This window comes from Protopterus annectens, chromosome 2.part2 (assembly GCF_019279795.1).
Source record: "Protopterus annectens isolate FY-2018-M chromosome 2.part2, PAN1.0, whole genome shotgun sequence".
Classification (NCBI taxonomy): domain Eukaryota; kingdom Metazoa; phylum Chordata; order Ceratodontiformes; family Protopteridae; genus Protopterus; species Protopterus annectens.
Window position 1 is genome coordinate 1,013,666,832 of NC_056730.1, and position 72,089 is coordinate 1,013,738,920.

Here is a 72,089-nt window from a genome sequence, read left to right on the forward strand (position 1 = left end):
ATAGCATGTTATAAAGTGATAATTTATCTTATTTAGATTAATTTAGACATTAATGAACTCAATAAGTGGGACAGAGGAATCAGTCTGGATGTAAAGTATCTCTAACAAATAAACAGTCACACTGACCCTGAGAAAAATTATGTGATTCGCTGTAATGAATTTCGCTGTTTAGATTTTGATGAATATGTATTCGATGAATATTTATTTCAAGGAACTAATGTAGATCCATTGATACATATACATTGAAATTAGCTTTTCATCAGAAGGAATAAGAAAAGCTTTTATTTAAATTCTGCTTAAATATTTTGAATTGCACTTATAGCGACCTGTGTGATGATACCTTTTTTTTGTACTTCTCTGTTTTTTGTCCATGGTTTAGCCATAAAAGTTATTTGCTTGCATTTCTGGTACCTTAGCCTTGTAGCTTCATTTGCAGTTATGTGAAAATTGTGTATTATTGCAAGACTTTAGCATTGTTTATACATCATACTGCACTTCTACTCAGTAAGTAGAATTACATGTAAAAGGTAGCTTTTTGTATTTTTAATCCAGTCTGGAGCTTCAAACAAACTTTTAGCTTCTTTCCCAGTAGTGGTAGGACTGTGATCTACTGTCAGATGTGAGCCTCATTTAGTCATTTATTACAGCATTACAAATACATATCTGTAGTGTATGGTAGGATTGCAGTAGTGGCAGTATTGTGAATTCTGCTCCAGGACTTGTATTTTTATAGCTATGTATACCTGCTTAAAGTTGTATTCCTATGTTTTTCTGTTTACCTTACAACTGTTTTTCCCTGTTCTTTGAGTCAACCCCCCCACACACACACTCCAAGACAGTAAGCCAAATGTTTCTGAAATTCTAACCATAGGACTAGAGCTCCATTTTGAATTTTTTCAAAACCCTTCCATGATTTTAAAAGGCTATGTTTCTCACCACTGCCTCTTATGGTAATCTGACTTCCAAAGTCCCCACTCCCATCTTTCATTGTTATTGTTTGCTGTGTAACCTATTTAAGTACATTCCCACACATTGTTTTCCATATATCAATAATACTAACTGCCCACCCAGCAAACCAGCATTGCACTTGAATAAGCATCCCTTACTACAAATTGTCATCTGATCATTTTCCCAGAGCTCCCATCTGCTTGGTGCCAACCCACAATGGTGGTGGGGGGGTCCTGACTTATTCCTGCTCCATCCTTGGCAGATAAGAGAGTTGTTTTATTATTTTGCTCTTCAGTTAACCATTTAGAGTGCTACTATTTATTTTTCCTTTATTTGTTGATTTGGCCATAAATCATTCTAAAAGTCCTTACTACTTGAAATTGCCTTGTTATTTAAATTGTTTTGTTGTTGCATCACATTCACAAATAATCTTTCTTTGTGTTTTTACATCAAGAGGTTAGAAGTGGTCTGTATAGACACAAATTCACAGAAAGTACATTTTAGCTATAAAACCTCCCTTAGAACTGAAACCTGTTATTTAGTGTGGCTAAAACAAATCCATTGTATAGAGACAACTGTAGAGCAGTCTGTTTGCATATTAAGCAGCACTACGTCAAATCTTAGCAAAATCTAACCTAGTCTAGTGTCAAATCCTAGAGACCACACAAAGAGAAGTTTGTATATCCCAGTCCACAACCTACAGTAGAACACCCAAATACACGTCTGGACAACACAGATATGCAATTTCCAAATGTCTTCATAGCCAGGTTGGTAGATATGGCATCCTGAGACAATGTAGCAATTGTCTCATGTTTACAGACAACAATTTAATCCTTAAAGAAAAAAACATTGTATGTAAGGGATGCACATACACAATTTCACTGGAAGCAAAACTAATGCACAAAGTTGTCAAGAACACACACACACTACAGCCACCACACATAATGCCCACCACTCACATAGACCAACCAACAATGAGGCACTAAAAAGCAGTCTTTCCAAACCTTAAAGAACTCCTAAGCTTATAAACAACAACACCTATCCACATCAATCTGCACTCACAAAAAGCAACAACAAACACCACACATATGCTTACACCCAGTGGAGCCCCAACAACTAAGCTGAGAAGGCAAGCCAACATTACCCAGGACTCTTGCAATAGGGGACTCCATTGTATGACACACAAATGCCCCCCTCACCAGACTCAACAAGGAGAAAATAATGGTTAGTTGCTTACCTGGAGCCAGGATCCACCATGGTATGCACACACTCTAGAAACCACACCACAGGTACCACTATGACTCTGTCATAGTCCATGTGGGCATTATAGACCCACAATGCACTTTCCTGGACTATATAAAGAGAGACATTGTTGTTCTCTCTGAATATGTGCCTCAGGCAGGTATGTGCTGACATTGAGTAGCATTCTACCTTCACCAAGGATGAACACACAGAGAAAACAATCAGTAAAAACTAAAGGAAAAATATAGTCAAGCTAGAGTTTCCATTGAGTGATTCTTTAAATCTCTTGTATCAGAGGTCCATGGGATATATACAAATGACCCCTTAAGGACATCAGGTGTTTCAGCTATATGGCAGTTCTAAATGCCCATGTTTTTTTCTTCTTTTAAGTCTATTATAGACAAATTCAGGCAAATAAAGCCAAAACCCACTAGATGTGAACATACATATTTCAGCTTCATCAGAACAGCATAAGTGAACTGTTTGGCTAACTTTTAGAAACACAGGTTTGTCATACCCAGCTGATGGCCATAACCATTAGGGTGTTTCTAAAATATCCCAACTAACAAACTAAAACAATGGGTAAAAAGGTCACACAGACATACAAGTCAATAAACACTAAAAGAAAAATCTAGTCAAGCTAGAGTTTCCACTGTGTGATTCCTTAAACCTCTTGTATTAGAGGCCCATGGGATATATGCAAATGGCCTTTTTGCTCATTGTTTTGGTTTGCTAATTGGGTTATTTTGCAGACACTCTAATGGTTATGGATATCAGCTGGGTATGACAACCCTGTGTTTCTAAAGGTTAGCCAAACAATCCAGTTATGCGGTAATACTGAGATTACAGGGAATTATAACATTCTTCAATAAAAAAAAAATCAGTCTACAGAAAATTATACCATTGTTCCAACAGACAGGTAAAAAAGAGGCACTAGGCACCAGGCAAACTACAATGAAGAAATCTGGAACTTGGAAGCATTAAAGCCACTTTACTGCAAAAAAAGTGAAAAACACTGAATTGGGCAAAATAGTTTAAGCTCCGTCAAAATAAAGACAGCTAGATGAAAATTGCTTGACTGCAAATGATGTAGGTGGTGAAAACTGTGAGGAAAGATAATACTATTGGTAATGAAGATTATTCTTTTGTAACAAGTGAAAGAGCAGAAATTATTGAGTTAGATGTGGGTGATTCTTTAGATCCATTTACTAGTAACTAGAGACTAATTTATTAAAGAAACTGATACTCACATCTGCAAAGAGAAGTGAGCATCAAATAGTGTCAATACCTGCCAGGAGCAAAGAAGCAGGATGTGAGTAGAGCCTTAGTGTAACATTAGTCTTAATGTAAGGAAGCACACGGGCTGTTTTTTTTTCATGTTGGATCAAATTATCCCAACTATAAGGATCTACTGACTCTTAGTAAGGAACTTACAGCCATCTTAGAGACAACTACCTCTTGGAACGTTTTGGGCTATCAAAGACATCTCATACAAATATCTCAGAGAAGACCTTTTATTCAGTTTTATAGTGTATCTGGAGACAACTACTTCTTGGGATGTTTTGGGTTATCAAAGAGTTGCACAGAATCATCAGACAGCCTTTTTAGGAGATTATATGGGAATGAGAGTAGCACAGAATAGACTTCCAAATTATATTAAAAGAAGCAGTAGATTAAATATTTTTAAGAACAGCTTGAGACACATTATGGGTATGACTGTTTTGGCAATGACAAACTAGAAGGGCATTATTTCACATGCCAAACATACATCTGTGTATGTATATAAAGAACATATACCACAGCCTCCATCCTTAAATACATATGTAGTGATTGCACATTCATGATCATACATTAGAGTGTCAATGACTAATGTCTCACATTTAAGCCTGGCCCACAAAACACTCAAAAGCAAATTGTAAATGCTGATGTTTTAAGAATACACAGAATTTGTAATTAAATTATTTACACATGCTTAATAAATATATAACTGAACATCTATCAACATTTTTGCACAAAATACTTATGTTCCAGTCATTTTTGGGAAACTTTATGCTCAGAAAAGCATTAAGGAATTCCCAATAAACTATGCAAAGCTTCTTGCTGGTAGCCCATCTGAACCAATCTTAACAATAATTAGAAATACTATATGTTACACACAGGTAGGATAACTCTATTATTACATCATAGGATTTTTCGTTCACATCTAAGACTTCACCAGAAACTACCAGTGAAGCCAACTGTAGCCATCAAGGAGAAGTGCACAAAACCTCTTTCTCTATATTATGATTACTAATTCATTTCTCATGCCAGTAGACAGATATCTTCCATCAGTGATGCTAAGAATTTTATATTAATGTTTAAAAGGCAAAATATATTCTGGATATTGATTTGGAGAAATTATTTTTATTACTACCGGTGCTGATGCACTTACCATATACATATATGCCATGCAAAGACAGACTGGAGGCAATGAGATTCTTGTTGAATAGAGGCAGACAAATAATGTCCATGTAAAATGAATGCTATATGTTTTTGGTTGGAGTAAGTATTAAATAGCAATGATCTCACTTTTAGGATATACCTTCAGCTATGTAGGATGGTGATGTGGGCAGAAATAAGCCCCAACTATGCCATCTCCCACCTGGATTACTGGGAAGAGATGGGTGGGAAATGTAGCTATCAACCTATACTTTGTAGATTTCATCTTTATGATATAGAAGGGACAGGATAAAGAGTTCAGGATTTGTTCAGTACTTGCAAAAAACAAACGAACATTTGAAGTTAAAAGAGAACGTTCAGACTATACTAATTAACTATTTGAATATGTCTATATAAATGTAAAGAAAAGCTGTAAACTTATCACTAGAATCCCAAAAGAATAAGAGTAATGCTACAGAGGGCCTCCACCATCCTGCAACACTAGCCTGAAAATAAATTCTAACTGCATTAACTGGTATGGCATCATCCCAGGGCAGGATACTCCCTATACCACACAACATTACAGCAGTGTAATATATCCACTACATTTGCATCAGTATTCTAAGTTGTTAATCCTCATTACCTTTTCTGTCATAATTTGACAGTTACTGAGCTTGTTGCATTAATTGCCAAACACTAGAAGCCAGCTGTCTCCACAGCCATGTGGTCTTTTAGCACAGCTACTGGACACTAAACATTGCAACTGGTATCTTTCTGTATTAAAAAGTACAGCAAATTGTTTTGTGTTGATTAGGGATGCTGAAAAAATAAATACCACACCTACTGACTACACAGAAGCTATTTCTATAAGTGATGTTGGAACTACTACAGACATATACATTGTAGTTTTTAGGCTCCTGAGAAGTCTGAAACCATGATGATTTTCTAGGGATGTTTCTGTAATCCAGATTTCTTTTTACTATGTATCATTCTGCTCCAGTAAGCAGTTTTGTACTATATTAAAGGGTGAGTACTTTTTTATTATTATTTTTTTAGGGTCTCGGCTAAGGAGTGCAGTGAAAATTGTTTTTATAGCTTAATTATTTTTTCTATAGGGCATGCTCAGTTTACAAGTCTAACCAATCAATGTTGCACATTTTTAAATAGTAAGTACCTTTTATTGTATAATTACTAAAATGATACAGCCTATGCTTAAATTTGAACATCAATGCAATTAGAGTACCTTCAGTAATGGCACATTACCTGTAGGTATGTGTTTCATTTTTATAGTCTTTCCTACAGTTTGCTCCATACTTAATCAATTGTCTTGGAAAACAAGCACATTTATATTCTTCTCTCAAATGGGCTGGCAATGTCACCTGAATGTTGGGTACTTTTGAAAACCTTTTGTCCTTCTTCTTCTTTTGGCTTTTCCCAGTTAGGGGTCGCCACTGCAGACCAATTGCCCACTCATGATTGGCAGTGGAGTTTTATGGTGTTGAGTCACCAGCCCGGTGCCTAACCCTTCCACAGAAGGAACACACATGCAAGCACTCATGCTTAGGGCCAATTTAGATTGTCCAATCCACCTACAGCATGTCTTTGGGATGTAGGAGGAAACCACAGCACCCGGAGGAAACCCACACAACCACAGGGAGGACATGCAGACTCTGAACAGAAGGCACACCAGCTGAGGATCGAATCAGAGAACTTCTTGTTGTGAGGCAGGAATGCTAACCACTGCACTACCACGGTCACCCTGAAAACCTTTTGTCCTATAGGAGGCCAATTCATGCTGGGGGAGATTGGCAAAGGATCTTTTCTTGGTGCTTTATGGACATGAAAGTTCAGTAATGAGGAAATGTCAGCATCAACTCTTCTGAAAGAGTAAAATGTGTGTTATGTGTACTTTTGTGGCTAGAAGAGGAAAGCAACAACAGTTTAGCAGTTTAAACATTAGAAAATGTAGTGTTGCCCTAGCAGTAACTGAAAGTCATTTTACTTTTTGTAGCACTGAGTATTAACGTCCTTCTGTAGCAGCCAAGAATATAAACTAGCACATTTTATTTGTTACATTTTGCAGAGTTTTTACTTTACAGATAGAATTTAATGCTAAAATGGGAAGGCATTTATTCCTACCATTGGCATTTATTTATACAGTTTTTCCTGCTTTACATACCATGTGGACATTTGTGAACCCCATTTTAATACTAAGAAATGTAGCTTACTGCACTTTGGATTTAACAATAGAGAATATTGTTTATTTCCTGATAATCTGCTACTATTAATTTTGAATCACGTTAAGGATCTTAGTTTCAAAGTATACAGGTCTTTAAATTTTGAAGGTAATTCCAACTTGCTTGTGAGCTTGTGTTTTAGTATTATAAAGTATATTTTATTTAACATCTTGTTTAGACATTCAGATACTATGTACCTCTCTGGCAGTTTGTTTGTTAGCTTATTTGAATATGTTAACAAGGGAAAAGTCTGATCCTCAATGACCTTTTTCAGACTCAGTCTGTAAGCACTGTCTACTTAAATAACTGTTCGAAGTCACACAATATGCAAATGGAAACTGAAGGAATCAAACCCTGGATTATAGGAATCAAACTGTTCACAGCTCATAAACATAATCCTCAGGGATCATGGGTTTATAACACTGGAATAATAAAAAAGTGGAAAGACTGCAAACATTTTCTATCAAAATTCTATAAAAAATCACATTTAACAGTTGGACTATCTTTTCAACTTATCACGTTAAAACTATATTCCATTTGCAATAAGACCTGCAAGGGTGATCTATTTATGTTGTACAAACATTTTACAGATGAACACTGATGAATTTAGCACTTCAGCAAAACAAAATTATTTTTCTGTGAGAGTTATTCATCTCTGGAATCATCTGTCTTTGAGTCTCAGACAAGCTCCTAATTTAAATAAGTCCAAAATACAATTGGACATCTGGTTTGCAGATACAAGCCCAATAATCTCCAGGGAGGTTCTATTCCTTTACCTACAATGTACATAGTAACATCAATGGTGAACTCATTTGTATGAATATAGTAACAGAGATACATTATTACTTGTTTTAATTGGTTTATGGTTTTGCCTAATAAGCAGAAAGAGGGTTGAAGGCTAGCGCGGATTAAAGAACATTCTTAGGTATCTTTGTTGGAGATAGTATGGCTGTGTGAGTCTTTTGTCTGCAAGTTCTGACTGACAGGGGATGTGTTATGTCAATGATGATGATATGGCGCAGGGGATTTTAAGTTTATAGTCCATTAATCAGTTCCATTGTAAGCTACACAGGAGTTCTATAGTGCAGTTTGGAGCTAATTATGGGTAGAATTCAAGCTGAAGAAGTTGATATCATCTGCTCATGGTGTGAAGCTGACAGTAAGGAGTTCTGATATTAATTTTTAATGACAGAAAGCAGCAATGCCCAATACAGAGCCTTGTGGACTTTGTTCTCTAATATACAAGTTTATGATATACTATTTTCATTGACCGCTGCCCAAGTCCTGCTGTTAAGTATGTGGAGAACAATGTTATTGTTTTCCCCTCCAAGTCTAAATTGTGCCAGGCTCACAGGAAGGAGGTTATCAGGTTTTAAAGGACCATTTAAGATATTTGAATAGAGTACCAGTCAGCTGGCCTTTCTACACAGCTTCACAGCTTTCTTCATGGGTTGTTACTAGCCTAATGACTTATGGCCTTTATAAGCTTATCTGTGCACCCCAACCCAATTTGTCCCTGTGCACCTTTGGTGGCTGTTGCAGAGTATGCTAGTAAGGAGGTAGCTAAGGGATTTGAGGGGTGTTATTTGGAGAGCATTTTGCTTACTGACAGTCTATGTCCATCAGAGACATGGGAGCTAGACTGCAGGTGAAGGGTGGGGTAGGAGGATTTTCAATTTCTCATCCAATGGTCAAGGTTTTGTTTGAATAGGGTCAGGGATGAATTCTGCTTCACATGGATGGGTAGCCTATTCTATAACATGGGGATCCTCTGAGTGACATATCTCTCACTCCAGAGTGTTTTATTTATATCACAAGTGAAGTTCAAATTCCTGGATGTGATGTTTCTAATGTGTGTAGTGCTGTTTGTTTTGTGGATGTGCAAAAGATCCATTAAGGCTGGATTTGAGGATGCCATATATGCCTGACATAGACTGTCTCTCAGCAGCCTGTAGGATACTGTGTACAGAGATAATGACTTTAGGTAGTCACTGCAGGACAGGGTATTCATGCCCTGGATTCTCCTGGTGAGGAACCTTTGTGCGCACTCCAACTGTTGCAAGAGTCTAGTCAGGGAGATTTCAAAGGGGTCTGATAAATGTTTACTAGAGTGGTACTATGACTTCGATTCATTTGGTACATAACCCATTCTGAGGCTGTAGTTGAAGAGTGTCTGAACTGGTCTTTATGGGTCATGTTTTAGTCTATTCAGGATGCAACAAGAGGCATTGTCGTGGCCCACTGAGGTAATGCTTTTGGCTTTAGCAAGTGTCGCCAGAATCTAATCCCCGCTAATAATTGGGGGGAGTATAAAAGAAAGGATTTCACAGGGTGTAGCTGGTGGAAGGGTGAAGTTAGTGCTGAATTTATCAGCCAGTAGATTTGCTATGTCTCCCTGATCAATGAAGGTGGTGCATTAGTGACCAGTTCAGCACACTGCTGTGTGTTACCTTTAAGGTTCCAAACATAGCTGAAGAAGGTCTTATTATTATCCTTAGTCTGAGAGGCATGCCTGATCTCTGAGTTGGCCTTTTTAGACTTGATCAGCTCTCTTAGATTCTTGTTTAATGGAATCTGAGATCTTTTTGCTTTATGGTAGTTGTTCTTTCCGATTTTTGACATAAATTTTTCTTCTGTTATACACCCTGCAGAGGTGAGGATTTTACCTGCGAGGTTTGTTTTCGGTGTTTATTTTGGAATTACTTCTGGTAGGTACAGCAGCCTGTATGCAGCCGTTTATATGTTTATACAGGGTTTCTGTGAATAATGATGCATTCATAGATGTGGTCTTGAGGTTAAGGGGACCCTTGAATTTGAATTTTGACAAACTGTCACTTAGTAAGATGTAGTTTGCCTTAGAGTGGTTCCTAACTGTTGCAGGTTTAGTTTTTTTTTTTTCCAAGTTGATTTTTATGTCAAAGGAGACAGCTTTGTGGTCTGAGCTCATTCTAGTAAGGACACAACCTTAGGGGGGGGGGGCAGTGAAGCAACACTCTCCCATGTTTGTGAGTAATACTAGATCCAGTATATTTGATCTCCTGGTTGGAGTGTGTACTATCTGATCCAGGGTGTTCATATTAACAAATCCAGGAAATGCTGTGCCTGTGAGTTTGAGGCAGTTTGTTGAGATGCTGCATGCTTCTAATAGATCTAGACTCATAAGGCTCTTGGGGCATAGATGGTGACCTATAGCTAGCTAGGATATGGTAAAGAGCCTTATCTGAGATAACTTGCACGTACTAAATTAACAGCAGTCATGGCACTGTTCTCTGATCTAAAGTCATGCTGGGTTTTATCTCATATGTTATACTTGTCCTGTTTGGGCTAGTTATAGAGTATCATCTCAAGTATTTACATATCTTACTGAGGAGCCAAAGGATAGAAATGTTTCTGATGTAAAAAAAATGCAGGTGCAGTTATCATGGGGAGGAGTGTGAAGCAGGCTTGCTTCCAGTTGTAGAATAATGCTCTTGAATTTACTGGTAAGTTATACAGGTGGTTGAGGGATTTGCCTATCTTTAGAAACTTAGTGTGTGGAGTGTGGGAAACTTGTTTTTTTAACAATGTTAGTCTTTTTAAAGGATTTCTTTAACTCTGCCAATGTGATGCTTCTTAAATGAAGTAACTGAGGTGTTACTGCTTGTAGAAGAAAGTGGGTTTGTATAATAATATTTTAATATTATAAAGCAAGTGTTTGGTATTGAACTTGAAGTTTCTTTATTATCAGTTTTGTTATTATCTTTAACAATATTTCTTTTTATTTGATTTAGGAAAGAGAATTCTTTGGTTAGATTGAATGTAAGTGAACTTTGTAAAATGTATACGAGTGTCCCAACTGTTATTTTCTGCTCCTTGTATTATCTCTTTTTATCTGGATTTATCTAGATTTAACTAGATTTATCTAGATTTAATGAGTCCACTTTTTATCTCTACCAAACCTGTACTCTTTGATCAAATACATCCTTAATATAATGAGTAATTTATGGGCAGGTGGTAAATTTGAATCTTCTTGTTGATTGTTTTACGATGAGCAGTCTATTCTACGCTATTACAATAGGTTGCAAAAGGCAATTAGAGTTGGGACTGCTTTTTAGTTGTAGACAGTAAATGCATTCTATGTTTGTTAAGAGGATATTGTCTGACATAGTTCTGAATATGTTTTATGATGTGAGATTTAAATGACTAAGATGACACCACTGAGCAGTGGTCATCTAGGTTATCTAGGAAGATTATTATGTCCATGTATTTGTCTGGAAAGATTTTAATGAACATGAGAAGTAATGAGCTCATATGTTAGTTAAGGTTTGTCTTTGCTGGTTCTGTGATCATTTCTCCTTATCTTTTGAGTTTCTAGTACCTTTATGTGAATGGACCCCATTCCTATGTCAGGGTATAATTAAAGTTCAAGAAAGTAGTATTGTTTCAGACTTTGATGTTAGCTAAAAGTGTTCTTTGCATCACATGCAATGTGCCCAGAATTGACTCCTTCTACAATTCATATGGAGTTGCACATATTGGTAGCATATCTAAATAAGACTGTAGATTATTTTTTATTAGATCCATTGCTTCTTTTACTATTGGAACTGCCTGAGTATCTTTTCTCCAGTTGCTTTCATTTCTACCTGCAAATCTTGATATTTTATGTGTTTGTGTCTCTCTCTGTATGTGAGACACTATAATCTCTAAGTGAAGCAATTTCAATGAACAATGTTACTTTTGTCTTTCTTTCATGGACTACTATATCTGGTTTTCTGGCATCAATTTTTTGAATCGTTATAATGGGCAATCCCAGGAGATGTATACTTCATCATTTTCTATGCTGCTTTGTGGTTCATTTTTCTAATACTTCTCACCTGCTTCTATATTGTAGTGTTTACACAATCCCCAATGCAACAGTCTCACCACATTATTGTGTCTTTCAGTGTACAGGCCCTCTGCCATGTGTGCATCATTCTTAGCAACAAGGTATATGACTTTTTCCAGTTCATTTTATATAACCTACTACGTATTTCTCTCACCTGTTTAATGTACTTTGTAAACCAACATGTACATAGTCCACTATCCTGGGTAAACCTTTCATCCATTGGTTTCAATTCACCTCTCCTTAACCATTCCTGTGTCAAATCCTGATCACCATGAGGTTGTTACTGGAGATCTCTGTACTTGCTACTATATTTATGCCTTTTCCACGTTCTGTTTCCTTTCTTCTGATACTTCTACTTATATTCTTCCTTTTTTTTTTTTTGGCATATTCAGTTGCCGTCTGATATTTATCTACTTCTGGTTTGATTTCCATTCCAGCTTAACACCTAAATGCTTCTGCAAAACAAAACAGTAATGTCATCTTAGAATTCCTCTCCTGATGTTGTAAAACTTTCACTATGTTTGGAGTTAATGAAGTCAGCAGATATGTATGCAATCCTACAACTGCAAAACTGTACATGCAAACAATTACAAGGAGGCCCATACCTCCTTCAGAACATGGAATATATCACCTAGGTATACACTGATTTTTGTGTATCATTTGATAAGCATGAAGCATTTTTCTTGTTTTTTTTTCTGTCTAACTGATTAAAATACCTTTTGAGGCCAGTTAATCACACCAAAGTTGTAAGTTATAACAGGAAGAGCAAATTGGATTATAGCTTGGACTTTATTCCTAGATATCAAGGCTGTTGTCAATATTAGTTTTAGCCTTCTGAAGTATTCTGTACTGAGTTTTATGTATGTTTTACTTTCAATCCTTCATTAAATCCCAAATATTTATACCCCCCTTATTACTCATGTTCCTTTATATCGCATTGCTGTCCTATGTTGATATTTTCTTGGCACTGCAACTTTCCTGTTTTAAAAGTTGATTTTGCACATTTATAAAGACCAAATGTCGTTCTTATATCATCTGATAAAGTTTTAACCACTTGCAGTTGTGCGTTCAGCTCCTCATATGATAAATTATACCGTTTCAAGTTATCCACAAAAGATGAGAAATCTTCAAGCAAGCTTGATTTCTGGGAGCCAAATTGTAACCAAGACCTAATCTGTTAAGTAAATAGCTTAGTGGGTTAAGGGCAAGTCAAAACAACAGTGGTGACAAAGAATCACCATGGAATATTCCCCTGTGAATTTGTATCCCTGAGATAATAATTTGCCCTTTGTCATGGCTTAATTACAAAGCAGTATGCCACTGTTTCATGGTCACAGTAATGTAACTGATCAATGTCGGATGCATCTTATACATCGGTAAACATTGCTTTATCCATGAATGTGGGATGCTGTCAAGTTGTGTTTTGCAATCTATCCAAGCTACACTTAGATTCTTTCCCTTTTCCCAATTCTCCATTATGGCTTTACTTAGCAACAAATGATCCTCTGTTCCATATGACTTTCTTTTGTTCCCCTTTTGTTCTATTTGCATGATCAAGTTTTCCTCTAAATGACTATAAACTCTATCTGCACAAGTTCCACTGTATTGTTTGTACATCATTGGAAGGCAAGTTATTAGTCTATAGTTTTTTTTTTTTGTTGTTTTTTTTTAGGCTGACTTACAGGTTCACTTTTAAGAAGGATTATCACTTTTCCTGCTAGCAACCAGCTTGGTGTATGTTTGGGTTGCACATATAATTAGTTCTTACTCAGGGATAAATCTTCATGTAAAGATGTTAACACTTTTAGCCAGAAGTTAGGTACTGCATCTGGGCCTACGGTTTTCCACTTGAGGTTTCCTTAATTTCATTTCAATTTCTCTGGCTTTTATTTCAGCCCATTTCATATCCTGTACATTTGAACTCCTTGCTGTTTCTTTTAATTTTTTATCCTTTTTTAATTTCTTTTGTTGGCTTTCTAATAAAATGATGAGAATAGACCCCATTCCTAAGTCAAAGTATGATTAAAGTTCATAAAATTAGTATTATTTCAATCTTTGGTGCCAGCCAGAAGTGCTCTTCACAACACCTGCAAGGTGCCCAGCAATAACTCCTTCCTGCAGTTCTTACAAAGTTACATGTATTGGTAACATATCTAAATACGATTGTAGATTCTTTTTTATAAGACTCGTTGCTCCTACTTCTATTGAAACTGTCTGGTTATCTTTCTTCCACATTGCTCTCATTTCTGCCTGCAAATCCTGATACTTTATGACTTTGTGTCTCTCTGTATGGGAGTAGAGATTTCAGTCATCAATGCTACTTTTGCCTTCTTTTCATGGACCACTATATCGGGTTTTCTCACATCTATCTTTTGAACTAATCTTAGTAATGGGTGTTCCCATGTGATATAGATTTCATCATTTTCTATGATGCTTTGTGACTCATGTTTCCAGTGTTTTTCAGCTACTTCAATATTGTATTGTTTGCACAATCCCCAGTGAAACAGTCTTGCCGCATTATTATGCCTTTCAATATACAGTCCTTCTGCCATTACCAGCAACAAGGTGTGCAACTGTTTCGAATTCTGTTTTATAAAACCTACATTTGTCTGTTTCTCCCACATGTTCAATGGACTTTGTAAACCACTGTATATGTAGTCCACTGTCTTGGGATGACAATATTAACCTTTCATCCTTTGGTTTGAATTTGTCTCTCCATAACCATTCCTGCATTCGATCCAGATCAGCATGAGGTTGTTCCTGGAGTTTTCTGTACTTGCAGCTTTATTTATGCAGTTTCCACATTTCTTGTCTTTTCATCTGATCCTTCACCTTATATTCCTTCTTCTGTTTTTTTGGCACATTCAGTTGCTGCTTGATTTTTATTCACGTCTGGTTTGATTTCTATTCCTGCTTGACACAGATATGTGCTAAGAAGGAAAGTCATCTTAGAATTATTTTCCGCATGTTTCAAAACTTTCACTGTGTTTTGGTCTTGTGAGGTCAGCGGATATGTATACAATCCCACAATTGCAGATCTATGCATGTAATCAGTTTCAAGGATGACCATCCGTCCTTCGGAAAGGGGAATATATAATCTTGGTATGCACTGATTTTCATAAATCATTTGATGAGCATGAATCATCCTTCTTGTTTTCCTGTCTAATCTATCCAACACCTTTGGGGCCAGTCAGTTACTCCAAAACTGTAAGTTAGTAAAAGAAGAGCAAACTGGTTTATATCTTGAACTTTGTTCCTAGATGTCAATGCTGTATTAACAATTAATTTAATTCTTCTAAAATATTCCTTACTGAGTTTTATTCGCATTTCTTCATGTTTTATTGCTGATCCTTCATCAATTCCCAAGTGTTTATACAGTCCCTCTTGCTCAAGTTCTTTTATATCACATTCTTGCCCCAAACTGATGTTTTCCTGGTGCTGTAGTTTTCCTGCTTTAAAAGTTGCTTTTGCACATTTATCAAGACCAAATGACATTCTTATATCATCTGAAAAAGTTTTGAATACTTCCAGTTGTGCTTTCCGTTCCTCATCTGATGAGCTATACAGTTTTAAATCATTAACAAAGAGAAGATGAGAAGTCTTTAAACTTTTTTGCTTTTTTGCTACTCACACACACACACACACACACACACACACACACACACACACACACACACACACACACACACACACACACACACACACACACACACACACACACACACACACACACACACACACACACACACGCACACACACACACCTACATACAGAGATGCAAAGACTGAGAGACAATCTTTCTAGGCTCCCTATTGAAATGCCAGCACTTGACAAGCCAAAAAAAGACTAAAAACACAGGAGGAGAGCAAATTTTGAAAATCACTGTTCTCCTTTAAACGTCTTTATGTAGGGGGCAACCGTCCCTGCACCACTGATCTTATATATACCAACTCTGAGATCCTCATACCTTGGAGCAAAGGTAATATTCTGTGAAGCGGCATCCTGGACTTAGCAAATATAAGTCCATTCTTTCAGCCATTTAGCGTCCATATTTCAGGACACAATCTATTGGGAGTCAGTCAATAAAGTCAGGCATTTTAGTTTCATTTTTCTTATTGTTCAAGCACTTCATGTTGATGGAAAACCTCTTGCTATTATTTTTTTTTAAGTGAATTAGAGTCATATTTCAAATTGTCTCTGATTTTGGGTGTTTGGCCCCATGTTATTGTGAAATTTTCCAGAATACTTGAACAAAGAAGTTGAGAGGTATGCATTCCCTCTCAATCACTTTCTGTCTTAAACACCACACACACAAACAGATGCACAGACTTGAAACTGTATTAATTTTCATTCTTTTTTTCAGCACTGTAATCCTGTACTAGCTAAGAGAAATTAAAACAGTAAGTCTTTGTAACCAGAGCCAAATCATAGTCAAATGGGGCCCTAGGCAGGGTAATGGATCCCCCCCCCGCTGCAGACCCCCTCCTTGCAGCTGCCCCTCAAGCCATTCCAGTGCCCCATTACTTGGCTAACCTGTCAGCATGCATACGGTTTTCTTCTTTACTTCTGCAATGATTAGATATTTGGATTTAATTTAAAATTTTTATTTCAGATTTTATAGCAGAAACACTGATAACTATTTGTTAAACAAACAATACAGTCTCCCAATGAAAACAGACTTACCATGAACAGTAAACATCTCTGCCCTTGAAACTCACATTCATTGAAACAGGATTAAAATCCAAATTCAAAGAAAATTCATCTGGCCCGTGGCGGATAAAGTTTACCTTTGGGGTGTTTTCAAACCATAGGCTCCTTCAACACATTTTAGGACCATGCATACATGTATGTGTTCTTTGATTCATCTTCTTGGTTGTATTAAATTATATTACTTGTATAATACAGCAGCACTTGTAATGTGTTTTAAATTTGTAGTTTTGAACTTTTTTTCAGAAAGCAATGGAACAGAAAGTATGAACCAATAATGAAAAAAAACACCCATTTCAGAGCATTTCAACCATAAAAGAATACTCAAAAGTCTGTCAATACACTCTACCAACATCAATCAATGTGTACAATCACTACAGAAGTAAAAGTTATCCAATAATTCCTCATTAAAGAGATCTGTAACTAATGAAGATGTTGCTACTGGCAAACAACTTTGAATTTCAGTGTTTCGTCTACAAATTCAGTGCCTGTTGCCATTGAAGAATCAACAGCCTATGTTACATTAAAAAAATGAAGTCATCAAGCTAGTAATATTGCATTTGGGAATAGGGAATGGCTGGCAAACAGACAACAAATTCATGGTTACTTGACATTTCATCCAAAGAAGAACACACTCAGGAGTACCACAACCCCACCTGCCTTTAAAGTGCACTGCACTATCAGCAACCCGTCTACATGGTGTGGGAGTAGAACCCAGAGTCTTTTGCATCAAAGGTAACTATGCCATCTGCTGTGCTACTACCACTGACTGCAATCAGCTAAACAAAACAGTTGCACATTGAAAACAGACTTAGCATGTGTAGATCAATATGTGTGTGTATGTACCTTTAAGAAGCTATCCAAGGGCTTGCACAAGTGTATAAATACTGAGCACATGCAAGCCTGACTGCCATTTTGTAGTAAGCTGTTGAGATATAAGCATGTATGTCTGTAAGGTCTGTCTGTTAATCAGTTTGTTTATATTTTATGATGCTGCTATCCATCCCGGTGTGTTTCTATGTAATAAAGCATCTAAATGAACTACCCCGCCTGCTTGTCATCTATGCTAATGAGGGAGAAGCAACATGGTGTCAGGAGTGGCATGTCTAGAAAGGACATGGGACCAGAATAGAAGCCAGATTCTTCAATTTAAGTCCGAGAGGCACCTGGTTATATTAGAGGAATATACAACAGTGAATCATCCCTACTGCACGTATAATTTGCAAAACAGGTCATAAATGAATTTCATATGTTAAAAACTCAAGTCATTTCTTATTCGCAAAATATGAAATGAGGCATACAGAACTCTCTAAATGACATTCAAATAAACCGATATGTCTGATATTGATAAAATATTTGAATTACTACAGAGAATGTTTAAAATGAAGTCAAAATTGCATAAAATGAATAAAATAAGGGGAAATGACAGCATTTTTCACTGAGCATGTATTTGTCATATTAATTAAACATATCCAACTTATCCAAAGTGTATAAAGTGTTCGCATGTTTCTGCAGTACTACAGTAAAGTTATTTTGCAAACTACAGCCATTACAGAGCATATTTCACAAAGTTCAGTATTTCAAAGAGTTTATTGTGAATTTGAATGTTATTAGAAGCTCACAGAACAGTTTGTACATAATTACAAGGGCCATATTTTCAGTGTGACTGTGCATAGATTGTTGGCATGACAGATGGATTTCGAAAACCCAGTGTACTTGTGTTTGACAATAATATTGTAGAGAACTGAAGAGTGTTTCAGCAAGAGTACAACATTTTTATACAGATTACATTTTCTGATAAAGATGACCATATAAAGGCATTTATTATACTTAATTTAGATGGGTCAGAAGCCATTGAAAGGCAATGTTCATTTATGTATGCAGGAGTGGGGGAAAACCATCATATTGCTGAGTCAAGTAAGGACCCTGAGTGCCTAAATTGTAAATTTAGAGAGATGTGTCATGCACAGACAAATATTACAATGAAAAGGCACTTATTTTATACAAGGGATCAAAAGCCTGGTAAAACTTTTGCAGCATATATAACTGACTTGATAAACAAAGCTAAAACATGCAGATTTGGTTATTTAAAGGATGAGTTGATAAAGGATAGAATTGAGTGTGGTATTAAAGATGATGCGGTGAGAAAGATTTTGCTTCATGACAGTGATTTAACTTTGAATAAGACCATTTAGATTTATCAGATATAAGAGCTTACAGAAAAGCACACAAATATGCTTACAAATGAGAGATGCATGCTTCCAGTAACTTCTAGAGTTCATGTTGATAGCATACAGCACGTAGTTAAAAGAAACAGGCCCAAGCACATGGCAGCAACTGTAGCCCTTGCAGCACTCACTGGTAAACTCCAGACCTTTCCAGCAAATTCTAGAGTTTGCACAGTCTCAGTGGAGCATAAGAGTGAGTCAGCAAGCAGACATAAGGGTGTGGGTGCGTGCTTACCCAGTTTTATTGCCAACTGTCGTAACTGCGGTAGAAATCATGAATCTAAAAGGGAGAAATGTTTAGCTTTTGTTCAGCAATACCACAAATGCAGTAAGTAGAATCATTTCAAGAGGTTTTGTAAATAAAAAGGCCTACATTTTTTTATTAAAAGGGAACATTTTAAGAAATGAGTTGATCAATTAGAAAGCTGCAACCTTACTCTTTCTGTTGATGGTGTCATGGTGCTTAAAGAAACAGTCAATGCAGTAGTTTTATGGGCAAAGAATGAAGTATTTTGTACTGTTCAGCTAAATGGAAAACCCACAGAGCTCAAAGTTGACACGTTCCAAGTGCAATATTATGTCAGCAGAAACATTTGCTAGAGTGTGTCATGGTGAAAGGTTTGATTTGGCAAAGTGTGCTAAACTTGTTGCTTATGGTAGTAAAGAAATGCAGACTGAAGGCTCAGTAGTGCTTTCATGTTATTCTGCTGGGAGAAGTTATGACTTGTTATTTTATGTGGTCAAGAGGCACATCCAGTCATTATTGGGACTCAGAGAGAGTTTGAAAATGGGACTGCTTTCATTTAACAAGGAACTCTATCAAATTAGTTTAAAAGACCACTACTCTAATTTTGCCCAGTATATTTTTTCTACCTATGCTGATCTTTTCGAAGACAAACTAAGGAGGCTTCCAGTTTTGTACTCAATGAAGTGAGACCCAGATGTCAGTCCAGTTATCAGGCCAGCTTGAAGAGTTCCAATAGCCATGGAGGACAGCATCAAAGACAAGCTAGATACAATGGTGTGACAAGGTGTGATTTTTCCAGTAGACGAACCAAATGAGTGGGCATCTTCCATGGTGGTAGCTCATAAGAAAAGCTCAGATGACATCAGAATATATATTGATCCATGAGATTTGAACAAAGCACTAAAAAGACCTCTTCATCCAATGCAATTGAATAAGTTGCAGCTGTGATGACAAATTCCACTGTTTTTTTCTGTCTTAGATGCAAAGGGTTCATTTTGGCAAATTCAGCTTGACAAGAAATCCTCATTGTTCATTACTTTCAGTACTCTGTTTGGCAGGTACAGACTTTTGAGAATGTCATTTGGGATAAATTCTGCAAGTGAAGTCTTTCAATGTGCAATGGAGCAACTTTTTTCTGGGTATCCTTGTGCTCTTATAGTAGACAAAATACTAGTTAGAGGTAATGGTGAAACTGAGCATGACAGAAAGCTCAGACAAGTTCTGGAAAGAGCACATCAAGTGACTCTTAAGCTCAACCCACAGAAATGCAAGTTCAGGCTACAAGAGGTTTCTTATGTTGGTCATTTATTTACCAGTTCAGACCTATGACCAGACCCTTTTAAGCAAACAGCCATTCTCAAGATGCCATCTCCAGACAATGTTCAAGCCCTGCAATGTTTTCTTGGCATGGTTAACTATTTAGGTAAGTTCATTCCAGACTTGAGCCAACTTTCAGCACCACTTAGAGAGCTGACACCTAAAGATGTATCCTGGTCTTGGTTAGAACAGCACCAACGAGCATTTGATGTCTTGAAAAAGAGAATTGCCAGTCCACCTACTCTCAGATACTATGATGTTCACAAGCCAGTCACTCTTTCATGTGATGCTTTGAGATTTGGTCTAGGTGCAGTCATTCTACAAGAGGGTCAGTCTGTTGCCTATGCATTAAGAACTCTTACCCAAACTGAAATGCAGTATGCTCAGATCGAGAAAGAGCTTTTGGCAGTTGTGTTTGCATGTTCAAAGTTACATGATTATGTTGATGGTAGACCTATCCAGATTGAAACAGACTACCAACCTCTAGTCACTATTATGAGAAAGTCTATGCATTCAGCTCCAGACAGATTGCAATGCACAATGTTGAGATTGCAACAGTATAATTTCACTCTTGTCTACAAGAAAGGCAAACTTCTTTATCTTGCTGATACATTGTCCAGATCACCCAGAAACACTACTGAACAGCATGAGAATGAGAACCTTGATTTTGAAGTCATGGAAGTGAGACATTTGTCTTCTACATGTCTTGATGAGCTGAGAGATCACACAGCCTCAAATCCAGTTTTACAGAGGCTCAATCGCTTTATTCAATAAGGATGGCCATCAAAGCAATCTAGTTTACCTCAAGAAGTGCAACCTTATTTACCATACAGAGATGAGATTTTGTCTGACAAAACTATCATTATGAAAGGTCCAAAAGTAATTGTTCCAAAGTCCTAGCAACAAGAGTATATTACTATCTTGCATCATAAGCACCCAAGAGCAGACTTTACCAAACGAAGGGTGAGAGAACTAGTATTTTGGCCTTCTATGTCACAAAACATTGAAAGAGTACTTTTATCTTGTTCTGTGTGTAATAGTACTAAGCCACATCAACAGAAGGAACCACTTCAGCTAAACCAGATTCCTGAACTACCTTTGTTGACAATAGCCACTAAAATTTTCGAGTGGAATGGTCAACATTATTTGGTGCTAGTAGACTGTTACTCCAATTGGCTCGAGAGCGACCTACTTCCCAACCTAGCATCCAGTACTGTCATTAGTAAGATGAAGCGTAATTTTGCAGTCCATGGTAGTTTACAAGTCAACAGTTTAAAAAATTTGATGACGAATGATACCTTACTCGTGTCACAAGTAGCCCAGTGTATCTGCAATCAAATGGCTTGTTCAAAAGAGCAAAACAGTTACTAGAGAAGTCAAAATGAGACAATAGTGATGTTTTCCTGAATCGCTTGAATTGCAGAAATATTCCTCATGATAAACATCTTGTTTCACCTGCTCAGAGACTTTTGTCGAGACAAACTAGAACCACATTACCAATCAGTAGTCAATTGTTGGTTCCATGTGTTAAGAACAATAGGCCAGTGAAAACCAATCTGTTGAAGAAGTGAAGAAGTGTTTAACCCAGAAGTCCTACTATGATAAAACCAGCAAACTGCTCAATCCATTAAGAGAAGGAGAAGTGGTAAGGAGGCAGATGTCCAACGGTTATGACCGGATTGGAGTCGTGAATAATATTTGCCCAGAGCTGGGAAAATACATTGAGGAATCCCAAGGAGCAGAGTTTAGGCAGAATCAGAAACATTTGATGTCGGCATCTGAGCCTATACCACAGCACATAACCTGTGAGAAAGACTCTTTATCTCAGAGTAAGGTATCCAGTGTTCCAGTTCCAGAAGAAGTTTCAGAGAATATTCCCATTCCTGTGATGAAATCAGAAGTTCCTGATATGAGTTGTTCACCAGAGACAGTCTCTGTTGCTAAATCCAGTCCAGATTGTTATGTGACTAGATCTAGTCATGTCTCTACACCATGTTATAGATACATGGCAACTTGGACATGAACATTGTGTTTATCTCTTATGTCTATTATAACATGTCTAACGCCAATGTTGTTTTTACTAGGGACAATCTTTTTAAGAGGGCAGATGTAGATCAATGTGTGTGTATGTACCTTTAAGAAGCTAGCCAAGGGCTTGCACAAGTGTATAAATACTGAGCATGTGTAAGTCTGACTGTCATTTTGTAGTAACCTGTTGAGATGTAAGCATGTATGTCTATAAGGTCTGTCTGTTAATCAGTTTGTTTATATTTTATGATGTTGCTATCCGTCCTGATGTGTTTCTATGTAATAAAGCATCTAAACAAACTACTCTGCCTGCTTGTCATCTATGTTAGATAGGGACGAGTTACACCATGAGAACAGTAAACTTCTCTTCCCTCGATAAGGAAACTTGAAAGTCACAATTTCTTCAAAATGCACTGAAACTCACAATTCCTTGAAAATGCACTGAAAATGCACTGAAACTCACAATTTCTTCAGCAGTCTGGTAGTTGGCATAGGGGATTCAGGTTCTTGTTTCCACTGAAACTCACAATTCCTTGAGCAGTCTGGTAATTAATGTAGAGGATTCAGGTTCTTCTTTACACTGAAACTCACAATTCCTTGAGCAGTCTGGTAGTTGGTGTAGAGGATTCAAGTTCTTGTTTCCACTGAAGCTCACAACTTCTTCAGCAGTCTGGTAGATGGTGTAGAGACTGAAACTCGTATTCCTTGAGCAGTCTGGTAGTTGGTGTAGAGGATTCAGGCCCTTGTTTCCTGTAAGTAAGGTACATGGTTTGAGCATGCGTAAGTCAATTTGACTAACTTGCCATCCTTTAAGGGCATACACCATCAGAGACACCTTTATGAACAGAATGGCACAGTAGGTTTACATTCCATACCTTACAAATGGAATGGCAAATATAAATTCTGTGCATGGTGTGATGATAGGAGGTACTGCCAGCCATGTCAGGAAAAACAGGACAGTGGATTTGTAATATATACAAGCACAGGTAGCAGGAATTTTGTAAATAATTATGTCATCTGTATATCAAAGTGATTTTTACAGATGCTTGTGCTGAACATTTATTTGTGAGATTTACTTGTGTTAAAATGTATCAACAGTTTGCCCTACTGGAAGGAAAAGAAATGTACATGTATTATTGTAACTGAAGTAAATGTATACATTGTGACAGTATATACTGGAAGTGAAGAGGTCAATCTTAATCTACCTGACTTTGCAAAATATTCTTGAAATTAAATTACTTTATGGATTAAGCCATAAAGATGTTATCCCAGAGTTTTGAATGGAGCCAGAGACACAGTGTCTATGCTAGAGAATAGGTTGTAGCTCCTGTAGGAAGAGTATAAGTGTTTTATGGTTTTATGGCTTCCAGGAGATCTGAACAAAGCTCTATCTATGTGTATGGTAACAGATAGATGCTAAAATCCTTTTAGCTTCTATTGTTGGAGATAGCATGGGAAACAGAGTCAGATGACCAGATGTATGTGATGTCATTCTGTAAGCCAAAAATATTATTTAGATTTTAGTAGGAGTTTGCATTCTACATTCTGTCTTAGATCTGACAACAAGGACCACTCATCCACATTATCTTGCCTTGAGGTAGTAGGTAACTTAACTAAGGAACAGTAATTCTTTTAGATTAGTCAGGAAAATACAGAAAGATTAGAAGTAGTGTTTTTCTATAACTGTGTGAAACTTTCAATTGGTGTTATTTTTAATATTCCCAGTGACTAAACCTCTGGTGTTTACTGTAAATAGATATTTAGTATTTTCATGTTCTTTTATTATTTATTATTAAATATATTTAAACTTTTCACTGTGGCTGGTCCTTTTAGAAAAATATTTACAGTAAGTTTTGAGAGTATTTGCATGCACTTATTTGGTGATAATTCTGGCCATTCCTGAAAGCCTGCCTGGCTGATCAACATTACTATTTGTATTAATATTAATTTCACTCATTATAATTGGATACATTTTTAAGAGCCTGCAAATCTACCATATAGTCTGGGCAAAGTTGGTAGAGCAGGTAATCTGTGCTAGCCTTTCCCATGTGTGTGTGTGTGTGTGTGTGTGTGTGTGTGTGTGTGTGTGTGTGTGTGTGTGTGTGTGTGTGTGTGTGTCACCTACTTGGGGCAGGGACGCAAAGCACTGGTTTTACAGAGAGGGTGCTGGAGGACTTGGCTTGGACACTCGGCTGAGGACCTAACCCTACAGCTGTATCAGTGGGGAGTCTTATTGGGGACCTGGAGGGAGACAGATAGAGAAATCCAGGTCCCTGACTGACTGTGTTCCCTGTGTGCTCTTAAGAGAAATTGTGCTTGATGCAGAGAGGTCTTCATCTGGAAATACTGAGTGTATCCAGTTGTATTCCAAATGAACATCCCTCTCCACTGCCAGTGATGAGGATTCAGGCTCCTTGATTATTGGTCCAGAGTGGAGATATCACACATGGCATCTCTCATAGCAAAAATACGGAATGTGTGTTTACATTACATCCATGTTGGCACATGCGTTGTATTAAGATGCACGCACACATTGATGCAGAGTGTATCTTCTTAAAGAAGAAGATGCCATTGTAGCATTAAAGAAGAAATTTTTAATTTTTTAATTAATTTAAAAGTAAATGTGGAAGCCCTCTGGCCAGTGGGGTCCACCCCCAGTCATCAGGCCATAGGTAACTGCCTAGGTCACTTTGTGCTGGAGCCTGTTCTGTTTGCAACTGCACATACAATTACTTTTTCAAGTTGAATTTTTGTTTTCTGGATCCTCTACATAAGCTTATGGCACTGCTACCCTGTGCCCCACATCTATGTTGGTTCTACCAGCTACATCACACTCACCAGACTTAATCTGTTAATCCACTGGGGATGGTCACAGAATCTAAGGGCATCCTGGAGGCCCTTAGATTCTGTGACCATCCCCAATGGATAGTCACAGAATCTAAGGGCATCCTGGAGGCCTAAGCTGTCTACATTCCACTTTGGGATTTTTTTTTTATTATATCGTTCTTAATCTGCCCTCCTCATGATGCCCATGGTTGTGACATATCATCCTGACTCTTCAGCAGCTTAGCCATGTCTGTCACCACCTCCTCTTTGGACCCCACCAACTACCTCATGATATGCCAAGCCTGTACTAAAGATCAGTGCAGTAGTCACACCAACCTCCCTGGGATGGTAATAGTTCTACCTTCCTGCCATTCTGTCGGTTTTCCAAGCCTCAAATTAAACTTGGGTCACCTGGGCCATCATTTTATTATTTTTTTATTTATTTTATTTTACATTTGTTGACCAGGATTGCCCGACTGAGCTGAAGAGCCCTTTTTCAGCAGAGGCCCGGGGAGAGAAGCTCCAACATAGAATTTTCATTATAAATTAGCATTAAACAGCAATGTTACAGGATTATTACAAGGCATTAAGCAGCAATACAATGTTATACAGTGTCAATGATCAGGAGTATAGCATAACTATTTCAAGATGTATAATAAGAAATATGTCATTAAGATGAATATAGTTTTTGGGGTAAGTGGTTACAAAAACCCAGTTTTATCATAATGTAGTTGCATGACAATTACAATAGAATGTTTCTCTGAGGTGATTTGCTTAATAGATTTTATAAGCCATACAAAGAGTAGTCAAGGAAGATTAGAGAGAGCTAGTGAGAAGAGTGAGTTAAGGGCAGAAAGAAGATTAAGGTATGAGAAGTAGGGGATGTTTAAGGAAGGAGAGTGCAGTGGCAGAACCAGTGACTTTTAAAGTGCTCTTTGGTGGCTGTCTTAAATTGTCTAGGATGTGTAAGGGTCCTGTTTTCTAGTGGGAGCCTATTCCAAGCAATAGTGGGGTGATAGCTGTACATGTTGCATCCAGCTTTAGACTTGGGTTTGTAGATTTGTAGTAGGTCTTGGTTAGAGCTTCAGAGAGGTCTGGAGGGAGAATAATGGGAGATGAGAGGGGATAGTGCTGGGCAGTAGGAAAGCTGGTATAAAATAGAATGGATGATCTGGAGCTGAGAGAGAAGTAGCTGGCGGGGTAATTCAGGCCAGTGTAGGTGTTTTAGAGAGAGACAGTGATGGGATTTGTAGGTTTCTTGGGCATCAAATCTAGCAACCTTGTAGTAGGTAGATTTGAGTTTGGTCAGGAGTGCTGAGTTAAGATTTGTGAGAATTTCAGAATTGTACATTAGACTGGGTAGAAGGTAGGTAAGAGAGAGAGTAACCTTGGCTTCAGAGGTAAGGAATTTCTTGTTACCATAAAGGAGCCCTAGTTCTGAATGAGTCTTGTTGATACAGTTATTAACATGCAAGTCAAATTTAAGCTGATCATCGATGGTTACGTCTAAGAGCTTAGTGCTGGATTCTACCTGAATGTGAGTGTTATTAAGGGACTGTATGGAGAAGGAGGGTTTAATATTGTTGAACTTTTTAGGTAGGAAGAGTAAAAGCTTTGTTTTTTTTAGGGTTAAGGATGAGCTGGTTGTTGGAGAGTCATGTTTCAACTAAGTTAAAAGATGCCTGAGTAGCTGAAGATGAGCTTAGGGGGAGGGTTGGCTGAGGTGATGACTGTAGAGTCATCTGCTTATTGCACTAAAGATGACTGAGGACAGGAAGTATAGAGCTGATTAGTAAAGATATTAAAAAGTAAAGGCCCTAGGATAGAGCCTTGAGGTAGACACATTTTTACAGGGAAAGGAGGGGAGAGTACAGAGTGCTATCTCACTGATTGAGATCTATCAGTGAGGTATTTGGAGAACCATGCAACAGTATCAGAGGAGAAGCTGAGGTTATGCAGTTTGTGCAGCAGAAGAGAGTGTGAGACAGTGTTGAAAGCTTTTGAGAGGTCCAAGAATAGGCAAGAAATAAGTTTATGGTCATCCATGGCTATAGAGACAGTGTTGAGGAAGGATACTAGAGCTGTAGTGGTGCTATGTTTGGGTCTGAAGCTGTATTGAGTGGGTGTAAGCAGATTTTCCTGTATTAGATACTGCATAACTTGTTTATGAATACATTTGTCTAGTACTTTAGAGAGAGAGGAGATAGGACAGCGATAGATCTAAAGTTGGAGATATCAGAGAAGTTACCTACTTTGTGTATAGGTAGAGTGTACCATTGTTTCCAGATGGAAGGGACTTTAGATTCAGAGATAGAGCATTAGATTAGGATAGATACTGAGAGAACAAGAGAGTTAGCTAGTAGAAGAAAAGTGAATGGAATATTGTCAGCTGATGCTGAGCATGGTTTTAATTTAGAGAGTAGAGTTTTGATGTAGCTAGTAGGCACAGGTTTGAGGGAGAAGGTATTTGAGGAGATAGTATTAGGATTAGGTTCAGAAAAGTTGGTGATGTTAGTAGTTGAGGAGTTTGGGTTAGGGTTCAGTAGCATAGATACTGAATTGATAAAATAGGTATTGAATATAGTGGTAGTTTCTTCAGATGTGTTGCCTGGGCATGGATTGGGGAGCTAAGATTACCGGGATGTAATATTTGGTTAATAGAGTTCCAGAATTTTTAAGGATTAGATTTTAGGGCTGTGGGAGGTTTGTTATAGACATCCTTTTTATCTTTGTTTATGTGTTTTTTTATTAGATTTCTGAGTTCTTTATATTTTTGTAAGTCTGCAGAAAGCTTAGTTTGTGACCATTTTTTCCATAGTTTGTCTCCAGTTATCATAAGAGTACAAGTGGCTTTTGAAAGCCACGGAGATATGGTGGACTTAATTCAGACTTTGCGATGGGGAGCAAGTGAGTCTAAGATGCTAAAGAAGGTGGAGTTGAAAGCTAGGACTGCTTCTTCTAGTTGGGTAAGGAATTTCTAGTTTACTTTAGAGAGGAAGGTATTAAAGGTTTCTGGATGGAAGTTAGAGAGTTTGCGACAAGTGATAAATCTAGGAGGTTTTGAGAAGTGGGGAGTGAACCTAAGCATTTTTATAGGAGAGTGATCACTCAGGGTGTTTTGTAGGGTTTCAGGGTTATGATATTTGGAAGGATTAGATACAAGTACCCAGTCAATAAGAGTACTAGATGTGTGAGAGTTGTTTGTATGGGTAGGTTGAGAGATTAGCTGTGTAAAGTCATATAAATTAATATGAGTATTAGAGTTTGGATTACTGAGAGTTAACCAGTTAATGTTGACATCCCCAAGGAGGATAGCTTCATTGGGGATGTGTTGAGAAAAGTAAGAAAGAATATTTTCAAGCAGAGGAATGTTGTCTCCTGGAGGAATATAAATGACTGCTACTGTGATAGTGGTGTGGTAATTTATTTTAAGGTTAGCTGTAAGTAGTTCAGCAGGAGAAAAGGATGGGATAGGTTTTATAATACTTGTAATAGTGAGGTGGTTGGAGTAGAGGATGGCAATGCCACCCCCTTTTTGGTTTTGACAATCTATCCAGAGTATATTATAACCAGGGTGGAGAATGTCTTTATCAGAGCTTTGGGGTTTTAGCCAAGTCTCAGTTAGGGTGATGACATCAGGGGTGTGGAAGGCTATCCAGGCATGGATTTCACTAACTTTGTTTAGAATACTATGGGCATGCAAAGAGTAAAAAGAAATATGTTTGTTTGGAGAGGCTGAGTTTATTAAGTTGGGAGAGGTAGAGTTATGCATGGTGGGGTGATGGATGGGACAGGATTTGGATCTATGTCTCCTGATGTTGGTAAAGTCTGAAATTAAATGGGTTGTAAGTCAAATACTTAGTCATTGTTTTAGATGCTAGAGAGTGAGGGGGAGGAAGTTTGATTTTAGACAGAGGGATGTTCATGGAAAAGATAGAGGAGGAGATTGTAATAGAGTACTGCAGAGATGAGAAGCAGTTAGTATGGGGATTAGCGGGATCTCTGTGTGGTAATGGAGTAGTATAAGATGTAAGATAGAGGAAGAGATTGTAATAGAGCACTGCAGAGATGAGAAGCAGTTAGTATGGGGATTAGTGGGATCTCCGTGAACAGGTGGTAATGGAGTAGTATAAGGTGTAAGATAGAGGTGGAGATTGTAATAGAGCACTGCAGAGATGAGAAGCAGTTAGTATGGGGATTAGTGGGATCTCCATGAACAGGTGGTAATGGAGTAGTATAAGATGTAAGATAGAGGTGGAGATTGTAATAGAGCACTGCAGAGATGAGAAGCAGTTAGTATGGGGATTAGTGGGATCTCTATGGACAGGTGGTAATGGAGTAGTATAAGATGTAAGATAGAGGTGGAGATTGTGATAGAACACTGCAGAGATGAGAAGCAGTTAGTATGGGTATTAGTGGGATCTCTGTGAACAGGTGGTAATGGAGTAGTATAAGATGTAAAATAGAGGAGGATATTGTAATAGAGCACTGCAGAGATGAGACACAGCTAGTATGGGGATTAGTGGGATCTCCATGAACAGGTGGTAATGGAGTAGTATAAGATGTAAGATAGAGGAGGATATTGTAATAGAGCACTGCAGAGATGAGAAGCAGTTAGTATGGGGATTAGTGGGATCTCTGTGAACAGGTGGTAATGGAGTAGTATAAGATGTAAGATAGAGGTGGAGATTGTAATAGAGCACTGCAGAGATGAGAAGCAGTTAGTATGGGGATTAGTGGGATCTCCGTGAACAGGTGGTAATGGAGTAGTATAAGATGTAAGATAGAGGCGGAGATTGTAATAGAGCACTGCAGAGATGAGAAGCAGTTAGTATGGGGATTAGTGGGATCTCTATGAACAGGTGGTAATGGAGTAGTATAAGATGTAAGATAGAGGATGAGATTGTAATAGAGCACTGCAGAGCTGAGAAGCAGTTAGTATGGGGAATAGTGGGATTTCTGTGAACAGGTGGTAATGGAGTAGTATAAGATGTAAGATAGAGAAGGAGATTGTAATAGAGCACTGCAGAGACGAGAAGCAGTTAGTATGGAGATTAGTGGGATCTCTGTGAACAGGTGGTAATGGAGTAGTATAAGATGTAAGATAGAGGTGGAGATTGTAATAGAGCACTGCAGAGATGAGAAGCAGTTAGTATGGAGATTAGTGGGATCTCCGTGAACAGGTGGTAATGGAGTAGTATAAGATGTAAGATAGAGGTGGAGATTGTAATAGAGCACTGCAGAGATGAGAAGCAGTTAGTATGGGGATTAGTGGGATCTCTATGGACAGGTGGTAATGGAGTAGTATAAGATGTAAGATAGAGGTGGAGATTGTAATAGATCACTGCAGAGATGAGAAGCAGTTAGTAAGGGGATTAGTGGGATCTCCGTGAACAGGTGGTAATGGAGTAGTATAAGATGTAAGATAGAGGAGGAGATTGTAATAAAGTACTGCAGAGATGAGAAGCAGTTAGTATGGGGATTAGTGGGATCTCTATGGACAGGTGGTAATGGAGTAGTATAAGATGTAAGATAGAGGAGGAGATTGTAATAAAGTACTGCAGAGATGAGAAGCAGTTAGTATGGGGATTAGTGGGATCTCTATGGACAGGTGGTAATGGAGTAGTATAAGATGTAAGATAGAGGTGGAGATTGTAATAGAGTACTGCAGAGATGAGAAGCAGTTAGTATGGGGATTAGTGGGATCTCCATGAACAGGTGGTGATGGAGTAGTATAAGATGTAAGATAGAGGATGAGATTGTAATAGAGCACTGCAGAGATGAGAAGCAGTTAGTATGGAGATTAGTGGGATCTCTGTGAACAGGTGGTAATGGAGTAGTATAAGATGTAAGATAGAGGTGGAGATTGTAATAGAGCACTGCAGAGATGAGAAACAGTTAGTATGGGGATTAGGGGGATCTCTGTGAACAGGTGGTAATGGAGTAGTATAAGATGTAAGATAGAGGTGGAGATTGTAATAGAGCACTGCAGAGATGAGAAGCAGTTAGTATGGGGATTAGTGGGATCTCCATGAACAGGTGGTAATGGGGTAGTATAAGATGTAAGATAGAGGTGGAGATTGTAATAGAACACTGCAGAGATGAGAAGCAGTTAGTATGGGGATTAGTGGGATCTCTATGGCCAGGTGGTAATGGAGTAGTATAAGATGTAAGATAGAGGATGAGATTGTAATAGAGCACTGCAGAGATGAGAAGCAGTTAGTATGGGGATTAGTGGGATCTCCGTGAACAGGTGGTAATGGAGTAGTATAAGATGTAAGATAGAGGTGGAGATTGTAATAGAGCACTGCAGAGATGAGAAGCAGTTAGTATGGGGATTAGGGGGATCTCAGTGAACAGGTGGTAATGGAGTAGTATAAGATGTAAGAGAGAGGATGAGATTGTAAAAGAGAACTGCAGAGATGAGAAGCAGTTAGTATGGGGATTAGTGGGATCTCCGTGAGCAGGTGGTAATGGAGTAGTATAAGATGTAAGATAGAGGTGGAGATTGTAATAGAGCACTGCAGAGATGAGAAGCAGTTAGTATGGGGATTAGTGGGATCTCTATGGACAGGTGGTAATGGAGTAGTATAAGATGTAAGATAGAGGTGGAGATTGTAATAGAGCACTACAGAGATGAGAAGCAGTTAGTATGGGGATTAGTGGGATCTCCGTGAACAGGTGGTAATGGAGTAGTATAAGATTTAAGATAGAGGAGGAGATTGTAATAGAGCGCTGCAGAGATGAGAAGCAGTTAGTATGGGGATTAGTGGGATCTCCGTGAACAGGTGGTAATGGAGTAGTATAAGATGTAAGATAGAGGAGGAGATTGTAATAGAACACTGCAGAGATGAGAAGCAGTTAGTGTGGGGATTAGTGGGATCTCTATGGACAGGTGGTAATGGAGTAGTATACGATGTAAGATAGAGGTGGAGATTGTAATAGAGCACTGCAGAGATGAGAAGCAGTTAGTATGGGGATTAGTGGGATCTCTATGGACAGGTGGTAATGGAGTAGTATAAGATGTAAGATAGAGGTGGAGATTGTAATAGAGCACTGCAGAGATGAGAGGCAGTTAGTATGGGGATTAGTGGGATCTCTATGGACAGGTGGTAATGGAGTAGTATAAGATGTAAGATAGAGGTGGATATTGTAATATAGTACTGCAGAGATGAGAGGCAGTTATTATGGGGATTAGTGGGATCTCTATGGACAGGTGGTAATGGAGTAGTATAAGATGTAAGATAGAGGAGGAGATTGTAATAGAGCACTGCAGAGATGAGAAGCAGTTAGTATGGGGATTAGTGGGATCTCCGTGAGCAGGTGGTAATGGAGTAGTATAAGATGTAAGATAGAGGTGGAGATTGTAATAGAGCACTGCAGAGATGAGAAGCAGTTAGTATGGAGATTAGTGGGATCTCCGTGAACAGGTGGTAATGGAGTAGTATAAGATGTAAGATAGAGGAGGAAATTGTAATAGAGCACTGCAGAGATGAGAAGCAGTTAGTATGGGGATTAGTGGGATCTCTGTGAACAGGTGGTAATGGAGTAGTATAAGATGTAAAATAGAGGTGGAGATTGTAATAGATCACTGCAGAGATGAGAAGCAGTTATTATGGGGATTAGTGGGATCTCCGTGAACAGGTGGTAATGGAGTAGTATAAGATGTAAGATAGATGAGGAGGTTGTAATAGAGCACTGCAGAGATGAGAAGCAGTTAGTATGGGGATTAGTGGGATCTCTATGGACAGGTGGTAATGGAGTAGTATACGATGTAAGATAGAGGTGGAGATTGTAATAGAGCACTGCAGAGATGAGAAGCAGTTATTATGGGGATTAGTGGGATCTCCGTGAACAGGTGGTAATGGAGTCATACAAGATGTAAGAATGAGAAGGAGAAGTAATGGAGGCAAGAGGAAAATGGAGAGAATTGTAATAGCTATGGCCTGAGGTGGGGAAGTAGGACTGGGATGGAGTGAGGATTGGATAAGGGACTAGGAAATGTAAGTTTCATCATCAGGGCTTTATTCCTCTACTTCAGCAGTGGCTTTTATTTATTTAGTTATTTATTTTTTATTATTTACTTTTTCAAGTGCTCACTAAACAGCAAAGTCACATTTAGCAGGCCTAAAAAGTTAGCAGTATTTTTTTTTTTTTTTTTTACAGCAGGTTAATATGTTGACATGAAGTGGTAGACCTGATTTTTACTGTACATTAATGCCTTGTTGGAGAATGTGCGTTCTCCAGGAGGTTATCAATGCACATATTGCCTGTAGTATAATATAATATAATATAATATAATATAATATAATATAATATAATATAATATAATATAATATAATACAATATAATATAATATAATAATATAATATAGTATAATATAATATAATATAATATAATATAATATAATATAATATAATATAATATATAGTGCTCAGCTTGCCTAGTCAAAGATGGAATTGAGCAGTGGAGACTGGCAAGAAGAATTTTAATTGCTGACAGGGTTTCCTGGATGACCATTCAGTTAAGTTCAATGTCTAACAGGGTACTGCTTCTTTGTAGTATTCCTTGGATTGTTTATTGTGTGTGTGTGTGTGTGTGTGTGTGTGTGTGTGTGTGTGTGTGTGTGTGTGTGTGTGTGTGTGTGTGTGTGTGTGTGTGTGTGTGTGTATGTGTCTGTGTGTGTGTGTGTTCATTTAACTGTTAAATCTCCACAGCAATGCATATTACTAGCCTACTGGCCAGAAATAATGTAGTGGCCTCTTATATTGGTGGATATGTAGTATCCATCTAGGTATACCTACAGTCATATGTAAAGAGACAAGTATGCCAGTAACACAAAATAAAGTGAAAGATAGTTTTCTTTTTTATGTATAACAGTAAAGTTAAAATAAAAAATAAAAATATAACTTTTGTTTAATTTTGCTATTAACTACTGGAGAACTATGCAGCCCAATACTAGCATGGTCTGGTATGTCAACATATTAATAAAGATATAGCTTATACATGTGCTTTCATCAGATACATTTTATTAAAGTGTTTCAGGCAGAGCAAGTTTATATTTTGAAATATTGAGAAAACAGAAAAAAAACAATAACAACAAAAAAAAAAAATCAAAAAGGCCCTGGTCTTCACCATTAAATACCTTAAAACTCCTTTGAAGGAGTCTCATGGAAATGCAAAAGTGTCCACTTAAGGACATACAAGTATTCTCGCTACATGGCATCTGAATGTCTACTTACTTTTTATTTTTTTTTTATATCTTAATTTCGGGACTCAGGCAAATAACATCAAATCTCAATAGCTGTGGACATGACACATTTTGGCCTTTTTATGGGTTTGTTAGTACAATTTTAAAATTTAGAAGAGAATCCTATTTACTGAAGCTGCAAGCACTTGATCTTCCTCCATTTAATAGTCTAATTATACAGAATGAACTCCACCCACACACATACACACACATATATATCTCTCTCTCTCTATATATATATATATATATATATATATATATATATATATATATATATAGATAGATATATAGATAGATAGATATTTATATATGCATATAGGTATAGACAAATAGATAGATAGATAGATAGATAGATAGATAGATAGATAGATATAAATGGGTGTACCACTTTTAAGCAAAAATACCCAAAGTCAGCTGAAACAATATCAACCGCATATAGGTGAAAACATAGAAGTCCACATGTCAGTATACATGCAGTGAGAAACAGCCTTGGTGCCTGCAATTTTCCACTTTTTAAATTAAGTTAAACATCACTTTTTGCAGGGGGTAACCCCCCCCACACACACACACACACACACACAACTCTCTGCTAAATATATATACTAATTCTGAGATTGCACAAACATAGGGTAAGTACAAATTTCCCAACCCCTGGATTTGTGCGATCTTGCACACCTGTTGATCTGCGGCCTAGATGGCCATATACAGTCGACTAGGCAGCTGTCATCCTAATACTCATTTGGCTTGGAAACTAGCAGCCTTATATAAGATATACATATCATCAACATCTGAAACATTGTGTTCAGTATATTTTCACTTTTTCTGTATATTAATATGTAAATAAGTATTGTGTTCAAACAATTCTTATTACTTTTTATATTTATTTATTTAACAATCTGTGTAACGCCCACCCCCCACTCACCCCCCGATACCACTGCAAATAGACCTTCTTGGCTGAGTTAGTCTGTCTTTGTTAGTAAAAGAAATACATAAACAAATAAATAAATAAATCACTACTGGCATTTGTCATGGAGCCATAACACTTAGTTGATATATTCCTATATTTGTAACCTCCTGTGATCATGAGTTTGTAATTCTTGGATGAAGCACTTATGCTTTTGCTACAGACTAATAGTCAATAAGATTTATTCTGTACTTCTCGGTTTGCTTTCACATTTTGTAATGGTATAATGTGCAGCTAAGAATATATTTCTTAACCAGATCTATCTCAACTAATAAATGAAGAAATTAAACAAAAATAAATAAGCAAGCAAATTAATAAGTAAACAGGTAAATAGAAACAAAAGCAAGGACAGGTGTTATTACAAAGTAAGAGGGATGTTCAAATTTATTCACATGTAAATACACACACACAGAAAAAAAATTATTTATTTTTGGTTTATACATTATTTTCATTAATTACTGAGTTGGATGCACATGCATATATAAAACTGCTTTTATTTCCTTTTGTTTTTTTTTAATTTTGCTATGATTTATTATTGACTAGGTGCAGTAGTGATAGTTTACTATTTATAAAAAAAAATAGCAGATGATGCTAATTCATATAATGGCAATTATACTGCATCGGTGATTAAAGTTCTGATTAAATTTAAGATACAAGTTTTACAAAAGGTTAAAATAAAAATAATGTAGGCTTTAAAAATGAAGATTTGGTGTTAATAAGGAAAAAAATAGGTAGGTTTTATTTCTGAATGCAACTAAAGTTTTAACTCACAAGTATTGTAAATGCAAGAGAATATGATTAAATGAAAACTTAAGCATATTGTTTAGCTACTAAAAGGGTGGGAAATGAGTACATGATATTCCTACGTGTTGTCATGGGTCAACACATTACACTGCTTGCATCATACCAGCAGAATTCTTTGTCTTGTGCTATAGCAGCATCTTAATATGTTGCGATTTTATTATGACAAAATATGAGAAAGAATGTATGATTAAGAAGTTTTACTAGGCAGACTTTCTATTCGTACACGTAGATCTGAGAATAAGCTGATCTACAGCCATACCTCTCAAATGTACAGATTGTCACAGAATGTCCAGACTTTTGCCTCATATTTTTTGGCTCATTTTTTTATACAGTTGGGTTTTCTGGCAAATAATTGGCAAGTCATTACAGACTGCAGTCAGAAAATAATGACAATCATTTGAGTTTCGAACTTCATACCCTTCATAAAATTCATGATAACACAAAACCTGTTATTCTATCAACTTTCTAAGTTTGTAAGAGCAGTATTTAAAATTGTCCCTATTTTTGAGCCTTTTTTCCCCATTATTTATGGCTTTCACCAGATTTCTTGCTCTAAGAGGTTGAGAGGTATGTCTACAGCACATGCCATCCAAACAATATGCTGTGGTCAAATTATTCCCTTACTACAGATCCTACAGCAGATAATGAAATGACATAATATTAGCTGTTGATGTTAAAAGAAGTATATGAGTTACAGTTCTTCACAGACAGAACACAACTATACACTTAATAATGAGAGATGGACACTCAAAACATACGTTTGAAAATATTGTACGAGTTAACTAAGAGCACAGACACCGTTGAAAGAAGAAAAACAGTGGCGTCCAAAATACAATGAATGAGGAAGGTTTCAGCTGAGGAAGAGGTGGGACATCATCCATATAGAACTAATGGGGAAACCAATGAAATTCTTGTGTTAGAATTCACTACAGATGTATGTTGCAGGCCCCAAAACTAAACAAGGTGAGTATAATACACAACTTTACATTTAAAGTCTTTTCATTAACACTTGTCTTGGAGGGTTGGGAGGGTGGCCTAATGGTTAAGGTGTTTGCCTTACAAACACAAGGTGCAGGGTTTGAGTCTCACAAGGGATAATTGGCTAGGCTTAAAGTGACTCGCAAGAGCAGTTAGCCTAGTACTAATCTATGAACCTAAGTCCTTAACCAAACCATAATACAATGATAAACTCAGGAATAAGGCACAGAGTTGTTGAGGTGTTCAATCAAATAATATCTGGTCCTTGGTTTATTTATGTGAGAAAATATCAAAGGTGCTGGTGTCGTTAATGAATAACAATAATTTAAGCACCAACTACTAATTTGGCACAAAATCACTAGGCTGAAACTAAAATGGTTACCTACCTATAACTATAACTGCATGAATGATTATAATACTTTTAGAAAAAGTTAGAGTAAAGAGGAATGTCAAAAACAGAACAACTCTAGGAAAAAAAAACTTAAAATGATAGGAAAGTGTAGGAAGTATTAATTCCATAAGAGACTGTAGTAATAACTACATTTGTTTTAATATTTCTCTCATGACCTGAAATAAGAAGTTGCCTTGCTGTGGACTAATTACATTTAGTGAGATATCTGCTCAATTTGAAAAAATGCAGGATTACTGCTGGTTGTACAGCACATATTTATTGAAAATGATGAAGCGTTATCTACTAATTAACATGGCATGCATGACTTAGAGTAATGGCGCAGAATATCTGAGCCATGGATTAAGAGTCCATAAGGAATATGTCTATATTTTAATATTTATGCAATGACTCTAAACAGTTCTGAATAGTGTGACACACCTCTAAATTATGAAAGTAGTACACATCAGAAGTAAATACCATATGAACTTTGCCAAGAGCAAATAAGAATCGATTGTTAATAAGGCTCTGTCCTTAAAAATCAATGAACATATCAACAGCTGTGGAGCATTTAATTTGTACTTGGCAGAGATGAATGATGCAAGAATTGCCATGCAAATAAAATATTTGATTTTTTGGATACTAAAAGTCAAAAGTGATGTGTTCCGTACCAATAAAATCATACATTATTATCAAAATAAATAAAGTTACCTTAGTACAAATTTAACATCTCTTAAACAAGTGATACACCCTGGGAATAGTTACACTGCCTGTATAACATAGTACCATCATGCTATTAACCATATGCACATTACAATGATTTGGAATACCATACTGTTATCTAATGTTGCATGCAACTCCAGAATTTACAAAAAGAAAGTGCTGAAGATAAAGCAACAAGAGTGGGTTCTGTTCAGTGTTAAATGATGTGAAGGGTGCATATAATGTTAAACATTGTGAACATGTAATGGATTCACTAAATAGTTTTAAAAAGTGCTTGTTCCCGTTGGTTACGAAACAAGCAAGTAATATACAATAGCCAGTGTTAAATAAAAGACATTTAGGAAGTCAGACTGAAGGGTTACCATTAAATTAAATCAGAAAATAATTATAATTATTGTATTATAAGCTCATCACTGCATAAAACAAATCAATGGGACAGGTTGAAGTCTGGGCATATACCTGTTGTATTTAAAGGATATCTAGACTATGATCAAGAACCGGATAAGTAAATTTTGATTATATGTTGCTTTTTTATATAACACACTGCATTTCCATTTTCAATATCAGTATTAACATCATTCCAAGTGTGTAGTATTATTTTCGAACATGTTATTCCCAAAAACGGCATGTGGTAATCTTACCAAGCTGATGGGACTTTCCTTTTCCACCACTGCTTCTTAGCCTTCCTACAATGAACCAAACTCTGAACCAAAATATGATAGAATATCATTTGTCCATTTATTTCATTGTTCTGACTTAAAATTAATGTGCACCAAATTAATACTTTCTTTTTGTGTCTCTGGAGAAAATATCAATAGACTTTAATACAATTTGATTACTTTTGTATAAATATAAATTTGCCTGTGTCACAAGTGATAATTCAATAAAGGTGTTGAAAAAAATAGTCTTTGGCGTAATGCATATTGACATTTACATGTTTATTAAAGCTAATAAAGGGTTCAGAATATTTCCTCTACACGGTTGACTAGAATCAAATAATCTTTATCTAAGATTTCTATATGCCTGTGATATGCGTAATGCTGTCTCACTGTAACATGCAATTTCCTTGTTCTCTGGTATCTTCCCTGACATTTGAAAATCCTCCAGTAACATATCCCTACACAAAATACCAAGCCCCTTTCTTCCAAGACCCATATATGCTCTACATAAAGGTGGAACCATTGACTACCAGGTAGGCACACTAATGTGTGCTGTCTTTCAGGCTTCGGACATAGCAGAATACCTCATGGTTGTGTTTTGCCTGTGAGGCTATATTGACCTTGTACTTGACCTTGGTGCACTTAATTAGTATTCTTAGTTTCCTGTCCAGTTTAGTTTAGAGAGCTATCATTATGGGAGTTGCTCTTCCTTGTTTTAGACATGACTTTTTTTCTTTTGTTATATACCCTGATTTCACCAGTGTGGTTTGTTCTTAGAATTTGTTTTGGGATTATTTCTAGTAGTCATACCTGCCTCTATACAACCATTTATATGATTGTACAGGGTCTCTGTGAATAATTCTGCAAAGCTTGCTGTAAACTCAGGGTTGAATTTTGACAAAATATTGGTCAATAGGATTTAGTTTGCTTTGGAATACTTACTAACTGTAACTGGATTTGCTGGGGTTACCAAACTGATTTTCATTTGGAAGGAGACAGCTTTGTGGTCTGACCTAACCACTCAAGACATGACACTGGGTGGGGGGTGCAGTGCTCTCCTATACTGGTGAGCACCAGTCCAGTATGTTTGAACCTCTGATGGATGTGTGCACTATTTGATCAAGGGTATTTGTGTTAGTAAAGTCCAGGAATCATTGTGCCATCAAGTATGAGACAATGTATTTTCCCTGTTTATACAGAGTTAGTTAAATTCTCCCATGCATAGAGTATTTGATTTAATGGATAGTGTCTTCAGCAGGTCTAGGTATGAGCTACGGAACTCTAGGGACACAGAGGGTGACCTACAGCTTCATAGGATATGGTATGAGACTTTGTCTATGGTTATTTGCAAGTGGATAAATTCCAGGGCATCATCCTGTTTAACCAACGTAGAGGTAAGCTTGTTGGTAATATAGATTGGTACTCCTCCACCTTTTGTCCCTCTCTGTGCAGCTGATGGTCTAAATGTGTGGAATGCACTGAAACTTTGCATTGCCAGATTATTTTCTCTGGATTTAAGCCATTTCTCCATAAAGGCTCAGATGTCTATACTGCCCAGAGTGAGGACAGCTTGTAGGGTGTGTTATTTCCTGTTTAGACTCCTAGCAATGAGCAGTAATACCTTTAGGTTTCTTTAGGTTTTATTTACTATGTCAGTAGGCTTATCAATTTGGTACTATTTAAAAAAGGCTCTGAGGGTGTAGGTAAAGTTGTAGCCAATATTTGGAAGCCAAGGGGAGACATGTGCAGCCAATCCTTTATAATGTCTTCCCATGCTGACTAATATTGAATACCCCTGAAAAGACACCAGAAATTAATTGAATTTTTGAAGTCAATCAAATTTTCTTCGCACTGTGGCATCATCCTTGGTGAAGGTAGAATACCTGCTCATTGCATGGCACATACCTGCCTGAGGCACATATTCAGAGAAATCAACAATGTCTGTCTTCATTTAATCCAGGAAAGTACATTTTACTTACTTCCCAGCTATAGCACCCAATCTTCAGTCTGAAGCATACTGAGACCTTATAGGCCATGGCAAAATCTCAGTGTTCCTTAGCAATGCCAAGCTGTCATTTAACCAATGATCCGATGCATTCTCAACCCTAGCAGGACCAAGTCATCATTTAACCACGCATCTGATGCCTTCTCAATCCTAACAATGCACAGTCATCATTTAACCACCCAGACAATGCCTTCCCATTTGGGGTCTATATTATAACATCGAAGTCTTAAAACTTTGAATGTTATAATATCGACCCCTATTCAGCGAACGTTTGAAATAGCGAAGCTGCAGAACCTAGGAAAGTATTCGGTGGGCCGTTTCTGCAGCTTCACTATTTCCTTGACTGTGGAGCAAAGGTTACAGACTGGGTTAAGGTAAGTGTGCGAACGAAGGTGAGTGTGTGATAGGGACCTTAGGGTTAGGGAGCAGGTAAGGTGAGTGTGCGATAGGTACCTTAGGGTTAGGGAGCGGGTAAGGTGAGTGTGCGATAGTTAGGGACCTTAGGGTTAGGGAGCAGGTAAAGTGAGTGGGCGTTAGTTAGGGACCTTAGGGTCAGGGTTGGGTTAAGGTAAGTGGATAGCTAGTAGTGTATGTACAGTTTAGTGTAGGGTTCTGTGAAGTGTGTATGTGTGGATTATGTATTTTGGTATGCTTGTGCTGTGTGTGTGTATTCTCAGAACAGCAATTTTTTTCCTTTGGAAAAAATTTGCTGTTCTGAGCGTTCGAGTATATCATATTTCGAGATTCCAAGGTCGGGCTTATGGTGTTCGACATTTTGGAATTTCGATAATGTGATATAGACCCAAGCCCCAAAATCTCAAATTCCCAAACAGCATCAATCACTTACAGACTTTCAACACTAGCACTCAAAAAGGCCTTAAACTGTACTTGCACAACAAAGCTAACTGATAACTTTATCATAGTCAGCTCTTATGCTTATGTTCATTTATATTATTAGACGATAATGCTGTTGTTTGCTTATCCTATGCAAATGGTTCATACCATCCACAGAATTGTTTATGTAACACCAAGAAGAGGAAGAATGTATCCTGCCATTACACCCACAAGGGTTTCCTCTGCATCTTAAGCTCTGTTACTGCCAATGCTAGAAAGCCTACCTAACTTCTCTGACTATTAATAGACACACACATGCACACACACACACACACACACACACACACACACACACATATATATATATATATATATATATATATATATATATATATATATATATAGATATATATATATATGGGTCTACTTTCTTTAAACAAAATTATATTTAAATGAAAATGACTTACCTGATCCCATTTCTCCAAAGCTGCATTACAACGAACGCACAGACTGACAAATTCCTTTCCCTGTGACAGCAACCACTTGGCCACCATGAGAATAAATCTAAACAATGAAAAGTAAACCCACCAAAGTGAGGGGCTTTGCTTCCCCCACCCCCCACGCCCCCTACTTAAATATCGTAACTCCAATATCGCACTAAACTGAAAATTGGCCAAAGTTCACCACGGTGAGCAAGTGGTTCCTTTCACAGGGAAAGGAATTTGGAAGTCCGTGCATTCAGTGTAATGCAGATTCGGAAAAATGGGATTGGGTAAGTAACTTTTGTTTAAAAGTAATTTCAATGAAAGACAGTAGACCCATACGCATCTGTGTATGTGTGTGTGTGTGTGTGTGTGTGTGTGTGTGTGTGTGTGTGTGTGTGTGTGTGTGTGTGTGTGTGTGTGTATATATATATATATATATATATATATATATATATATATATATATATATATATTACCTGTTTTAATCATTTCAGGACCATAGGTAGCTATCATATTATATTTCAACAATTGTTTAATATCTCTGTTGAATATTTAATCTTCCTATATAAATCAAATGCCTCATTCTTAATTTTAGGTTGACCTTTAAGTAACTGATTTTTATTTATTATGTAGTAAGATCATGTCTAAAAGTAACACTTGTGACCCTTTCCACTTACCTCAGTCAGTAAATTATTATCTTCACTTGCAGAATCCATAACAGACATTTCTGGTTCTTTTCTTATCTGTGTAAATAGCGGAATATTATTTGCTTTTCTAAGATATACAGAAACTCTTTGGCTGCTCATTGCCTCAGCTATAGGTATCAAGTTTTGTATTATTCATTCTTGATCTGCCCGCACACCTATGAAAAATAGTTTACAGTAGCAGAGCTTTCTGTCATGTGTCATATAATATATTAGCTGCTTTGGCAGATTGTAAAAGGAAATTTTGTAATATTTCAAGGAGAGCCAATGTGCTGGGTAGATAAAATGCAGACACAGATACAAATAGGAAATAGAGGCAAAGCTCATTTAATCATGATTTCTATGCATGCGCCATTCTATGAGTGGATTTAAACAGCATTCTGTTGAGAAAAATGTGACATGTTGCAAACAGCTGTGCTTTAAATACAAAAGGAAACTATGACTGGAGCTCATTTACCATTTCTAGTTTCAGCAAGGTGCAGAAGGTGAAAGAAGCCTAAAAACATGCCATGTGCATTCATTTAGCCTGTATAATGATTAAGGAATATGCCCATTGATACTACATCACAAAAATCAGCAAATAGTCTGTTTTAAATGCTGGCCATCAGGGGTTTATTTTACTGTACCATTTACTCCACTAAGCCGCAACCGCTGAAGTACATGAACTGCATGGCTATAATATTAAGACATATATTCACAACACCAGTGTATACAAAGATTGTTAATGACAGATCCTAAAATGAAAGAAAAGAAAATGATGAAAATGATGCAGCTACCCTAATCTGCAGTACCAGCTGTGCTACCCACATCCATGCATATGAAGGTCAGTTTGGTAACTGCATATGGTAAGGTAAAGGAATTATTTCCAGTCTTAACGAACATGAAAATAAAAATGAACTGCCATAACCTCTTTTGTCTAACCATTTCATGATACCAGATGCATTCAGTAATCTAAAGCTATTTTAAGGTCATGACCCATGTAAGGCAAAAACCAGAATGGTTTAGCTGCATTATTTATCTGCAGCATTGAAATGTTTTTCCAACTAAGCCTTGTCCAAAAGTAAACAAATAATAAATGGCAATGTATTGAACAGGAAGCTCATAAAAGTAACGAACATGGATGAGATAAACATGTTTTAAAATACGTTTAGACAGAGTTTGACTGAAAGATGCTATATCATTAAGTTTTAATGTTCTGTCAACTATTATGTTACCTTTTCTAGTCAATTGAATACATCACAAACCACAGAGGGCTGAGGTGTAACTGTTCGGTTCAGAGAAACAGTTGTTAGGCTTAGGCTGCCATCTATTGTCACCTTCTTTTTAAACATGACCACTAAAACAAATGAGAGTAGTTTAGAGGTTGTGAGACACTCTTGTAATGTGCTTGACCCTTCAGCCTGAGTTGTTGGAAGTAGTACCACAAGGAATGTAAACCTATAAGGTGTGATCAAGAACAAAAGTGAAAAATAACTATCAACTAGTGTTACTTCTATTAGAAGAACTGACGCTAGTCCGATGCTACGTTTATTGGGGTGCTTATTAGTGTAACTTCATTGTAGCTTTTTGTTTGGCCTGCCTTCCAGAGAAATCTGTTAAGGAAATATTATTTGTTTTTCTTCAGAAATATGAATCCATCATAACAGATCAAATTCTAGTGGTTTTCTGTCTGCAGTCTTTTCACTGTCTTGAAGGTTCATAACAAATATTAATAGTGTTAAATGTCGCAATGAATCTGCTTGCTGGTCATTATCTAATAACAAAAAATAAATAAATAAAAAATGAAACCTGCAAATGGCTGCATATATTTTCAGTAGTTTAAACTGTTCTTGAATTTAACAGTTGCCACTGATAATATTTTAAAAACAGCATTGCAAAAGGCCACATGTAGCATGAAAGAGTTTACAAACAGATCTACTAGCAATATAAAACATGAAATTATGATCAGCACATTAGTAGGACAATAGTACCTCCTTGTGGCGTCTCGATGCAATTACACACAGATAATCCACCATACAATTAATAGCATCAGGCATCCAGATGAAAGCTTGATGCATAATGATATTACTTGACCTTCTTTGTCATATAGTTACTGGCAGAATCTTTCCCAAACAAAGGGTAATCACATTTCAGTTACAGAAACAGAATGAATTGCACTCATTTGTCATGGTTGATACATAGCCACATGTGATACAATTATTATTTTGCTATATAGTTCAGGGAAAGAGAGAATGGCAGATTTACTAGTACCACTCCCAAGAAACTAACAGCTGTTGACTTCAGATGGAATAGCTTTGCATATACATAAGTTCAGGTTTCAAGAAGAAACTGTGTTGAATCTGTACTGAATCTGTTAAAAAAACTGTAGGAAATAGTATAATCGTTTAGAAGCAAACCAAGCACAGCAGAAGTGGAAAGAAAAGGAAAAATGTATATGCTTATAGTCGATGGCACAAGTCAACACAAATGGGAAAAAGTGTATGTTTAAAAAAGAGAAGGCTAGAGAATTCAGGAATAAAAATAAAACACTGACTAGAAGATGATATGAAACCGGAAATGCGAGCAGCATATCTGGAATACAAGGAGTAACCAAAACTAACAGAGTAAAGATTAATGTTGTCATTTACATAGTATGAATTTTCTGCAGAGTATCAGCAAAGTCCAGTAGCTAGTATCACTTGAATTCTTTGGATAGGCATAAGTATGTAGGTACATCTGTGCATGTACAGATTGTATTTTGGCTATCTAGCAAAGGTTGGGAGACCTGAAACATTGGTCCTATGAGTATACAAATTAATATATGACTGCCAGAGGAATAGCATGCCTCTTGAAAATCACTGTAATGCCATTGGAGCATTTTTGCAGGAGGAAGCTTTGCCCTCCCACAGTTCTTACACCCTCTCTATCATTAGAGACTAACTTAAGAGATCACTATATCTCATGGTGAGGGGATACTCTAAGGTGCACCAAACTCAGGCGTACTAAACATTTGCTGCATTTCCATTATCAGCATCAGTATTCTGACCATCACAAATTCATTTCTTAACATTTTAGTAGGAGCCTGGGCTTCCTCCTGTAGCAAGTATATGAGTTTCATGTTAAGTGCTATGGTACTATGCGACAATGTTGCTCATTGCTAACAGAAGAAAGGAAGGTGTGGCAAACTTTCAGTCCAAAGGTAGAAATTGTTTAGAAGTACAAGTAAAAGAACGTATCAGAATGGCCAGGCTGAAGGACATGGTGACAGAGTGCTTGTTACTGGTATTGTAGGTATCCTTTGCAAGGTTCTGCAGGTATACAGGTGTGCAGGTAGAATACCTATAAATTTACCCTAAATGTGAATGGACAGCCATCTGCTTTTGAGATAATGTCCAGTTATTGGAATGCCTCACATGGATCAGCTAAACCTGATCGTGTTGGGTCTATATTAGTTCATTGCAATGCATTTGCAGTGAAAACCGGATCGTTGACCCTCATTCAGTGAAAATCTACACAATTTCACAAATCGAACCCACCCATGTGGGGGGGTTCATCCCCAACCCTGATGAGGGGCTGCACCCCCCACAACCCCCTAACTATATATACCAACTCCGAGAAAGCACTACAGTAGAGAAAAGGGCAAAGTTGTGCTGTAGGGCAAGTATTTACTTGCCCTTGGTAAATTCAGTGAACCATAGGCTCATAGGTTCATAGGTAGGTACTAGGCTATTGGCCCTAGGGCCTATATAAGCCTAGCCAAAAAGGTACCCTGGCTTTTGCCACCCAAGAAAATTATTTTCCTGTGCCCCTGTCAAGCGGAGCCACAGAAGTGATCCCTGGGGTGAATTTCCTATCTCCCATCCAATCATCAAGATTTTTCTTGAAGAGTGCTAATGAGGAGCTTTGCTTGATATAGATAGGTAGTTTGTTCCAGAGTATGGGAAGTCTCTGGGACAGGAATATATCTTTCCAGCATGTTCACTGAAATGATTTTTGCTGAATGAGGTTCGGCGATCCAGTGTTCACTGCAATTGCATTGCAATGAATTGCTATAGATCCATTATGTTTATACTTACTTGCAGATTATGCATGCTGTTACTGGTAGAAGCTACCTGGAAGAATTATTTCTATTGCTGGGATGACATAGCCTCCCCCAGCTCCCATCTCATTTATCAACAAGTTATTAGCATAGTAACTGGCCAGGAATGAGAGGTGGTCTTACTTGCAGTTTTATGGACGTGCACCAAGAAGTTCAAACTGGCTAGATGGGATAGAGGAATACAGTCTTGATTATGATTCAGATATCACAGGTTTAAATAACAATTGGAAAGCACAAGTCAGGAAGGGAGTCAGTGCCTTTTCCTATCCTGGAGATATAGGTGAATTGTTCCACAGCACCTAGGAAATCCTATTTGATAAACTATGCAGTGCAATGAAGTAAAATTGGCAATTTATTTTCCAAGCAGTTCTCTGAGCTATAGTCACATTTCATCATGTGCATGTGTTAGTTCTGCAGATCCTACTATGGCACCATGCACATCAGGCAATCAAGGACAGGTAGTGATGCAAGTGAAAAAGTCCCAGCTGCCCAGCAGGATGATTGTCTGTGATCATGGACTCTTGCCACTCATGCATAGTGTCTCTGGACGCAAGAGAGTATGAGAATAAATGGGTCAATAGAAGATAAGGGATGGATGTTCACAGGAGGTCGGTGTGCTGAAACAAAAGAAATAAAAGTAATTTAATCATAATCTTAGGTATTTAAAAAACATGTACAGTTTCAGCATAGACCCTTCCAAGTGCAGACATATTCCACATTTTTCCTATATTTAGATAATGTAGACTCCCAAAAAATTAGCATTGTTTTTTGCTCAGATTAAGCTAACCTTTCTGTGAAGTGACAGTGTTGTTCATTGCACCACTCTACTGCCCTTCGGAATCCATAGGCATTTCCAAACCAGGATGCTTGTTAATACATCAGAAAAGCTGCCTTTAATTTGTCTGCTATCTGTTCACAGACGTTCCTTATACTGTAGTAATTCTGGATGCTGCCATATGTATTGACAGACTTGTACTTCTTCTATGAGCGAAGTGCTCAGAGAAGAACTGTCTTAACACAGGAGTCATCCAGAGCACAAGCCTAGCCTTAACTTGTCTGGACTTCCAGGGGTAGCATTATCCCATAGTAGGAGCAGCTTATTAAATATTTACATATTTGTTTCACAGATTGTCTGTGTATCTACAAAATACCAGTCTTTGAAGGAAAACCTACTCCAGAGCTGTGAACTGTATGATATTTTATTGACTGCTATGTATCTGTTGAAAGTACCAGGAATGTATTTAGGTTTATCAGAAAACATGGTGGAAACACAACAGTGATAACCAAATATTGTTGGCATAGCAGATACAGCTGAGCACTGACAGATCACGGCAATTGGTACAAATCCAGGCCTAGCAAAGTGCCCTCTGCACATACTGTACTGCATCTGGTGGAATAGATTTCCATCTGTTTAAATAAATACTCAGAGAGAATATTGTATGGTTGATTAATAACATGGGAATTATTGGATAAAGCTGGAATTGTACAATAATCATAGTGAAGATGTGGGAAAGATATTTGAAACTATATATGAAATAAGAAATATGTAAAAAACAGGAGTACAAGGGCAGACAAGGACACTACTATTTGGGGGATGTTATATGCTGCCTCCAGCAGGGGATAAAAATTGGGGTATAACTCCAGAATAATCCATACATTGGTAGCTGCTACAGGAGAGATAGTCCTTACAGAACCTAACATGCCTGAATGAACTAAACCATCGCTGCAACTAAATAGTTTCATAGGTATATGCTAGGTTAACAACCACCAGGGCGTTTATAATCCTAGCTGTGCAATTCAACCAAATTTTGTCCCTGTGTATCATCTGAATGAATAAGATGATGAATTTTGTTCAAAGCGCAGATCGCACTTTCTGTATAGGATTCCATTTATAACTGTATTTTGTCTTTCTTGCAGACAGGGACAAAACTACGAAAATAACTGAGGAGGCACAATAATACAGCAGCATAACCATTGTGTTTACTGTATACCTCACACATAAAACTTGTATGATCAAGTGTAGTCAAACATAAATGCACTGACATGAGTGCCAGTTTACACTGATACAAAGTTACAGTGTCCTATCAAAGTTAGCATCAATCATTAGTGAAGTTATAACACCTTAATAGTATTAGCATCAGCATATTGTGTCAATCCAGACTGATGAAATGCTACAGGAATTTTTTGGATTTAGCATCAGTATGTTGATGCAAAGTATGCAGGTCAAGCAGTGCTTTAGTTGTGGGTCAACTTTGTCTAAATGTTCCTTTTTCTTCTTTAAATCATACACTGATCTTCTGAGTGGGCATGAACTATAAACATTTTGTGTCAGTCTGAAATGTTCCTTTTTTTTCTTTAAATCATACACTGATCTTCTGAGTGGGCATGAACTATAAACATATTGTGTCAATCTGTGAGGTACTTTTGCTTTGTGTCCTGAGGTGCTCTGAAGCTCTGAATTTACCCATAACACTTAGCCTTATGTTCATGCTTAGTCAAAAGTAACCTTTTTCTGAATTGAGAGTGGAAAATATTCACTGTATGGCACTCCAGGGTCTAAATCGGAAATAAAACCTTAAACATGATGCAGAAAAACATTTTGCAAGCAAGCACAGACATTAACCTCTGCTGATGTTCAGAAACTGCATATCACACCAGTGCACAGACATGAAGAAATGTGCTTATTGAAGGAAAAGTAGAAAACCTGGAATTCATTGTATAATGTTTTTTGCAAATATAAACATAAAAGATGTCTTTTCTTTAAACTGGAGGAACTGGGATAACTGAAAATACAGACAGTTAGTAAAAATGCATTCATGGTCCAAGCAGTTAAGAAATGAATTCATACAAATATAAGTTATTTAAGTCAACACAAAAGTACAATTCACTTGTATGCTATCATAGTAAGTGATAGAATATGTATTTTATTATGCTGGATTTGCAAATTGTAAGATGTGTTATGTTGTTTTATGTCAACAGCATCTCTTCATATTGTTATTGGGACTTCAATTAGCTAGTTAGAAAGCTCAAAGGCCTGAGCTATACCATGTTTCTGAGACTACAGTTTACTATTATGTATGACAGGAAAAATTGGTGTCATAAACATACTCTGAATATAACTGGTAGGGTCAAAACATTTAATATTTTTTTCTTTAATAATACGAAGACAAGAAGCACTGTTTTCTGCACAGTATGATGTGCATTATCTGTTAATGGCTCCAATAAAAACTGATGGAATGGTTAAAAATAAATGCATTTTTTAATTAATTAATTAACTGAAAGAAAAACTAGGTAAAGTAAGCTGCTAGTGTAGCTAGCTAGTACATTTGAGTAAACTGAATAAACATAAAAAAGCAACCAATGTAAGAACACTACAAACTCTATTTATTAAGCGCTTTTCATCCAGCACAGTGACTTCTTCAGATAAAAGAATCAACTTCCTAGACACTCTTAAATGTTTCAACAATCCAGTCATGTGACCAATATCTCAATTAAACCTCTTAACAATGTTCAATTAACACATCACTTGATAAAAGTTCTACCATAGTTAAAAATACAGAGTTAAAAGCCCTGACTAAAGAACAATATAATACATTTTCCCACTAAATAAAAAGCCTTCATCCTTCACTGCTTAATCAACAGTAAATTTATTTACACCTGGTGTATTAAACATAAAAAAATACAAAGCATGTTAAAATAAAAACATGGATAATATATAACCATTGTAAATAAATAAATGCTTTAGGTGTGGGACTAACCCTTAAACTCATCACTTGATTTAGGTAAATTATCTCTACATACTTTTTAATTTTAAGTATGGGAGAATAGTGCATGTTTCATTTATTCCTGGGAACTGATTAGCATTTAATCAAAGTTGCCATAACAACTCAAGTTGTTCTAAAAGTAGTGACGCTGGTCCTTCATGTACATTTTCACTAATTTGGTCTATAACCGTAAACTTGAATTTATGGTTAGGTGAATTTTCTATGTGCCTAGCTAGTGTGTTCTCTTTTTCCCCCTCCTAATAGCATACAGGTGTTCATAGATTCTTTCTTTTAACTTTCTATCTTTTTTCCCTGTATAGAAAAGGAGACAGAGAACGCACTGAGCTAGGTATACCACCATTTTAGTGTTACAGTTTTACCTACCTGTGATGGAATACTTGCGGTTACCGATAGAAAAATGTTGTCCAGTTGCAATGGATCCACAGTAGTTACAGCTTTCACATTTGAACATCCCCAGGGTCCTTGCAACCTTCACTATAGGGGTTTCTATTAAGTTTTTCAAGTTTTTACCCTTCCTGTGACAATAGGTCCGTGGCCTATCTTGTTAACTAATTCAATCTAATTTTTTAACAGGTTCCAGTTTTTGTTGATAATTTTCTTGATTTCAGCCATGTCAGTACTAAAAGTTACAGTGAAACTACTTTTGTACTGACCACCTCCCCTTGAAAATATGTTTGTATGGGTGGTATGTGTTACTACCCTCTCCTCCATAATTACATCCTTTTCTGTATTTGTGGTGCTAGTTCCACATAGACAAAGTATTGGTTTATAAAAACCTGTCTGACGTTTATGTGACACTTCTATTACCACTTCATTAACAAAACCTGTGGGGGTAACCTCTTTGCAAGAACATTTCAGTTAAGTTCTGGCATTCAGTGCAAAAATCTTCATTTGTTGTCACCATTCTGGCTGCTCTTACAAGCTGCACTTTTACAACTGATTTTTTTGTACTGAATGGGTGTGCACTTTTGTAATGCAAAAATGCATTACAGTAAGTTGATTTTCGATATATAGATGCTGTGTACGCATTTAGTGCAGCATCTTTTTTCAACAGTACGTCTAAGTATGCTATAGTTTCTTTAATGAAATTTGATGTAAATTTTAAGAAATTGGTACTGTTGTTCATTGCTTGTAAGATTATAGTAGCTGAAGCTTCATCACCTCTTAGCACTATAAAAATATTGTCCAAGAAGCGTGTATAAAGTCCTATCACGTTCATTATACTGGGGGTGTTGAATAAATAAGTGTGTTCCCAATGGGCCATCACCATGTTGGCGAAACTCGCACCACATGTTGAGCCCATTTCTACCCCTACTAGTTGTAAATAAATCGTGTCATTCAACACAATGTAGTTGTTGGATAAAATAATACCCAACAGTTCTTCAACTATTCTAAGTTCATTATCTAGTGCTGCAAATCTACATATCCTAGCGAGAACAAATTCTATCCCCTCCTCATGTGGGATTGAACTATAAAGATCATAAACGTCTATGGTTAGGAAGTTGTTCTCTTGAGTGAACTTGATTTTATTAATCTCAACTGTCACACTAAAATGGTGGTATACCTAGCTCAGTGCATTCTCTGTCCTGTTTTCTATATAGGGAAAACAGATAGAAAGTTAAAAGAAAGAATCTACGAACACCTGTACACTATTAGGAGGAGGAAAACAGAGAACGCACTAGCTAGGCACCCATAAATTCAAGTTTAAGGTTATAGACCAGATTAGTGAAAATGTACATGAAGGACCAGCATCACTACTTTTAAAACAACTTGAGTTGTTATGGCAACTTCGATTAAATGCTAATCAGTTCCCAGGAATAATTTACCTAAATCAAGTGATGAGTTTAAGGGTTAGTCCCACACCTACAGCATTTATTTATTTACAATGGTTATATATTAACCATGGTTTTATTTTAACATGCTTTATATTTTTTTTATTTTTAATACACCAGGTTTAAATACATTTACTGTTGATTAAGCAGTGAAGGATGAAGGTTTTTTATTAAGGGGTGATTATATTATATTGTTCTTTAGTCAGGGCTTTTAACTCTGTATTTTTAACTATGGTAAAACTTTTATCAAGTGATGTGTTAATTGAACATTGTTAAAGAGATTTAATTGAGATATTGGTCACATGACTGGATTGTTGAAACATTTAAGAGTGTCTATGAAGTTGATTCTTTTATCTGAAGAAGTCCAGCCACTGTGCTGGATGAAAAGCACTTAATAAATAGAGTTGGTGGTGTTCTTACATCGGTTGCTTTTTTATGTTTATTCAGTTTGTGAAGTATTTTTCATTTCCACATCTGAGTAAATTGCTAGGCACTGGCTGCTTCCTGGGAATTATGTTCCATTGAACTGTGGTAATTTATGTTCAGTAGAAAACAGATATAAAATTCACATGTTAAATTACACCAATATAAAAAGGTATGCATGTGTACATGTGTTTGTGGGGTATATCTATACTCTGGTTAAGGCATAATTTAATTTATAATACTATCTATTGAAATGACATGGATACATTTAGCTTTGGTACCATTGTCTTAAATGACAGAAAAATGTCAATTCTTCCCAAATCTGTCTCAAGGCAAATGGCGAGGTCTGATTTAATTGCAAATGGGCCATTGATATACCAGCTGCACTCAGTCTGAAAAAGGCGTTATAAAATTAAGAATTACAGTGATAAAAGGTGGACAATACTGTAAGTCTGTGCCATGGTCAGTCATGAGTGAAGAAGTAGAAAATATTTTATAGATTTAGGGGTCATTGGCAGAAATGATTGAGACGGAGCCACAATTAACTGAGTCAGAGACACCAATGAGATCTATCTAAATGAAAAAAAAAATCACCTGGCCTATACAATATTAGTATATTCAACATAATTAATAAACTGAGATGGGCACAGTGGGGAAGAAAAGGCAGCATGGGGGTTATCTATGATGGTAAACTGAATCAGGATTTGCAACAATATTATCAAGTCAAAGCGACCATAACAAATTAGTAGGAATAATATATTCAGAAGGTCCCACCTGAATTAATACATTTGCAGATGGCACTAAAAAAAGAGTAAAGAAATCCTAAGGATGATTATAAACGGAAGATAATTGGTATTATTACCAGAATATTACCATAAATCATCAGCAGCAAGCCCACCTCATCATGCTTCAAATCAGTTTTCAGTCTAGCTTGTGTACGTTTTTGCTTTCTTTGCCCATACATGAATCTTATGCAGCTGCCTCGAAATTACTGAAATTAATGCACACTTATTCAAAGACACCCTGTACTGCTTCACTCCAGGCATACATCTCATTGCACAATTGCTGCCAGTAACAGGAAGCACTATCTACTTTTGGTAATTACACATTGCAAGATACAATCTGCTGCAGTTTCAGACAGCATGTTGCTTATAATTTATTTATTTATTTAACATCTGTTTACTGGGAAAGACCAACTTGGAACGAACCAATTTCAGTGGAGGCCCAGGAATGAATGATCCAGATGCATGTCTTTGTACCCTGAATTACTTTGATTATTTATTTCTTTTATAACCAGTTAAAAGCTGAAATGGACCTTTGTGTCCCAGACCACCAACTGTAAAATAATGCCCATAATGCAAAGTAAAATAAATAGCAATAGTACCAGCAGAATTACCAGAGTCTAGGGGTCTCCATTAGTGTTAACAGAGTTAGGGGCTCTGGAAGAGCTCATTGCATGAAAGGACCTAAAGCATGTCTAAAAGAGGAAAAAGACCTGTATCAAGATTAATGTCTTTAAGGATGATCAGCAGAATTATAAAAGAGACAGCAATTTCATCAGGAATGATTTTAATAGTAGGCAAGGACTACAGACAAGAATTTTTGGTTATCAATATTATCTTCAATAGGCCTTCCCTAGTGCTTCAACTTTTTAGATGCTCAAATGGAGACACAGGGTGTATGTGGTCAAAAATATAACAATGCAGTAAGTATGACCAGATATATGACATTATAGCAAGTATGGCCAGGACTATGCCTCAGTGACTCAGAAAACAGTAATGGAAAAAATCTGGGGGGTATGGAAGGTAAAAAAACTTTTGTTCAAACTTTCAATACTTGTATGCAATGTACTCCTCGCCATTGGCACGCACCAATGTATGTCTTGTAAAACGTATTTCTTGTAACACTAAAATTAAATCTAAAAGCTTACTAGGTTCATAAGTTCATAGGTAACTGGGGTTGTGGTGCAGAGGGATGGAGCCCTAATTACAACCCACAGAAAATATGAGATTAATAGTTCTGACACCGGAGGAATGGGAGAGACAGGGGTAGGAGTGAAGCAGGGGTGGGAAGGGTTGTGTGTATATAGGCACATACTCAGAGGTAGTTGAACCTAAAGAAATTATCTTCATTGATTCAGAGTTGCTGAACAAGGCTGATTGATGACAACATCCCTTGTGAAACTCAGGGAATATCCATTCAGGACAGCCACTGCATGTCCCTTTCCCTTACATGGCCAAACATAGACGGGAATGCAAAGGCTCCAAAAATAAGAAAAATACTTGACCCAGTCTTGATGGCTGTCTAAATGATTGCCCGTTTCAGCTGACTCTTGCCTTTAGCAAAGTAGGAACAAATGAACCAGCTGGCCGAGAAGGGGTTGATGATCAGCAAGCATCATGGGCAAATAAGCAAAATTAATAAAAAATTGCTTGATAGGTATTCAAAAAAATTCAGATGAGAGCAAGAAGAACTAAGAATAATAATTACTATCTAAGTACAAATGATGTAAATGGTGTCCCTTGCATGAAACTGCTTCAGTGACTGTGCACATTTTGCATTAAACAGTTCAAAAGATGTAAAAGGGTATTTATATTTACATTACTATTCCCTCGTCATGAATATGCAGAGAAAATAAAGGATATGTTTAATTTTACATTTATTAACTGGGTGGGAGGACTTTTCTAAGTACCATTTTCAGCCATGGCTATGGCCTTATGACAAAGACATGTTCTTTGTCAGCAAATGACAGTTTTTGTCATTGGACATGTCAGTAGTTTGCAACAGTAGGGATTTTATACAATGCAACAAAATGAGCATAAAACACTAAAGAAAAATAATTTTGAACAGCTAACAATAGAAGGATTTTTTGACAAATTAAGTAAACAGATTTTGTCAGTTAGTAGTGTAGTAGGTAAAAAACTTGTGTCTATATAATATATATATAAGAGCGAATGTTCAAAAGAACGAATGCTCAAACATCAAAAAAGCAGAAACATCGAACGTTATATTGTGGGGGGATGTGAACCCCCACCAACCCACCCCCGCTAAATATATATTCCAACTCTGAGGTCGCACTACAGTGAGCAAAGGGCAAATATTCCTATACTCACTGTACTGTGACCCCAGAAAAAATGTTTCGATGTCCGGCATTTTCGATCATAACAGCGTTCGTTCTTTTGACTTTCGCTCTTATGATATAGACCCAAAAAACCTATATAAAATTTCAAGAAAAAGCAAAGTGATTATAACAAATCATTTGTGTACATAACACACATAGGTAAAGTTAAGCATTATATGTGAGACATAATATATTTTGTGAGACAGGTGCCTTTTGTTTTTCCTTGAGTGTAAAAAGAGAGGCAGGTAAGAGTGGGAGGTTAGGTAGCAGAAAAAGACAAATATGAGTGACAGGGTGTGAGGTAACATACTGAGGAAGGAGAAGGAACACACTGGGAAAGGAGACATCAGATAAATAGGGGGCAGACAATGGCAAAGGGCATATTGTATAACATGACAGGGTGCTTATGGACATAACAGTGAAGGGTACACCAGGAATGAGGAAACGATGGGGTGTTCAGAGATGCATAGTCTGCCAGGTTCAGCACAGTGAGAAATCACTCCTCACCCTAGAGTTCTTACCACACTGGGTTCTAGTTCAGTATCTGTAGGCAATGCTGGGCAGGGAAGCACCTCAATGTGTTGGTGGAGCATGTTCTCCGTCTAGCTGATGCAGACATTGATCCTCTTGTCCATTATCGCACCCACTAGCACTGACACTTCCTGATGGGTGACACAATCACCACTTCCACTGATACAGCTCTTGGTGGGTTAGCAGTGCACCATTGCCTGGGGCAGAGATACCTGACATAGGTGGTACACGGGGGGGAGGGGGCAGTAGGTCTAGGTACAGTAGAAATATACCAAGGGCATCCATGGATGTCAAAATTTAAGTTATTATGAAAGACTAAAATATCTGAGCTTGTACAGTGTCTCTTACAGATATCTAAGAGCAGATTTTATTCACTTATATAGGGTATTTAGAGACAACTACCTCTGGGAATGTGTGGGGTTATCAAAAAGTACTAGAAAATCATCAGACAACCTATGTAGAAGATTGTATAGGAATGAGAAGTGTACTAATTGGTTCTCTGACAGAGTAATTGATGCATGGAACAGACTGCCAAATTACATTAAAGCAAGTACTGGTTTAGAAATTTTTAAGAACAGCCTGCACATTTATTATGAGAACAAGTGTTTTGGTATATTGGCAAGCCAGAAGGGCATTAATGTCCGTGCTTGAAATATTTGTATTCATGTAACTCTGGCAAGATGTGACCCAGATATAATGGGTGCCTCAAACAGTAGACTATACATATTTATTATAATATCTTAACTTTTTATGTTATTTACCATTTTATTATTCTACAAAGTAGGAAATAGTACATTTAGTCCAGATACACATAGCCTTTATGCATTTATGGGTTTTGGGGGACTGACCCACCCTTCATCATGACAACCACCACAGCACATAACAGTTAAAATGATAATCCAGGTATTGATGATCGCATGCAGAATCCACAAGCTTTACCTTTGTGCAGTCCTTCTATTAACTGTATAGAATAACACTAATGGCCAATTCTGTTTTGCTATATCACTGTAAATTATCAGTACTTTCTTACGTATAATGTTTGTAACGTAAAAATTAGACACATTTGCAGAAAAAGAAAGATGTGTAAGAGACATACAAAAATGATTTTACGGCATTCCTAATTTTTATTTATTAAACATAAAATACATTGAAGGACAACTAATAGTTTCATCTTAGCACATACACATTTATTTTAACATCTTAACTATTTTCTTCACAATTCTATTAGTTACTGTAATGTGACATTTAAAATTAGCCCATGAAAACATCAAAAGATGTGTTTTGTGATAATAGGGAATGAATCCACAAGTATCATAACAGTTTCAGTGCACATAGAATTAACCTCATGAGGCACATTTGCAAATAAGCCAATCAATGGTGGGATAGAATATCAATATTCTACCTGTGCACATTCATAATAACACCAGTATGAACTGCAAGTAATGGCAGGTGTTGCCTTTCTGTATATAAATGTAATTTACTGGTATTTCAGTTGTTACCTGTTATGAAGCATGCACTTATTTCACAACATTAACCAGTATGTACTTTGGTGCAGGTGCTGTTTTAGACATTTCATTTACTTCCTATGCATCTCCCAATTCCTTTTGATCAGTACAGAGATAAGGAGAGCATAATACAAATCTATATGCTACCATACATTAGCATGGTGTTATAATGGGTAAATTATGTTTTATTGAAGGTATAAATGGGTGACTGGTCTCAACCTCTTATTCCCATTGCCCAAGACGTTCAGGTTTCTGTGACTTACTATAGTGGTGATGGTACTGTTCCCACCATGCATGACATGCAAAGGAGACAGCCTTGGCCACACTATTCCAGACATCAGTGCTGTACTGATACCCAGTATAGCCCCTCCCACCTTTGCAGGAGCCCACAACTGTAATGATTAAGGAGGAGTCTCCGAAAGGTCTTGGTATCGTCTTCACATCACCTCTGTACTCTAAAAGGAGCACTACCTTCTCCTTCTCCAACCACAAGTCTCTCCTTCCAAGATGCCAGTAGAAAATGGCACTGATCTGGCACTCAAAGCAAGCTGTGCAGTTCACATCCATCATGCAATGATGAGAACTGGTGCGAATCACATTTGCACAATGAATGAAAAAAGAAATATAATATGTGTAATACGCTATAATGGCTCCAGTATTTATTTATTTATTCATTTATTTGTTTTATTTTATTTTATTTTCAGTTTGTTAACCATGGAAGTCCATTGGGCCAAGATGAGCCCTTTTTCAATGGGGGCCTGGGGAGAAACGCTCCAAAGTACGTACATATCAGACTTTTATCAGCAAGAAGTAGTACAAAGAGTTAATACAGTATATTACAAAAAACAAACTCCGCAGTAGTGAATACATGAAGGTATACAAATTAATAGAAAAATAGATTTAGTTACGGTAGTAGTAATAAGATATTTGGTATGATGTAAAGTAGTGCAGAACCATATAGTGAGAGTATGCATTATATCTTGGGTGGCAGGCAGATGCGTACACAACCTAGGGTGTTAAAAGGAGAGAATATAAAGGATGAGAAAAAGTAGGTGAGAGGTAGGTAGAATTTAGAGGGAGAAAGGTTGAAGGATGAGAGAGTGGTAGTGGAAGTTAGGAGGGGGTGAGAGCAGGAGCAGTACCAGGAAGTAGAGGGATATGGATGGAGCAAAGTCTTAAAAGAGGAAAGATTTTGTGTAGTTCAGAGGTGGGGAAGAAGTGAGTTCCATTTTTGTGCAAGAGAGAAAGATAAAAGAAGTTGCCCAGGGGTACACAATGGTTTGTGAACTTCAAGGAGGTTTTGATTATTAGATCTAAGGGTTTGATCAGGAAGGTGCATAGTAAGGATGAAGGAGAGGGAGAGGCATTGGAATGGATTGAAAATGAGTTTATGAGCTGTGGAGAGTTGAATATAACATCGGTAATTAGGGCTTCCAGCCAGTTCAGGGAGTGTAAGGAGTCACAGTGGTGGGAGAAGGACTTTGAGCTGGTAGGAAACTTGAGGATTATATTGTAAGAGGATGCCAGTTTAGCTTTGAGAGTTGCTTGAAGATTGGTAAGGAGAGGGTATCTATACATGAGAGAGGGAAGGAGGTATGTGGTAAAGAGGGTAAGCTTGGTTGAAGAAGTGAAGTAGTGATTATGCCGATAAAAAATTCCAAGTTTCTGCTAAGTTTTTTTGATGTTGGTTTGAAGGTGAATGTCAGATTTTAGTTGTTGATCAATAAGGACACTGAGAAGCTTACTTTGGCAAACTATTTTGATAGGAATCTTATTTTGGCTTAGTATAGAGAGAGTTCATGTCTATTTTTGGTATTTTCAGAAGAGGTAAAGATTATGATTTTTATTTTGGATGCATTAAGAGCTAAGTGATTATTTAGCATCCATGTCTCAGCGCTGTTGAAGGCAGCTTGTGTTATTTGTATGAGTTTAGAAAGGGATTCAGCAAAGCAGATAATGGTAGCGCCGTCTACATATTGGACAACTTTGGCATTAGAGATGCAGTGATGAAGTCATTTATTTATTTATTTTACATTTGTTCACCAGGAAGGTCCGACTGAACACAGGTCCATTTTCAGCGGAGGCCTGGGGAGAAAAGCTTCATATTACAATACATTACATGAGAGTAAAAAGAAGTAGAACATACATACATAATGCATATATACACATCAGGACAACATGCTAGAGATTAACAAACATACATATAGCATATATACGCACAACAGGACATCATGCTAGTGATTAATATTTCTTACAGTAGACAATCAGAGGTACATTTTTTTTTTTTTTTTTTTTTTTGCAATTATAAGTTTTGTAAGGTAAATGTACATGGGTATGGAAGCTTTCAGGGGTGCAACTGTTTATACATAGCTGTACCCTGACAAATTCTGTTGGTATGGATTAGCCTGGTGAGTGGCATGAGCAGAGCCAGTTACTTAGATAGTGGGTTTTCAGGCATTTTTTGAATTGACTAATGGAGGTGGTAGAAGTTATTTGGCTTGGTATTGTGTTTCAGGGTTTGGCAATGGTGTTGGCAAAGAGAGACTTACCAGCTTCGTTTTTATGTTTGATGACAGTTATGAGGTTCTGGTTACTAGATCTTAGGGGTCTAGAGGGAACATGGGACTGAATTAGGTGCTGAAGTGCTGGGGTTATATCAGGAAGGTAGTAGAGTTTGTGTGCGATAGAGAGTTGGTTGAGTAGAAATATATGAGGCAACTCAAGCCAGTTGAGTTGCTTAAGGGATAGACAGTGGTGGGACCTATATGAGGCTTCAGTAGCAAACTTGGCAATCTTGTTGTAGTAAGATTCCATTTTATTTAAATCAGTTTGGCAGAGATTGGTCAAGATGGGAGAGGCATAGAGGAGGGTGGATAGAAGATCAGTCCTTGCGATGGTTAGTGTGGTGCGTTTTGTCATAAACTGTTTGTTGCTGTAGAGGAGACCAAGTTTTTTATTAACTTTCTTAATGGTTTGTGCTATGTGGATGTCGAACCTCAGGTTATTGTCTATTCTACTCCTAGCAGTTTAGTGTGTGGTTGGACTGATTTGAATGCTTTCTTTGGAGTTAATGGTGAAATTATTATTTAGGGGAGGAGCTCTGCCACGGCTGAAAATAATTTGTTTGGTTTTTTTGGGTCAAGAAGAAGTTTGATGTTAGTGAACCAAGCTTCGGTTAGAGTGAAGTTATTTTGGGTAAGGGTTTGCAGTTCACTAAGGGTAGGGGCAGCACATATGAGGGTGGTGTCATCTGCATATTGTACTATTGAGGCAGTGGGAGAGGATGAAGAGATCTGATTAGTAAATAGAAAGAACAGCAATGGGCCAAGGATGGATCCTTGAGGGACTCCTATGGTTACTGGTAACAGGGGGGACAATTGGTCCTGTCAAAGGACTGCTTGCTGATGGGCAGATAAGCAGCTTTTGAACCATGATATAGAGGAGGGACTTATATTTAGGGTGGATAGGGTATCAAGAAGCAGACTGTGGTTTACCATGTCAAAGGCTTTTGATAGGTCTATGAATATGGAAGAAACAAATAGACCCTTGTTTCTGTGGTGGTTAACTATGTTGGTGAATGATAGTAGTGCTGTCATGGTGCTGTGGGAAGGTCTAAAGCCATGCTGGGATATGGTGAGCAGGTTGTTATTCTGGAAGTACTGTATTAGTTGAGCATGAACAACTCTTTCTAATATTTTGGATAAAGGTGATAGGATTGCTATTGGGTGATAGTTGGTGAGCTCTAAGGAGTTGCCTCCTTTGTGCAGTGGAATTATATATGATGTCTTCCATGAGGTGGGGACTTTGCATTCTGATAGAGCTCTGTTTATGAGAAGAGAGAGAGAATAGGCTATAGCTTCAGCTGAGATCCGAAGGAAGTCTGCTGGCAGCTTATCAGCTGCTAGAGTGGTTGGTTTAAGTTTACCAAGGAGTTTAGATATTGATTTGGTGAATATAGAGTGGAGGTGAAAACTGGGGCTATTGTTTTGTATATTGGGGTGAGTTGGGGTAGTTATTGGTGTGGAGCTGCTAGTACTATTTTGGGCACTGGCAAGGGTCTGGACTGTTTCGGTAAAGAATTTGTTAAACTGAGTAGGAATGTTTTCATGGTTATTTGGAAGCACAGGGGTTGGAGTCGTGGGCTTTCCTGGATGCAGTATACCATTTATTGTGGCCCAGAATTTTTGTGGGTTGTGAGCATATTTTTCTTGCATGCTTGTATAGTAGCTGGATTTGTCTAGTTTGATTTGTTTTTTGGCTTTGTTACGGAGCTCTACATAGTTTTGTCTCAAAGTAGGAGTTTTGTTTTTCTGATATTGAATCCAGGCCTTGTCCCTTTCTTTCATTATAGTTTTAGTATATTTTCTTAGCCATGAGGCATAGTTAGTTTTTATTCTAATGGTTCTAGGGGGGTGCATGATGGTTTAAGATTTTTATGAAGGTTGTGTTAAAGTACTCAATGACATTGTCTAGAAGTAGATGTTTTAGGGGGGGTCCAGTTAGTTACAGCTTTTTAGAGTATTGATGAGATCAGTAGCTATAAAAGTTTTTTTTTTGTTTATAACTACTCTGAGGATAGGTTGGCTGATGGTTTGGGATCTGTTCCTAATTAGGTAGGTTGGATGATGATCACTTAGGGTATCTGGAAGACAACGAGATTGCTGTGCAAGAGCAGGGTCAGATACCAGGATCCAGTCTAAAATGAACTGGTGTTTGGAGGTTTTGTCAATTCGAGGGGGGGTGGTTATAGTTTGGGTATACCTGTGGAGGTTTATGAAGGCAGAGAGGGTATGGCTGGAGCAGTGAAGCCAGAGAATATTGAAGTCTCCTAACAATATGGTTTCATGTGGAAGGGAGTTGGAGGTCCAATCAAGCAGGCTTTCCATTACAGTGATGTTATTGCCTGGTGGTATATAGCCACCTGCAATAATTATATGTTTATTGGAACTTATTTTAATTGAGCAAGGATTAATTCTACATCTTTGAATTCATGGGTATTGTAATCTAGTTGTTCTAAGGTAAGAGGATTTTGGAATAATATTGCAACACCTTTGCAATATATTTCCGCAGTGGTGCACTGGTAGCATTGTTGCCTCACAGCAAGAGGTTTTCCTGTTCGAGTCTCGGCTTGGGTTGGGAGTGCCTTCTGTGTGGAGTCTGCATGTCCTCCCTGCTGTCAAGTGGGTGTTCGAAAGACATGCGTTGAATGGGCATGCCTTTGTTGAAGGTTGGGTGTCAGGCTGACAACTCGACACCATAAAAAAAAAAAAAACAACTGCCAATCATAAGCGGACCGGAGTTCAGCTGTGGCGACCCCTAACTGGGAAAAGCCGACAAACAACAACATTGCAACACCTCTGCCCTTTTTCTCTGATCTGTCTCTTTGGATAATGTTGTAACCTGTGGCAGTAATCTCATTATTGTGATGTTGTGGTTTGAGCCATATTTCAGTTAACACAGTCATATCTGGTTTGTATAGAGCTAGTAGGGCATGAGGTCATGAATGTTGTTAAGTATACTTCTTACATTAATGTTTAAGAAGAGGTGAGGTAGGTCTGTGGTGTAGGGGATTTAGCTGATTTAAGTTTGGGCTGATTGATGTTTTGGGTCCTGGATTGGGATGTATATCACCACTGCAAGTGAGTTTATGGAGTAGGTGTAGATAGAGTTTGGTCAATTTGTGAATTATTTTAGTCTGTCTTTGAGAAGAGAGGGTGTTAGTTTTGATTTTCAGTTTAATGCGTGAGTAAGAGAAGGGTAGAGGGAAGGTAAAGTCACATGCCGATATAGGGAATATTTTAGTTTGGTGGTGTTGGCTGTGGAATTAATGAAGATATTAAATAAAAGAGGGCCCAGGATAGAACCTTGGTGGATGCCAGTCAGAGTGTTGAGGTAGGAGGAGGTGAAGTTATTCCATTTGATGGCCTGCTGTCTGCCAGAGAGGTAACTGGAAACTGATTTAGAGAGGAGGAAGAGAGATGAGAGAAGTTAGATAATAGTAGACTATGGGAAATTGTTATCAAAGGCCTTAGATAGGTCTAAGAGAAGGGAAGATACAATATTGCCAGAATCGCAGGTGAGGTTAATATTATCAAGAAAGGATAGTAGGGCTGTGGTGGTAGTGTGTCCAGGTCTGAATCCATGCTTTGTTGAGGTTAGGAGGTGGTTATCTAAAAGGTGGGGAAAAAGTTGAAGGTGAATACATTTTTCAAGAATTTTAGAGCTGGAGAGAGAATGGCTATGGGGCGGAAATTGAAGATGTCAGTGTTGTTGCCTCCTTTGTGTAAAGGAATGATAAAGGATTTTTTCCAGAGGAGGGGTATGTAGGATTCTTGGATGAAATGATTGATTAGTATACAGATGGGGAGAGCTATGCCATCTGCGGCCAGCTTAAGGAAGGTAGCAGGAAGGTTATCGGGGGCACTGGAGCCTGGTTTCAGTTTTTGGAGGAGTTTTATTTTTATAGTGATGACAGGGATGGGTTTGAGGGAGAGCAGAGAGGGATGAGAAATATTTGTGGCAGAAGGAGAGTAGTTGTGGGTGAGAGAAGTGGATGGAGTGACAGAGTTCTGAGGGAAAGGATTGGTGAGCTTGGTTATTGAGTCTATGAAGAAGGAGTTACATTTGGTGGCCATGATATGATCTGGGGACTAGGGTCAGGACAGGGATCATCTTTCCAGCCAGGGCTGAGGAGGGCAGATATACTATTCCAAAAATATTGGGTTGGATTTGTGATTATTTTGTAGCTTAGAGTAGTAAGATTTACGGTTGGAAGCAATTTGTTTTTTAACTCTATTACAAATGGGGCAGTTTTAGATTTAACTCTTTTTGTTCTCGGAGGGGCGACGCTGTTTAGCAGGTTAATGAAAGAACTATTAAAGTAAGTAACAGCATTGTCAAGAGGAAGATTTATGGTGAATAACATGGCAGTCTTCCTTTTATTTGCTGCTGAGATTATACAGTCAGCATTTACTTCAGATTAAGATGATTAATCATAAAATATCCAATGTATTTAACTTGACAGACGTAACTTCCAGAGTTCGTGCATAATGCAAGATTCACAAAATCCAATGTATTTGTATATTCCTCACAACCACTGTTCACACTGTCAGAACTTGCATGTTAAAGGAGTTAAAACCCTGGTTGCCTACCTCTTGGTCTCTTGACCTACACATGTGACATTGTACTACCTACACATGTGACAGAAGAATTCTATTAAATGATTCACACAGTATGCATTTGCAGGGTGCTGGGCAACAGTAAGGGAACTGCAGAATAACAGATGGTCAGCAGACTTAAGCCATCAGGGGATAAAAAAACCTACACATACCTTACTGCAAAATTACACATCACATCTAGAGTACAATGAGCCATAGAGGGTATCAGAGTTCTGATAATTATGTCAACATCTGCTTATATCATTATTCCTTTTCTTTGTTGCTCCTTGTGTATAAGCTCACTTGCATGACAGTCAACAAATCAAAATAGTGAAGATGAACATTTTCTCTTCAAATTTTGACATAAGATGGCAACTGTTTGTCCTTTGTATATGCATGTGTTGTTCTTATGACATTGGCAACATGTTAAAGGGCACTAAGCAGAAAATGACTGATGCGTGTCACATATCTCTCATTAGATGTGTAAATAACACACATTTCAGATTATCAGAGGAGTGGAAATCAATGAAAAATAAATGCTCATGATAAGATTGCTATCCACGTATAACTTAGTCACAGTCTACCAAACTGAGCATTACCAGCTGTGCAACAGAAACTCTTAGACAAAAGGGGTGAAAAGATGTTCATTGTGATGGACTAGACATAGACTGCAAACAATACTGTACAGCAGCATCCCATCCTCGGTGGATTACAACAGTGCAGTGCAGTGCACTGAAATGGAAGTTTTACATAATTAGTACATTGAGCCATGAAGCTGTTACAGATAGTCCAATCACCTTACATTATTTTGTTTGTGTTTTTCTTTTTAATCTTATGTTTGCTTATGAGATGCAAAGATGCTAAGCTCTTATGGTTGACTGATGGGAAAATCTTATCAATTGATTAAGAGTTTTCTTTCATTTTGCCACAGGACAAGAAATAGCATTACACCCTGCTCACCAATGGCCAGCAATGATGCTCTATGTCAACTGCCGCACAATGGATAATTTAAAAACAAATGTTTATAAGCTGCGTATGCCCACGTGTGCTGTATTTGTCTATGTTTGGCCAGGATAAAGGTTGGAAATGGGAGGCTAGAACAGAGATGAAAAGGGAAACGAAGCAGAAGATTAGGTGTAATGGTAAACTAACAGCACCTGTGGAACTCTCCACGTATGCCTAGGTGTGTACATGGTGTCTTTAAGAACTCAAAATAGTGTTTACCTGGCTTGCTCATTACACCAACTACTGTATTTCACAAAACTTAGTTGAGAAATAATAAGCATTTACAATGAGCCCAAAGGGGGCTCTACATGATATAAGCATGATGTGGAGCTGATATTATCATTATCCTATGGAAAATGAATACTCGTTTTTTTGTATGACAAAATTACTGAACTCAGTTGTTCTTACTCCACAGGAGTCTGACAAGTTTACGGTATGTGTTACCTGCTAGACTTGCTTCTTTGATCAATGTTCTCATTTATGTGCATTGTCTACTTGTAGGAGATACAAAGGATTGTATCAGGTTTTTAGTCACAAGTGGTTCTCCGGTTTGATCCTCGGGAGTGGTGCCTTCTGTGCGGAGTCTGCAAGTCCTCCCTGTGGTTGTGTGGGTTTCCTCCAGGTGCTCCTGTTTCCTCCCATATCCCAAAAACATGCTGTAGGTGGATTGGGCACTCTAAACTGGCCCTACATGTGAGTGCGTGCGTGCGTGCCTTCTGTGGGTGGTTGGGTGTCGGGCTGGCAACTCGACACCATAAAACTCTACTGTCAATCATGAGCGGACAGGTGATCCACTGTGGTGACCCTGAAAGAAGAAGAAGATAGCTGAATTGTTATAAGCTGTATGTAGGGATTCCTCCTCCCCCCAGTGTGTTGGCTATGTTAGATAGCCAGCACAGTAAATTTGCTTGTTGTGAATATAGGTTGCCATGTGCCAGAGTATTGCTGTTTACCTTTTAGTGTGTAAATACTATAATTACTGGGACTGTTTTATGTGTGTGTGTCTGTTAGTGTTACACTTTATGTTACTGGCTCTGTAAATGAACCGCATCCTAATTACAGACCTAGCCAGCCACTGCATTTACATCCAGAACAACCTGTGACCAGACATGGTCAGAGAATCACTTATCAACAGTTTGCAAGGCAGTCAACTGTCTACCATGGAAATGGAAGGCCTATAGTACCACCTCATTCTTAGCCTTAGCAAACTGAAGCTTTTGGCTTGATCTGCCCTTAGGTGCTTGTGTCTTTGGCCTAGCCTGTTTTATACGGAAAACACTGAAATGAGCAGCTGTGGTCTAACATGAGTAGTACTCATTGCAACATTATGAAAATGCTACTCATAAGCACATAAATCAGAAGTGTATCCTAGGGTCTAACATCAATATAGGTATATGCAGAAAAAGCAACACAAGCATATTAGCCATTCCCATTTGTCCTCCTCCTGCACAACCAACAAAAGAATAAAAGATGCAGGTCTGAAAGTTATCAGGCATACATCCTCTTACAACACAAGTATAGCATATATATGTATATGTATAATTTGAGTCCAGCTCCAAAATAGAACTCCAGATTCTAAATAAGCCTAATAAACAGTCGCCACCACCAAAAAATATTACCAACAAGTAAATAGAGGAAGCTAATCACTATGCCTTTCATCTGTATGACATATATATTGCATGTATATCTAGGGAAAATTTAGATTTGTCATTCAACATAACACATGTCTGTGGGAGGTGGGACAAAATTTAAAAAACAAAAAAAGAATGACGCAGGAATGCACAGCATGGAGTTTAATACAAAGGTTTAGCACTTTTGTCAGTAGTACACTCTGGATTTCTTCAGAATTCTGAACAAGCCCAGAGTATGCTATTGACGCAAGTGGTAAAATTTATATTAAACTCAGTGTTGTGCATTCCTGCGTCATTTTTTTTGTTTGTTTTTTAAGTTTGTACAGTTTTGTTATTAGTTTTCACGTTGGGAAGAAACCAGTGTCCCCAAAGAAAAGCTTTGGAAAGACAGTAAGGACATGAAGACTCCATAAAAAGGCACCCCAGTTAAGAATCAGACCAATAATCGCTCACTGTTAGTCAACATTATTGTACATTGTGCCACTGTTTTGCCAATATATGGCTGCATAATTAAATACATATAATAACCAATAATGTAAAAGAATAATAGACCACCACCTCACCCCATGAAGTCCATGTGCTTTAGATAGCTTTATCTCATTGACTTGTGCTTTGCATGTTAAGGGTTAATACAGGGCCTGAATCACTTCCTTGTGATTATTTGTGCTTCTGTAGTCATGTGAATATGGAGTTAGTATTGTATAGCTAGTTGTGCGGTTGCTTGTGGTGTAGTGGAGTTGTTGCTTTGTATAAGGTGAGACATGGAAATATTAATTCATAATGATTTTACTTCCCAGTGGATTTTTACAGTGAGATGCAAGTCAACAATAGAAATGTTCAATAACTTTACATACACCTGTATATCTCTACCAATATGTATATGTGTATATGTATATAAATTTAAATCCTTTGATTTAGTTTTTCTAATGCTGCTCATTTCATGGATGGGCAAAAAGGCCATCAGAACTGGATTTCTAGGGTGCTTTGTATGCCAGGAATAGGTCACATCTCAGTAGCCTACAGGAGACAGAGTACAAAGATAGAGCTTAAGGCGATCCATATAGGGCAATGTGTTTATACCCTGGATTCTCGTGGTAAAGAACCTTTGTGGACATTCCAACTGTTGCATATGTCTGGTCAGGTACATGCCAAAGAGGGCATTATGCTCAATGACAGGTCCAATGAGGGCCAAATAACATGTCACAGTGAGTTCCTTGGACATGGATGCCCTGTCATTACTTATGAATTGTGTAACAACGAAGGATTTTCTTATTACCTTAGTGATATATTGATCAAAGGCCAGGTTACTGTCTACATATGTTCCTAGATCCCTGAAACTAGGTCAACTCTTAGAGGAGCCTTATCAGTGCAGTAATTAACTTGGGTGGCAGTTTACCCCCAAAGGTACCATAATATATTTCTTGACACTGAGTTTTAGTCTGTGACTTTGGCAACCAGTCATCTGTCTGTGTTAAATCTTCCTATAAGATGTTCATGTAATGGGGGAATCTATATTAGCTCCCATTGAAGGTGGTATCACTAATCATTACTTCATGGGTCCTGTCTGTAAGCCAGCTGTCAAACCAGTGAGTTATGCAAGGGTCTATGCCCAGTCAGGTGAGTTTATTAACTATACCTGAGTGGGGTATTGTACTGAATACCTTATTCAGGTCCAGATAGGTTGTATGAAACATTTTCCCTTCATCCACTGCCTTGATGACCTTCTCAAACAAGTCCACTGGGTTTATTGGGTGTGAACGTCCCATGACAAAGCCATACTGGGTTGGTTCCAGTGTCTGCAGGTTGCCTATGCCTTTGTTGATCATTTCCATTATAATTCATTCCATGGCTTTACATATTAGATTATTCAGATTAATACATCTGCAGTTTCGCGGGATGGTTGTTGGTCCACCCTTGTGAATTGGGATAACAGCTGCAGTCCTCCATTCTCGTGGTACAAAATCTGTTTGAAGCTATAGTTGAAAAGTGACTCAATTGGTCCTGATATAGCATGTTTCAACTTATTTATGAAACATCCCTGGATGTTGTCTGGGCCCAATGAAGCTATGTTTTTCACCTTAGTGAGTGCCACAAGGATCTGCACCCTGTTAGTAGCTGGGGATATGCTAGTAATTTCATGGGGGGGGGGGGTGAAGTTTGTACTGAATTTGTCAGCTGGAAAATTTACTATCACACACTGCTCAGTGAAAGTGGCACCACTGACTCCCAACTAAGAACACTTGTGTGTGCTGCCTTTGTGGTTTTAGACATCGTTGTAGAAGGACTAGCGGTTGGCTTCAGCCTGTGTGGCCATCTTGATCTCATAATTGGCCTTGTTGGACTTAATTAGTCCTCTTATTTTCCTATTTATTTTAATTAGAGAGCTCCTGTCATTATGAGAGTTTTAGCTATCATTTTTTCATTTGTTATATACTCTAGTAAGGTTATGGCTGGGAAGCGCACTGAATTTTGACAAATTATTGCTTAAGAGGATGTAGTTTGTTTGGGAATAATTCCTAACTGTTTTACAAATTACAAATAAATTGTGAGAAAATGCTTATCTTGTAACCTTAATATAAAGTAATACAATGCCCCAGCTTGAATATATGCAGTCTACTTTCTGTTCTTCATAATATGTATGTGTATATGGCAAACAGTGTGAATCATCTGAAGTATATCATGTTAATGTAATCGCTTCAAGTTTTGAATTTAGAGAGGGTGCATTTTGTGTGAAAGTGTGATGTTTAATGTGCATATTTGCATGGAATAAGGCAACAAAGTTGAGAAAACATCCCAAAGAGACAGTTAAAAATCCTTTATTTTTTTTTTGTTTGTTTGTTTTATTTCTTTTTGTTTTTTTTTTGGGTTTTTTTTTTTTACTTCATCTTCTGTGCACCAGGAACTGTCATCTCTCATTAGCAGTAAATCACTTGCCTAGATAAAATATCAGACATTTAATGTTGGCTGCCATCATGTACCAATAAGACTTGCACCATTGTGCTTCTGTCAGCACTCTAGATAGTAGTGAATGAAGAAAATGTACCTGTCAAAGACCTACCTCTGTGGCCCATGGTGTTAATGCAGTTACTTTGGAGAAAGTATAAAGGTAATGCCTGGTTTAAATTCATGACTACTAGTCCTTTCCTGATAGGGTCAGAATAAGTAGTGTCACCAAATTTTTATTACGAATTAAACAACCCAAGTCTGTCTAATGAGTGTTAAATATGCTACTTTTAGTCTGTTTGAATTGTTGTCAAGTATAACATTGATCATATTTAATTGACATTATCTGTTCATTAGATTACTGCTAAAAATACTTAGTGATTGCCAAATAGACAGTCGCTATATAACTTTTTTGTGACTCAACATGTTAATGCAGTAACATATGGAAATAAGGGTAAAACTTGGCTAGACTTGTAAGGGCCTTAGGGTCATTAGCCTAGTAACTTCTTATGGTCCTATGATCCTATATGTTTGACAGCAGCACTAATGCAGGTTTTGATTGCAGCTTTTGTTAAACTCAAAGTACTATTCATAGTGGCACAGAGATTTTCTTGTTGGAAGCTGAACTGTTCTTAGTAGTAATACCAAATTTTGATTTGAATGATGGAAACATGAAATGAAATTTACTAAAGTGTGAGAAAATTAAATCATTAACATAGTGAATATGGAAATATTAATAATGTATTCTGAATTAATTTATCCATATCTTCAAACTACTAATCATGACAGTAGTGTATTTCCTTTAAAAATATGTCATTACTTCTTGTATATTGCATGTCAAAAATGAAACATATATAATATCCTGTGTGGCCCCTTTCTCAAGAATTGTCATTACCTGAAAACATGATGTTGGGTAATAGAAATGCAGCTTGTCATGTGGCAAACACTGTGAAAAGGATGAATGTGCCTTATGTTATTGCCATAAGTGCTGAGGTCATTATTAGATATACCCTTTACTTGGATTATTTTGCTGCCTGATTTTATTTTATTTCAATTTTTTTGTTTGTGATTTGTGCATTCGCATGCCACTTGGCAATATACAACAAAGGTTCATGTCTGAAGGCAAAAGCTCAAATTTTTAATTTCGGCTTCCATCACTAGCACAACTGTGACTGGCACTTTCTTCAGAACTCTGGACAGTACTGAGGGAAGAAAATACACC